General features: G+C 38.5%; 3 protein-coding genes and 1 non-coding gene across 4 annotated transcripts; 2 read left to right on the plus strand and 2 right to left on the minus strand.

The window, feature by feature from the left end:
* Positions 1 to 1,713: 1,713 nt before the first annotated feature.
* On the plus strand, positions 1,714 to 12,198 carry LOC104117917 (ATPase GET3A-like). The gene is made up of 7 exons (XM_009629052.4): positions 1,714 to 2,216; positions 3,256 to 3,380; positions 9,724 to 9,874; positions 10,073 to 10,183; positions 11,253 to 11,391; positions 11,502 to 11,617; positions 11,795 to 12,198. The coding sequence occupies exons 1-7, from the start codon at positions 1,953 to 1,955 to the stop codon at positions 11,975 to 11,977; spliced, it is 1,089 nt and encodes a 362-aa protein (XP_009627347.1). The 5' UTR covers positions 1,714 to 1,952; the 3' UTR covers positions 11,978 to 12,198.
* Positions 12,199 to 16,053: 3,855 nt separating this feature from the next.
* LOC138897229 (uncharacterized) lies at positions 16,054 to 18,408 on the minus strand. Its single transcript, XM_070183192.1, has one exon. The coding sequence runs from the start codon at positions 18,406 to 18,408 to the stop codon at positions 16,054 to 16,056; it is 2,355 nt and encodes a 784-aa protein (XP_070039293.1).
* A 5,836-nt stretch (positions 18,409 to 24,244) lies between these two features.
* On the plus strand, positions 24,245 to 24,325 carry TRNAL-AAG (transfer RNA leucine (anticodon AAG)). The gene has a single exon. It is a non-coding gene; the product is annotated as a tRNA-Leu (tRNA).
* Positions 24,326 to 24,491: 166 nt separating this feature from the next.
* LOC104117916 (phospholipase D gamma 1-like) lies at positions 24,492 to 31,786 on the minus strand. The gene is made up of 10 exons (XM_009629051.4): positions 29,702 to 31,786; positions 28,792 to 28,908; positions 27,989 to 28,183; positions 27,394 to 27,642; positions 27,232 to 27,300; positions 27,003 to 27,150; positions 26,579 to 26,727; positions 26,318 to 26,482; positions 25,823 to 26,020; positions 24,492 to 25,061 (listed from the first exon to the last, which is right to left on the minus strand). The coding sequence occupies exons 1-10, from the start codon at positions 31,379 to 31,381 to the stop codon at positions 24,768 to 24,770; spliced, it is 3,264 nt and encodes a 1,087-aa protein (XP_009627346.1). The 5' UTR covers positions 31,382 to 31,786; the 3' UTR covers positions 24,492 to 24,767.
* Positions 31,787 to 72,089: the final 40,303 nt, after the last annotated feature.

Genomic DNA, 72,089 nt, shown 5'->3' on the forward strand with positions numbered 1-72,089 from the left:
TATTGCATGACTTATCTCAAGGCCATGACCGTATAGATTGTATTGTTTTTAGCAGGGGCGGCCGAAGGATAAGGCTACTAAAGCCATTGCCTTAGGCGCCCCAAAACTAAAGGCCCCAAATATATTACTAAGAGTATACTATATTATTAAGCATAACATATACTTAATTTTATATAATAATTATTAATATGAGATTTCAAGTTTTAACAACTTATCTATTTTGTTGAGGTTATAAAGATGAGTTAGAAAATAATAATAAATGTTTTCTCTTAGTAGTTAGCGTATTTTGTCTTCCTCATTTCTTTTCATATTTTTTACTATTTTATTTTCTGACTTTAACTCACGGTCTCTGACTTAGCTACTTTATTTAGTCATAGCTTGATGGATCAATAGATCAGAAGGCAAATTTTTATGTGTCTCATTATTATATGAATTTTACGAAATAAATTTAACAGGCCTTTTAATATAGCTTGGCTTTAGGCCCCTAAATCCGTTGAGCCGCCTCTGATTTTTAGTTTTCTTAGTTAATTATTGACCAAGCGATGTCAAGGAAAAAAATAATGTTCTCCATTTCATTTAGTAACACATTTAATTGATTAGCAAAGCTTGGTTTTGCTTAGCAAAAGTTCTGATATTAAATATTTGGTCATATTTTGATTTCCTCTCATAATCGCGCGAAGCGCGCATATTCACTGGTTTATATATTAAATGTCGAATGTCTTTCGCTTATTTGCATATTAACTTTTTATTTTTATTTTTTTTGTTTCGTTTCCGTCTCTCGGACGTCCTATACCTAGTTTATTAAATAACCATGGAGTATATAATGAATCCATGGCAAAATACAAAATTGATTACTTTACCAAAAATAATTACATTAGTTAGCCAAAAAGTATATAAATAGGTATACTATATATATATATATATATATATATATAAAATATTTATCTGTTATTATTTTTTAGTGTGGTTAAAATAAATATTTCTCTAAAAATTTTAATCATGTACTTGATTATCAGAATAAGTGTATGATTAATATTTTATTGCTTTGAATACGATAAAGCAGTAATAATTTTATTCGAGTTATATACGATATAATTTAAATTCGACATAACTTATAAATAATTTAGACAACCCTCACAAATATGTCGAAGTACAATAGTGAAAACGTAATACTTTTTGGAGGTTATTCAAAGAGGGACAACTATATATTTTACTTTAAGCCAAAGTTATAAAAGGAAACATACACCAAAAATGTCATCTATAAAGAAGTATTAGATATGATTCTACCTCACCGAATATTTATATTCTATAAATAAGATACTTTTTAACTTAACTAAATTGATCATCTTTGTATTCTGTTAATGTTATTACATTAATTTTTAGCATTAAAATGATTGTTGTATTTTTATTATGTTAATTACTTTATAATGATCATTTCATCTTGTAAGTAATTTGTTACTAAATTTAGTTAGTTGTTCTTTCACCTAAAAGTTTTGACTAAAGATTTACGTGCAATATATATATATATATATATATATATATATATATATAGTAATTAGTATATTTATATTTAGTAAAAGAAATCATGTGACGCTGCTAGGTACAAAGTGTATCCACTTGCGGTCAATTGCCTTCGGAATTTGTTTTGTTATATCGAAAATATATATCCTAATATTTGATTGCATTAATTCTTTTGACACCTCAGACAACCTTTCCATAAACTATTTCCTTCTTTTGCTCCTAGAAAGTTTTACTCCAGTTTAAGCCTCCAATGGAAGGCCTAATACCTAAACATATCCAAGAATAAGAACTTTTTGCATCTGATCTGCAGGATCAATCATAAGACCTCGTATCAGTTTCTCTCTCTGTCTCTCTCTTTCCCCTCTCTCAACAATAATAAATAGGGGGAAGGAAAAATAAAAAACCCAACGTAAACAGTTGTGTGTGTATCAATGGCTTCAACTGATCAAGATTTACCAGAAGGAACAGTAAAGAATGTGCTAGACCAAGATACCTTGAAGTGGGTATTTGTAGGTGGAAAAGGTGGTGTTGGGAAAACAACATGCAGTTCCATATTGGGTATTTTACTTTCACAGGTCAGATCCTCAGTTCTCATCATATCCACTGACCCTGCTCACAATCTCAGTGATGCTTTTCAACAGCGGTTTACAAAGGCTCCTACCCTTGTTAATGGTTTCACCAATTTGTATGCCATGGTAATTAATTTTCTTACTTTGCCCCATGTTAATCTTGTTGTTTGGTCCCTCGGTTATCTGGTCAATTGTAATTTTAATCCTTTTGATATTTGACTAAGCATGTTTAACCTTCAATTAGTTGAAAAATATGTTTTTGGTCCTTATATAGGAAGTATATTATATTTGGACTACATTTTGAACTATATTACCGTCAAATATGGAGTAACATCACAAACTTAACATAGTCAAATGATGTAATGGTAATTAATTCGTTAAATTTGTGAAGATTCATAAGCAGATGGATTAGAAGTGCACATTTCAATTAATTGAAGGTTAAATGTGCTAGTCATATATCACAACAACAATAACAACCCAGTATAATCCCACTAGTGGGGTCTGGGAGGGTAGTGTGTACGCAGACCTTACCCCTACCCAGGGGTAGAGAGGCTGTTTCCGATAGACCCTCGGCTCCCTCCCTCCAAGAACTCCCCACCTTGCTCTTGGGGTGACTCGAACTCACAACCACTTGGTTGGAAGTGGAGAGTGCTAACCACTAGAGCAACCCACTCTTGTCAAGCTAGTCATATATCACAAGGACCAAAATTATAATTTGTCAATATGTGAGGGAATAAAGTGAAAATTTCCCTTCTTTTTCTTTTTGGGGAGAAAGAAAGAGAGGTGAAGAGATTGTTTATGTGGGAATGAATTTTAGTTAACTCTTATGTGTATATCACTGTACTCAAGGAGTAGGTAACTGTAAGTTGAGAGAATTCTTAGTTTTAACGAACCCCTAATCTGTCCAGGAAAATAAATTGTTGAGTATAGGAATGAAAAGGCAAAAATAGAGCTTAATGATTGTTGAATATTCATACTTTTGAACAAACTAGTTAGCGAAAGAGGTGTAGTTACTGTAATGTGTAGGTCTTGATGCACTATACTCATTGGCTGATGTCTAACCTACTATGGTTATCAAATTTGTAGCATTCTGAATTTAAGGCCAATTTTTTTCCGGATATGCTGTAAGGCATCAGGATTTTATGACTGAAATTCTGTTCTTTAGGAAGTTGATCCAACCGTGGAGAATGAAGACACAATTGGTTCAGATGGAATGGACGATTTTCTGTCTGATTTGGCGAATGCAATTCCTGGAATTGATGAAGCTATGAGTTTCGCTGAGATGCTCAAGTAAGTGATTATTCCTTTGTGACAGCTAAATCCCATATATGGCTTCCGCTCCGAAAAGAATAGCATGGTTTATGAACTTCCTATATCAAGTGTTAAAGATCTTGCTTTCATTAATCATTGTTTGATTTCTAAGCAAGAAGAATTAGCATTGGATTATATGCGGATAAATGAGATAGGATTTGTCTATTGTATGATATGCCATGAAAAATGGTTCTTTGGATGGTATCAGAATAAACGCGGAATGAAAGAAGTTAGCTAATTTTCCATATTAATTGCAGTTATGGCATTAGATTTTAGGTTCAGCAGGAACTTAGTAACTAAACTTGAATGGTTCCTTGGACTTCTATAGTTATTTGGCAAAAAAGCAACTTGAAAAAGGAAGACAGCAGTTATTTCAATTGGTAGTTGCTCATAAGTTGTTACAATTTTGAAAGATCAGGTTCTATTTTCTTGGTAGTTATTACAGCATCTACTGACTTTAGAAATTCAGGAATTCGGCTAGATTATTGTATCATTTAATAAACTCAATCATATAAGGCTGAACTTTTTAATTCTAAATTTAAAGGCGTGAACTAGAATGTGGACTATTCTTACATATTGGTTCTCCCTTTCTTATCTGGATTACAGAGAAATAACTGGTGGTGGTAAAAAGATGTCTGTTTCAGGTACTGTTTAAGTTTTTAATGCACTTTTCAGAATGAGGAAATGAGGGATCTAATGTTTCTAATTAGGGCATTAGTTATCACCTTCAATATCATGAGGTGCAAATTGTGGCTACGGATCTAATGTTTCTTTGTTTGTTCTTTTTTGGGTAAGTCAAATGATTTTGTTAATAGTACGAAAAGATGGAGTTAACTTGTGAGCATATCAAACTTCCCAAAAATCTAACCAACTATTTATGCTTGTCGATATTTCCATTTTAATCCAAAAAATAAAAGACAGTAAGAGAACTTTTAACCTGTGATATAGTACTTTTGATCAGTTCGAAGACTCTCCCTTTCGTCTCTCTCCACAATACCCCAAAAAAGTACAAAATGGATTTGTCATCAGTCACTTCCTTTTCCAGAGTCCAATTATCTTAATTTTTTAGTTATAAGCATTTTTGCAACAGAACTAGGTAATACTTACACCACTTCAATAGATTTGATGGAATTCTCCACCATTTTATACTGAATACTGCATAATCTCCGCAACTCCGAAGCAAAATCAATGCAATACTAGGTGGTTTACATCTTCTCCACATAATTTTCATAAGCAACACCATTTAAAAACGATACAACCTTTCCTTAGATTGTATGCAATTAGAATGGTTTTCCTCTCATTACCATATAGAAAAATAAATACTAACAATTTGGCTAAACAAAAGGAACCTTTTTGTGAACATTAACTGTGTTTGTGTTTGTACAGATGCACATATACAGTACATCTAGATAAGTAAGGATTCTTGTATAGACATTACGTGCAGTTTAGAGGTTTCCTTTACAAGCTTTGAGAGCGAAACAATTGATTTTCGTGCAGAATTGAGGAAAAGGAAGGGCGAGGAAGGTAAGCAATTTTAGAAGGAATGCTGATTCCATATCAGAAAAGTAATTTCCTTTACAAGCTTTGAGAGCGTAACAATAGATTTGTCGTGCAGAATTAAGGAAAAGGCAGAGTGAGGAAGGTAAGCAATGATAGAAGGAATGCTGATTCCATATCAGAAAGGTAAGGAAGATTTGGACCTAGTCACGTTGTTTCAACTGTGAACTATGATAGAAAACTAGGGTAAATGAAAGAAGGGGGAAGGGAAATATGCATTTTAATTTATACCAATACGCTTCTAAAATTTATGATGTGGAACACTAGTGGTCTAAATGATCCCTAAATGAGGGGGTTGTTGAAGGAGCAAGAAAACAATGAAGGTCGCCTGATGTTTGCTTGCAGATGGTTCCAGTCCAGAAAAGATGAAAGGAATTACAGAACAAGTGACTCGTATTGTATGCAAAATTTTTAGAGGGGCTGCAGATGGTATATTGATTTTTATGGGAATGGGATAAAAAGGTAATCTTCCTTCTTGAGGAGATACTGACTTCACAAGCTTTATCTTGTTGTGTCAAAGTGATTGGAGAAGTTTAGAATCGGCTTTATCCGCGTAGACATGGAATGAAGAACAGTATACAAGTTCTATAGGAGATAAATTGTGAAGTAGGCAGCAAGGGCGGCAACTATGGCAATTTAATGCATGATTGCAGGGGATTGCTATGCTACCAGATTTCTCGAAGAAAGAAGTGGTTGACAAAGTGGGGAACATGTAACCAACGACTTTTTCGAGTTCATGCAAAACTGTTGCTATCATTGATTTGGCACTCTGAGGTGCAACATTACTTGGAGAAAAGAATAACAACATTACGCATTGGTAAAATTAACATCTAGTGATTGGCAAGAGATATCTTTCCATCCAGTAGGGCTGTCAAAACTTTTACCGTACACTGTCGTCTTTCACTAAATAATGGCTGAATAGATAGGTATTATTGCCCTTTGGTTTTAAAAAAAATTTAATTTCAAAAAGTTGGTTTCAAGGACTTGATGACTTGTGGGATGGCTATGCTGTCAATAGGGACCGAGCTTTAAATTGTCTTTTAAGCTAAAACTGTTGAAGAAGGATCCAAGATTTGAAATTGGAAGGTGTATGACGGGGTGGACACTTAAAATTGCTAATCTCATGCGTGAATTGAATTCCTTGAAAGGAAAGGACAACTTAGATAATCGTTTTGAAGATGAGGAACTTAAGTTCAGATGAATTGTCATTGCTTAGGAAAAGAAATCTCACATTAAATGGCTGAAAGAGGGAGATAATAACACCAATTTCCGCCAAATGGACAATTATCACATAAAGGATAATTTAATTGAAATTTAGAAATTAATGAAACAATTTTGGGAACATGACGATAAGAGTCATGAAGATATGACATAAATACAAGTGAGCTTTATATGAGGAAAATGAATATTGGGTACCACCCTTAGATGGCACCTGTCTTTCATAAATTCATATATTAATTTAATTGACAAGGGAATGCTGAAACGACAATTCGAGGTTGAGGAGGTGGAACAAGTTTCGAATTGTGCGCCAACTAGCCCTTGGGGTTTTCTCAGTTATAAAAAATAAGTATTTTTGTTGTTAAATGAAAAAAATCAGCCTTTGACTTTTGCAGACTTAAGGCAGGGTTATGTGTTCATATTCTTTATGTGAAGTAACTCTATTCACAAACTACCAGCACCAAGAAAGTTCTTTATCTCTACAAAAAATTATAGGACTTAAACTCCTTTCTCGATGCAGAGAATCAGTGAAGTCAATGAAACTTTCAGAACCATGTACGTTTTTCATGTTATACCAAAAGGTCAATGATCTTAAGAAGCTATATAACTAGCTATAAAGTGCCTCTGATCTTCATTTTATTTGTAGTTCCTGGCCTTTCAAACAGTCCATAATATGCTCATGAGAGTTGTAATCCAGAGGGCTTTAAGATGTCTTGTTAACTTCAGCCGTTGCCAGCTGATTATAGCTTCTTTCAAGGTACTTGACATGACCCACTGAACTCGAAAAAGATTAAACAACGTACGTATGGGGCTTCTACGCATTGTTAACACAAAGAACATCTTTTACCCATGATGAAACCCCTGTTCTGCAGATTGTATTGGGGAAGACATGCCGCACGTACTAGCCATCCAAAGCAAGACACTTTTAAGCTAAGTTGCTCAGACTCGGGTGCGGGTACCCGATACGGGTACGGATCCGAGAGTTGGGTTCGGCAAAATCTAAATTTTAAGATTCGGGGGTGCGGATCCAGGTATGGATACGAGTGCTGGGATTCGGCTAAGAACATTCAAAATTATAAAAAAAAAAAAAAGAGCTATAAAGATATTCTAAATTTGGGGATATTATGTGAAAAACATACATGTATACTGTAGCAGCGAATATAAGACAAAAGGACTATAATATTGAAGCTATGCCATTGCCAATGTCTTAAATCTGTTTTATATTTTATTTTGAGAAATCAAAATCTCAATTTTCCCCCCAAATCTGTCCACGGTCTCCGGTCTAAGTATCCGAAGTTGGTTGACCGAATCCGAAACGTATCCCGCACCCGCACCTGTCCCAGAATCGCGTCGAGACAGGTTCGGCATAAAAATTGAAGAGTCCGCGCAACTTAGCTTTTAAGGGAGCATTAGATTTCGAGAACCTATTACAGAGCTGCTGCCTGTCATCCTTATCTGCATTTGTTAGCAGGTTGTAAGAGGATTAAACAGTAAAGTTGCATTCTTTATCTAACCAGCGGATCAGGTTCAGAATATAGCTCCTTTACCCTTCTAAATCATTTGCAGTGACTTTTACTGTTACTACTTCCTTTTCTCTACTCCTTGTAACCAAAAAGTATATTATCATTTACAGAAATTTCTGAAAAATTGGGTTAATCTATACACTTCCTAAACTTGGAGATTTCTTCTAAATCTGATCCATATATGTCACCTCTGCAGTCTGCAATTACAAAGCGGTATAAATCTGGATATATTACCTTTACCTTTTTAAGAAAAAAAATCTGGAAATATTATCTTCTGAGGGGCGTTCTCTATCCACTATCCTGCAAAATTTTCTTTAAAATCTGGAAATATTATCTTCAGAGTGGTGTTCTCTATCCACTATCCTGCAAAATTTTCTGTTTTGGCCATCTCCAGCCTTCGGTTCAGTGTTCACCATATTCTGAAAACTGCAGATAATTGTCAATGAAGAGCAATCCAATGTGACCCTGTGACTGGATTAGTGCACCAGTAATCTGCAATACTACAATTCATCTGGATAACCACCTTGCACAATCTTGATCATTGTTGAACCTCCAGTACTCAAATGATAAACTCTTGTGTTGCAGCCTCAAGTTCTTGACACTCAGTCCCCTTTTTCTTCTGATGCTGGTACTCTTGACTATTTCAACCAAGTATATTTTTCTTTTTCTGCTTTCCCATGCCATAAGAAGTCTCATCTAAGTCGGTGTAGTTTGTACTTGCTGTGGTGGGGAATAATGACATGAAATATAAAGTTGGTAAATTGATAATATTCGTGATTTAGTTCCTTATCAGACAAATTATGATTTAATTGGAAATTGTTAGTAAAAGCGGACATGTTGGTTGTTTTGTCATGATATGACAATCAAATGTTAAGGAGAAACGGTCAGAGAGTAAATGGCCAGGTTCACAAGAGAAAAGTTCACCATATCTAACTGCAGTAGTAAACAGGCTATTGAATCTTTCAGATGAGGATGGGTAACTGATAAAAGAAATGCGACTTGCGGATAATTCTTCTGTTGCAACTCCCTTGGGTTTGAGTTATGCAACCCTACACATAAGTTTCTTACCTAAGGGATCTGGGACTGATATTGAACATGCTATATTTTTGTTGAATTTTTTCTTTTTATTGGGCATATTCTCTATCTGCTCTCAATTATGAACCATTATCTTCCGCATCCATCATGTTAAGATACCCTCGCCATCGTCTACATCACTGATCAGTGGTCATCAACATCCTGACAGCCTCATTGTCTTTATCATTTCTCAATATTCTTTTTTCCTGTTTTAATCCCGACTTCTTGCCCATAATTCAGCATCCGAACTTGCCACTAGATTCCCACAAGTAAAGTCGATAACTATTCTATTTGGATCTGGCATCGGATGTTTCCTTTCTTGTTCCAGATCAGACAGGATACATTTATGACACCCAAATTAAATTCAAAATATGAGGGAGGAGAAAGTTTTAGTAGCATGTTTTACCTAAGTTACTAAATTGGGTGCTTCAAATTTCTTGGTTACTGTATTTCTCTGTCTTGTTTTCTTAACAGTATTTGGAATGGTTTAACGATACTGAACTAGTGTTCGGAGTCTGCGCTGGAAAATCTTGGGGATTAAACTCTCTTTCACTTGCTTATGAGGCGGATAAAGATATTAAGGTCCTAGGAGATTAAGGTCTTGGGGGGTAATTTATAGTATTTATTGAAAGAGCTCTGTAGTTGCACTAGGTCCGAATTTGGATTCAAAAGTGATTTTCTTTTTCGGTAATTCCAAATTTTTTGTCACTATAGACTTATTAAAAAAATTATTTTATCACCATAGATGCTTTTAACATGCCCTATTCCCAACCTTATCAAAAAAAAAAAAAACCCTATTCCCAACATTCATTTACTTATGGTACATTCATAGTACTTAGATGCTACTATTTGGTAGATCATCCAAGGCCACGAAATGTGCTGGGCTAATATTTCTGGTGTGTTTTCTTTATCAGTTAGACTTAAGTTCATTTGCATTTGATTCTTTCTAGATTGGTGCAAACAATGGACTATTCTGTCATAGTGTTTGATACAGCTCCAACTGGACATACTCTCCGGTTATTACAATTCCCATCGACACTAGAGAAGGGGCTTGACAAAGTGCTGAGTTTGAGGAATAAATTTGGCGGCGTAATAAGTCAGGTAAATCCCTTCCCCTTGCCTGAAAAAACTTATTTTCCTATTTTCTTCCCTTTGAGCCTCTAATATGATGATTTTGGGGGGTGGGGGGGGGGGGTTGCTACTTTTGCTAGATAAGGATCATTTGGAAATGTTCCCAAAAAGATCGTTCATCTTCATCTGCCAGATAGAATTTACTAAAAGATCATGTGTCTATTGCAGATGAGTCGAATCTTTGGTGTTGACACTGAATTTGGTGAGGATGCTATCCTAGGCAAGCTTGAAGGCATGAAAGATATAATTGAACAAGTGAACAGACAGTTCAAGGATCCAGTAAGATTTTACCTTGAAATGGTCGTCCTTATAATGAAGAAGTTGTTTTTATGTTGTGATTGCTGGATCATAGTGTAAATAATTAGTGAAGTACAGGGAATCTTCTTTTTGGACCTTGGAAAACTGGCGAAAAGTTTGAATAAGCAGCATCAACAAAATCAGGAAGCTGTGGTAGATTTAACAGTAGCCGCACTACTTAGATGTCATAGGCTCATAGCGAAAGTAGTGACACTTGTCGATGAGACTTTAGCAGTTAGCACTAGAATTCTGTATGACTGAGCATTTGTATCGTTTCTTTTGCATTTTTTCTACTCCTGCCCACAGCCCCCCCCCCCCCCCCCCCCCAAAACCCCCAAAAAAATTGAAAGAAGAAAAACCACCAAAATGTAGCTTTCTTCTCAATGTGTTGTTTTGACGAAGGGGGTTGGCAGTGGCAGAAGAGGTACTATTTAGCTTGAACAAGAACTAGAAATTTTACAACTTTCGCATGAATGTCTCTGTAGTTGCGTGACCATAACTATAAGGGGGTACAATATTAACTGAAAACTGAAGTAATGGGATTAAGGACTAGTCGTGAATTTCCTCCATCTGCTGCTGCTGGCATCTGCTGTTAAGAAGATTCCTTTGCTATTCCTGAATAGCACATTAGAAGTATTCACCATAGCTTTAGAAGTCGCATAATTGCAGGAAGCCAGATATGTAACTGATGTGCTGTCTAGTTCCCATTCTTTTCCTCTTTGCAAACACTTGCATTGTGGCAGAAACTTAGTTTGAACAGTTCGTTAGTGGTTCTAGCAACTATTTATCTGAACAGTTTCTTTACGACACAAATATTTTCTCCTTGCCTTTTAGTTTTAATTGTGGAGGTGGAGTAGTCTGTTGCTGTTACCTGGTAATCCATTTGTTGGCTTCTGCAAAACTATTACTTGTCCTGGGAAAGGCAGGGGAAAATTCCTTACAGATAATCTTACTGAATGGCTGAATAAATTTCCTTCTTTTTTTTTGTTTACTTGCACCTTTTGGAGTACTTTCAAGCCATCATTATCATTAATAGTACTTGTTTTAACAGGACTTGACGACATTCGTTTGTGTTTGCATTCCTGAATTCCTCTCTCTATATGAGACTGAAAGACTTGTTCAGGAACTCACTAAATTCGAGATTGATACACATAACATTATAATTAATCAAGTGCTTTTCGATGAAGAAGGTACCAGTCTCATATTTTTTCTGTAGAATAGTTGATTCTTTCACTTTTTACCTGATGGCTGTTCTTCTAGGAGGGAAAATTTGATTCTTGGAACTTGTGATTGTTTTTAGTTGTTGAATCGAAGCTGCTAAAGGCTAGGATGCGGATGCAACAAAAGTACTTGGACCAATTCTACATGTTATATGACGACTTCAATATTACCAAGTTGCCTTTGCTACCACAAGAGGTTTGAAGATGCTGTTGTAGATATCCTGGATATCCACCCCACCCTCACCTCCACAAAAAAGAACAAAGAAACGAGTTCTGCCTTCTTTGGAAGAAGAAATTGATCATATATCTTCTAAACTATACAATAAACAAAGATTTTCCAGTCTGATTACTGATGTTTCTCACTTTTTGATAGGTTTGTGGTGTTGAAGCTCTGAAAGCATTTTCACATCGCTTTCTGACACCGTATCAACCTTCTCTCATACGAGGTTCAGTGGAAGAGCTGGAAATGAGAATAGCCACATTGAAAGAACAATTGAAAGATTCTGAAGAAGAATTAGAAAAACTTAGAGCAGGCCAACAACAAGGTATAATGTAGAAAGCACTTACTGGATGGAGGCCATTTTGTTGCCTTCAATTTTTTTCATCTTACTTTTTCTTAGGAAACAACATCATCTGAAAAGTCTTTTTTGTTTGGAGAGATCCATTTTGTAGAATATTTTTTCATTCTTTTAAAGTGAAGTTATTTTGTACCTTCAATAGCACAATAAATCCGGTTATAATATTTTATGAAGTAAACTTGGTGCCTTTTCAAGTGGACTTTGATGTATTTGTGGATAACTAAGATGCATTTCCGAATTTCTCCGATCAATAACTTCTAAATCCTTTTACATTGGAAAAAGATGTTTATGTTTATTTTGATACCAAAGTCAATGTTATCAAGGAGTAATATGTTTTACTTACTTTTGGATTTGAACTAGTTACTCCCATCGGCTATCGTCGAATAAAAGCTGTACTCTAACCAACAACAATAACAAACTCCGTAACTTCCACAAGTGGGGTACGGGAGGATAAAATGTAGCAGCCCTCTAACCACTGAATTAAATAAGTTATTAATCATCCCAAGGAGAAGATACTTGACGGAGCAACAAAAAGCAAAGTTATTTTCCTGGTAAGTGACGTAGCAAAAGAATTTTAGAGCCCGTTTGGACATAAGAAATTTTTTTCTTTTTTCCAAAAAAAAAATTATTTTTTTTCGAAATCAGCGTTTGTTCATAAAATTTTCAATTTTCACTTGAATATGCATTTTGAAATTTTCGAAAATTTGAAAAACTCAAAAAAACTGTTTTTCAAAATTTTCATTCAAATCACTCACAAAAATTCAAAAACAACCTGTAAACAATAAATTGCGTCGAGAAAATAAAATCAAGACCGAAAGATATTGCAACAATCGTAGTATTTTATTTCAAATAATTGAGTGTTAAAATCTCTATGAATCCTGTAATACTTCTTTTCAATAGTAAATAAAAGAGCCTCCGAGCTTAATCTTGAATTTTATTTTATTTTAATCCAAGTGCTTGAAGCTTGATCTTGATCTGGACGTATTTTTAATCCAAGGGCTTGCAGCTTGTTCTTGAATCTTCGTCTTGATCTTTTAATCCTTAGAACACTTGAATGCTTGTAGCTTTTAGACAAATCCGCAGCGTTTGATCCACGAGCTCCCTCTTGCTTCTTGTTATAACTTCTGGTGTCTTTATGAGTCATGAAAACCCCTATTTATAGTTGTGGGAGGGAAGAGTTGTGATGAGAACAAACTCTTTCCGACCAATCAGATTGAAGAGTGACAAGGCCGTATTTGATTGGTCAGAACATATCACTTGTACATGTGGCACATTTTCATTGGCCTTTCAATTTGACTTGGCATCCCTTGCTATTTTGATACGTGGCATGATCCTATTGGCTCTTTCGTTTGACTTGGCATGCCACGTCATTTGACACGTGGCACCAAACTGGCCTCTAGGAGGATAACATTTTGGGCTTAATGAAGTGAACTCATCACTTTAGCCCAATGGATTACGACTTATTTATTTAATCCATTTATATTGGACTTATACAATTAATTCAATTATATTAGCCCATATATTTATTTGGACCAATATATCTTGAATTCAAAATATAGTCCAAATTATTTTATGGATTTAATTTTAATAAATTTAAATGCCTAGAAATACCCCTACTTTAAATCTTATTGGGGTATGAAATCACTTACCCCGTGACGAGTTTTGAAGTATAACGTACATAAAACACACATATCCTTTATGTGCGTATATAATACACTGGGAATATACATTTGTCCAACAGTAATTATTAGGCTAGGATAAGTTGAATTCACGTGGTTTCATTCCTGTGTCCACGTCATTCAATTTGCAATTCATTTACATTGCTTTAGACTCAAACTGTCAAACATAGCTATATTAGGAACTTTTTCCATGATTTACTATGGAATCTCAGTTTTGAAACTTATTCTGCCGGTGACGACGTAATCCATGTATATTCCATTCCTATTTGAAGATGGACACCGAGTCCGTGTTGAACTCAGTTTGTTCCAGCCGCCTTAGTTGATAATCCCACATTGGGACTTTATTCTCAATTGCTGACTCGAGAAATCTATATAAAGGGTGCCTATTCTCCAACTTGTGAGCATCAGTTCGCAGTATTTGCAGGCCACTTGAGTTTATTTTTGTAGACTTCTCCCTTTTTTTTTCACTATGTTGCCTCCCTTTTTTTTTTTTAGTAGTAACTTCGTCAAACTACGAAGTATTTTAAAAGTTCGAGACGAAAACCTTTAAAAGTTCGCGATAAATACCTTTAAAATTTACGGGGAAGACTCATAAAAGCTCGTGGTCAAGACCTTTAAAAGTTCGTGGCGAAGACCTTTAAAAGTTCGCGGCGAAGACATCTAAAAGTTCGCAGTAAATACCTTTAAAAGTTCGTGATGAAGACCTTTAAAATTTGTGGCGAATACCCATAAAAGTCCGCGATGAAGAACTTTAAAAGTTCGCGATGAATACCTTTAAAATTTGTGGCAAAGACCCATAAAAGTTCGTGCAAAGATCCTTAAAAGCTCGTGGTCAAGCTCTTTAAAAGTTCACAGTGAAGACCTTTAAAAGCTCTCGCTGAAGACTCTTAAAAGCATGCGACAAAGACGTTTAAAATTTCGTGGCAAAACCCCTTAAAAGCTCGTAGTAGAAATCCTTAAAAGTCGGCGGTGGGGACCCTTAAAAGTAGCACCTTTAAAAGTTCGAAACATACGTCTTTTAAAAGTTCGGAATGAAAACCTTAAAAATCCGAATGGCTTTAAAGTTCGAGACGAATACCTTTAAAAGTTCGTAACGAAAACCTTTAAAAATTCGAATACCTTTAAAAGTTCGAGACGAACACCTTTAAAAGTTCGCAACGAAAACCTTTAGAAAAGGTCCGACATAGACATCCTTTCTTTTTTTGTGTGAGGCAAATTTTTTTTTTCACTCATCCATGCTCTCTTTCAAGATTGCGATTGTTACTCTTCCCCTTTTTTTTAGGGCAGTGAGCGGATATGAAGACTAACAAACTTGAAAGTTATGCGAACATGAAGACAGAGCGAATCCCCAGACTTTGATGCAAATATTGTCATCATTTCAATGAAGACACCATTTTACCATAGCAGCTTGCCCCCTTTAAATCAAATGGGATCCAAGGCTTAACAGAAGAATGGTATCTCAACTCGATTTTCAAGTGTTGATTGAATGGATTACATTCCATCGTACTTCATTCGAACGATGATTGGGGCACTATGTATCTTTTGAACTCATGTGAGAACTTAGAATGAAATTCTAAGCTGCTTACGTACCTCGATGAAGAGGATCAAGTCATACCGTAGTTCAGAATGGGTGATTTTTTTAAAAATTTTAATTTTTTAATTTTTTTTTTAATTTTTTATGTCCTAACTTTTGCCTAAGCCGCCTCTTTCGAGATTTTCAACCTAGCAGACTCTTGTTTTTGTATATGTCCTAACTTTTGCCTAGGCCGCCTCTTCGAGGTTTTCAACCTAGCAGACCTTTTTTTTTTGATGGGCCGTACACAGTTTAGACTCATGCAGGCCAAGAATGTAGGAACATGCAGTTTAGGATCATGCGTCAAGGAGAGTTATAACTTCAAGGATAATACTTCTTCAAAAACTTATCTTTGATAGGGTAGATTCTCATGCCATCTGCATCAACCAGCTTGTAAGCCCCACTTGAATAAGCTTATTGCACGACATATGACCCATCCCATTTTGAAGTGAACTTCCCTACATGTTTATGGGAAGTAATAATGGGTCTTTTTATGGCAAGGACTTGATCTCCTACTTGAAAGGATCTTGGGCGAACTCTTTTATTGAAGGCGCGAGACAATCGAGTTTGATAACATTCAAGACTCTGTTGAGCTTCCAACCTCTTCTCATCAAGAGCCTCCAACTCTGCTAATCGAAGTCAAGCATTTTCTTCATCAGTGCCAAGGTTAAGTTCTTTTAAGACATCAGCTGTTGTGATATAATTGCTGCTTGCCCTTCTTATGGAGATGGGCAATGGTGACGGTTGCTTGTATCCCAAACCTTCACGCGGTTGTCTCGTGTAGCTTCTGATGGTAGCTTCCCTAACTTTGACACTTCATTAGGATTGTATCCAGCTTTGCAAATAGCCTGTAAGCGTTAGGATCAAAATCTTCATCTGTTCGCTTTATAGGGAGTGCCACATTCTGCAAATAATTTTGGGCCACAAACCCTGCAAGCGGGATTGAGGACGACTTTATTGCCTCAATTTGTTTGACCGGAAGAGTTAACCCCTTTAGCATGTTAGTTTGGAGATTAGATGATTCACCTTCATCTTTCTTCTTTTTAGGGACGTATTGGAGCGAATGAGTTACTTTCTTGCTATGAGACATAATGTTCCCTTTATGAGACTTATTTTGGTTGGGGTGTACCTTCTCAGCAACAACTTTGGTTTTGTCAGCAATCACCTCAACTCTCTTAGTCGTGGACTCATCATCCTTGTCATTCATGACATCATCAGCTTTTAGCTCCTTCACAATGCGGTTCTTCAAGTAGAACTTTGCATCGACGAAGTGTGACTCAGCCTCGGTGAATGGCTCGTCATCGACAATTATCTTCTTCTCGACTTCACCTTCGTAGTATTTCAAACATTGATGGTAGGTAGATGGAGCCACTTTATTCTCATGTATCCAAGGCCTTCCAAGCAATACGTTGTATGAAGTCTTTGCATCGATCACATGCAACCATGTACTTGATTGCATATCTTCAATGATGATTTCCATCCTGATCGCGCCTATGTCTCTTTTCCGCCCTTGGTTGAATCCTTGGATCATCACACGCCTTTCTGAGAGTTCGTTCCTGGGAATACCAAGTTCTTTCACAGTGCGAATTGGCAAAATGTTCACTGAGGATCCTCCATCAACCAAAATTCGATTTACCCTTTCATCACGCATATAGCAAACCGGGTACAATGGGCGGTTATGAAGAGTGTCACCTAGCAGAATATCGTCATTTGTGAACGTGACTTTTTCCTCAAAAGCATTAACTTCTTGAGGAGTGGACTCGATGAGCTTTTCCGAAGATGGTGCCAACGGTAGGTCATCACTCTTTTCTTTACCTTCGTCAGCATGGCAACAAGAGGCATCGATAACCCCGTGGGAAATCTTCATGCGGAACCAACTTGGTAAAAACTCCTCCAAGGTCACTGGATTTAGTGGTTTTTGAGAGTGGTTCACCTCCACTTTTGCTTTCTTTAAGTGCTTAACCGGATTCCATCTTCTTGGTCTTTTTACCATCATTTTCCTTGTTGGTTTTTCTACTGATTCTTTTCGTGGGCTTCTTCTGTGGTGCCTACGACGAGTCACCAATATCCAACCTTCATCATTATCAGGTTGATTGACTTCAGCTTTGTCGTTCTCCGGTAATTCTTCATCTTTACTTTCTTTAAAACCATATAATTTATCCAGACGGAATGAGCCAAAGGTGATAGATACTTGGTTTGTGCTTGCTTTCTCATCTTCAAGCACGATCTTCTTTTCGCGAGCCAAGTCCATAACTTTGTCCTTGAAGAAAAAGCACTTCTCCAGAGGGTGGCTTACAAGTCGATAGTATTTGCAGTAATTTGGGTCATTTGTTTTCCTAGCTTCATTTGGTCGCTTCATCTCCGGAAGCTCAATGAGATTTAACTCGAGGTGTTCTTCAAAAATAGCTGGCACATCAGAATCCAGAAATGGGTACTCTTTCTCTTGCATTCCTTTTAAAGTCAACTTTCTACTTGGCTTATCTTGAAAAGACGTGGATTTCATACTCTGCTTCTTGCTCACCTTCGTCGTTAACTTTGCAAGTGATGTGTTGACATTCATATCTTCTTTGCTTTCAGGCTTGGGTACGAAATTGCCCCACTTCCTGACTTCTTGCTTGTCGTTCCCCTTGCGAGGTTCATAGATGGGCAGCCTTTCATTTCCAGCAGGGGCCATGCTCAATTCCATATCATGGGCACGAGTTGCAAGTTCTTCAAATGTTCTAGGATTGATACCTTGAAAGATGTAGCTCAATCCCCAATGCATGCCTTGGATGCACATCTCTATGCCTGAAGCTTCACTAAGCCTGTCTTTGCAGTTGAGGTTTGCATTTCTCCAATGATTGATAAAGTCGATAACTGGTTTACCCTTTCGTTGACGAGTATTTGTAAGTTCTATCATACTCATAGTACATCTCGTGCTATAAAAGCGATTGAGGAATTCTTGCTCTAGTTGATCCCAGCTATCAATAGATCCCGCCTCGAGGTCTGTATACCAATCAAAAGCATTTCCTTTTAGCGAGCGGACAAACTGTTTGATAAGGTAATCTTCATAAGTCCCAGCGTTGTTGCATGTCTCAACGAAGTTCTCCACGTGTTGCTTTGGATTGCCTTTACCATCAAACTGTTGAAACTTTGGAGGTTGATAGCCAGCAGGCATCTTCAACATATCGATCCTTGCAGTGTACGACTTTGCGTATGTAAGGGGGGGACTTGGCAGCGACTTCATACTTGTTCTTAATGGTTCCTTCAATGAACTCCTTCAGTTGATCGATTGGATTCATCCCTTCAGATGAGACATGGATAGCCTTAGCGGATGCTACTCTATCGGGGGAGAATCAATCTCTGGAACTTCTGGGAGCTTACCAGGTGCATGGGTGGATTCTTCTTCCATCAAGATTACCACCATGTCTGTTAGCTTGTCAATTCTAGCATCTTGATTTTGCATGCACTTGGTCAAGCTAGCGATTGCTTTCGTCAAGTTCTCCAACTGCTCTTCCACAGATGAAGTGTTTGTCACCATAGCTTGCATGATTGTTATAGATGATGGGGAGTTGCATGAATTGTCACACAGATTGATTCTCGAATGGCTCATGCTACACGGTGTAAGTGGGGAGAATCCATCACTTGAAGCATCATCATCTTCCTTCATAGCCGAGTTCTTGGATCCGGAGAGGTCAAGCAGATCAAGAGTTTTCTTGATCTTTTCAGCAACATCGCTTCCTCATTCAGGTATGTTTATGGAAGATCTTGCTCCTTTTGAGGATGAAGATCCGAAAATAAGGGTTGATGCGGACGGCACTTGGGGTGCTTGTTATCCTAACGAGTTTGCTTTGCTCCTCATAACTGGTCTAACGCTTCCAAAGGTAACATTGAGGATGCTTTCCACATCAGCATAGAACATGGAATTAGCAGTCTTGGTGGAAGTTGAACTGGAGTTGATTTTCTTTGAAGCCATTTCAATGTTCTTGAACTTTGGTGATTTGAAAAGTTGAGATGAGAGGTAGAGATTGTCCCACTGGGCATGCTAGAATTTGTAGACAATAAATTGCGTTGAGAAAATAAAATCAAGACCGAAAAATATTGCAACAATTGTTGTATTTTATTTCAAATAATTGAGTGTTACAATCTCTATGAATCTTGTGATTCTTCTTTTCAATAGTAAATAAAAGAGCCTCCGAGCTTAATCTTGAATTTTATTTTATTTTAATCCAAGTGCTTGAAGCTTGATCTTGATCTGGACGTATTTTTAATGCAAGGGCTTGCAGCTTGTTCTTAAATCTTCGTCTTGATCTTTTAATCCTTAGAACATTTGAATGCTTGTAGCTTTTAGAGAGATCCGTATCGTTTGATCCACGAGCTCCCTCTTGCTTCTTTTTATAACTTCTAGTGTCTTTCTAAGTTATGAAGACCTCTATTTATAGTTGTGGGAGGGAAGAGTTGTGATGAGAACAAACTCTTTCCGACCAATCAGATTGAAGAGTGACAAAACCGTATTTGATTGGCTAGAACATGTCACTTGCACATGTGGCACATTTTCATTGGCCTTTCAATTTGACTTGGTATGCTTTGTTATTTTGACACATGACATGATCCTATTGACTTTTCCGTTTGACTTGGCGTGCCATGTCATTTGACACGTGGCATGATCCTATTGGCTCTTCCGTTTGATTTGGCGCACCACATCATTTGACACGTGGCACCAAACTAGGCCTCCAGGAGGATGACATTTTGGGCTTAATGAAGTGTGCTCATCACTTTAGCCCAATTAAATGGGCTAGCCCAATGGATTAAGACTTATTTATTTAATCCATTTATATTGGACTTATACAATTAATTCAATTATATTAGCCCATATGTTTATTTGGACCAATATATCTTGAATTCAAAATATAGTCCAAATTATTTCATGGATTTAATTTTAATAAAATTTATATGCCTACACAACCCAAAATTATATTCATGTCCAAACACAACTTTAAATTTTAAATACCATTTTCACTTGAAAAATTTTCCCCCTTATTTTGGAATTTTACAATTCTTATGTCCAAACGCCCACTTAGTTTACTCTGCCTAGTAGGGACCTTGATAAAAAAACTGTTAAAGGATAGATCTTTTAGCATTGCTTGCCTTTGGGCTGAATATACACAGCCCCTTAAACTTATCCAGTTTTTTACTTACGGGCATGTTTGCATGGTTGTTACTCATCGTTTTATAATGTATTGTATTGTACCGTTTTATAAATACAATGTTTGGATAGATTGTATTGTTTGCTGTTGTTAAATAATATTTTGCTATTTGGTTTGACTGTATTGTACTGTACTGTAACTGATAAGTTTATCAAAATACCCTCAATTATATAAATATTAAATTTATCAAGAATTACGCATAAAAATAATTTTAAAAAATCCCTTTCTAATAATTTATCACCAAATATGTCTTGTAAATAGATTGAGCAACTAAATTCATGCAAATTCTAATAAAATTAGCAATTTTACGTTGGAGTTGGAAGTGACAGAAGTTTTGAGAAAAAATGGACGAAAAAAAAGTAGGTTATAGATGAGAGATTTGGAGTTAAAATAATAAAAAAAGGTAAAGGATAAAATAAAATTATGGAGTAATAAGTTAGGGTATAATTTGAAAGAAAAATAGGAAACAATCCCACCACACTAAATCGGTTGTTTAAAAAAATGAGACTTTTTATTATTCCGAAATAATAAATTTAACAATACAATACAACCAGTTTTAATGAAACAATCAAAATAAATATTATTTTGGGATAACAATAAAATACAATACAATGAGAGACAACCATCCAAATAAGCCGTTAAACACATGTGGTAAGGCTTGTTGCAATTGGACACTATGAGCCACAACTTCCTGAGTTGGCACATAGCGTGCATCTCACTGAAAATAAAGCGCGTGTCGCCAGAAAATGTGAATACTTCGCCGGAAAATAATTTTCTGGTGACAAATTTTGCAGCCACCTTTTACTGATTCCGGCAACCGCCATGACCATCGCCATTATAGCACCTTCTTCTTTTTCTCAGATCCGACCATCGCCACTCTTCCCCCACCATAGATCTGGCCACCACCGTAGAGACTTGGCAACTTTAAACTGGTCACGATCACCTCTCCCCTCCTCAGATTCTGACCGTTAGAATTCTCAAAATTTACCAAGATTTCATCCTAATATCTCCAAAGCCTTCACCAGCTGAAACAGAGCTATATCCATTTCAAAGAGCACATACATTACATTTCTTTTTCACAAGAAAGGGTCAATTTTGCAGATTGTATCTTCATATCTCCAGCGCCTTCACTAGTTGAACAACGAGTGGCATTCACAGATGGTGGTTTTGTTTTTTCTTCCTTTTTTCAGGCCGGTTGTGTTTCTTTCGCAGATTGATAACGAAGAAAACACCATTCACCTATTTTACAGACTTGGTAACCAAGAAAATATCATTCGTTTCGTCGGCGTTCTTCTTTTTCCCGTATTATTTTTTTATTTTTTTTTCTCTTCATATTTTGGCTCTTTTATTTTTGACCTGGCTTTTTCTCATTGTTAATATTTGGTATGTCATGGTAGGGCTGCTTATCGGGCGGATTGAGCGGTTAATTACTCTTAACGGTTTGACTTAACGGTTATCGGCTTTTAAATGTATTAATCTGCTAGCCTCCCGATAAGATATCGGGCGGATTGGTATCGGTTTAGCTCTTATCGGGCGGTTTATCGGCCTAATTAAATCTATATTGCGTGCATTAATTGTTTGTTGACCGCCTAGCATACAAATTCATAATAGGAAATTACACATTGAGTCCCGACAAACATGTCTGCTAACGCCTACATAAGAATGATGTAGTGTGTCATGTGTTGTAGAGTGAAAAAAGTAGAACACATTGTAGGCTAGATTACATCCCAAAGCAGACTACATATGAGTCCAGACATACATGTATGTTAACGCCTACCATTAAATCCCAAAGCAGACTACATTACATGAGTCCGGACATACATATGTCTGTTAACGCCTAGCATACAAATTCAGAATAGGAAATTTCAGTCTATATTCAAAGTGAGTCGAGGATACATATTTCAAAATAATTAATCCATAAGTGAGCAGAATACACAGAAATGTTTGGCCTATAGCTAACGCCTAACAGAGCTTGAATTTATGTAGCTTCAAAGTTCAAACAACAACTTCAAATTTCTAACTTAAACTCTCAACCAGGCATTTCACGCTATATCATTAACCATACAAACAACACCGAGCAAAAGGCAGTTATGTATAGAAATAGGTATGGATTATAAGAAGTAAATAATTTACAGAAAACGCAGATGCGCTATTTCCCCAGAACATAATTCAAGACAGTACTATCGTCAATATTGTGGGATAAAAGTTGTGGCAACAACACTGTTGTTCTTCTATTAAACATAGACAGCAGGCATTAGTTTTAAAAAACAAAAGTAGAGGTGAACCATAGACAACAGTTTAAACAATCTTATAGTAGGGTGGGAGAATAAGCTAAGCAAATAGCCGGAAGAAGTAGAAGAGTTTTTTATATTTAATATATATATGGATAAAAATAAATTTTATATATATATATATATATATATATATATATATATATATTCTTAACGGATTAACGGATTATCCGTTAAGAAAATTGAATAATTCGCCCCCAAACCGATAAGCCGTTAATAAAAAAATTTCAATCAGTTCCCCGTCCGTTAAACCGTTAACCCGATACCAATAAACCATTAAGCTTCGATTTCGGTTCGGTTTTCGATTTCGGTTTGATTTTGAACACCCCTATGTCATAGCAAGTCACTCTCACACACTAAACTTTGTTTAGAAATGTAAAATATGTGTTTAATTGACACAGTTTAAATATAGTTGAGGTTTTGGATAGAAACAAGTCTTAGTTCAAGTGTGAAAAACAAAACAGACAAGTTTAAGGTACTGCTTATGTATTCTGCCTTTGTTTAAAGTTTAAACCTTAAACTACCTCTTGTAACGAAAGACCGGCTCTAATAGTAGGGCGGGTAAGGCATGTGCCTTAGCCCCAATTTTGAGGGGTCATATTTTTTAGAAATAATATATACTTCATATGTATTTTAAAAAAATAATATGTAGTAGTACTTTTATGTTTCTCATATAAATTGAAAGAAAATCTTTTAGAGTAAATAAAGTAAAAATTTAACTTACTTAAAAATGATAGATGAATAATTTTTAATTTGAGTTGATTTAATAATTCTATTTTTTACTCTTTCTTTTCCAATGTTTCAATCTTACTCTTCATATTCCAGAACCTACATATCTTCTTCCTTTCTCTTTAGTCCTTCTTGAATTCTTTCTCCAATATTTTTTTCTTTCTCCAAAATTTTATTTTTCACCTTCTTTCTCCAAAAATTTATTAGTTCAAGTGTTCAATAATATTTTTAAGATTCCAATAGTTCTATACTTCTATTACTTTATAAAAACTATAGTATAGTTTTCAAGATTTACAGCAAGAATTTTGAAGTAGACAAGCAATAACTAGATATTTTGGACTCAAAGTTTTCATTCTTCAAACTTCCTGAATTAGTAATCGGGTAATATCTTTCTAGTATTATTTTTATTTGGTATTTCATTAATTTTACTCCATACATATCATTTAATTTTTTTTTTAAATTTAAATACTTAGGCCTCACATTTGACTTTGGCCTTAGGCCTCAAATGCCCCGGAGCCGCCCCCGTTGTAACGAAAATCTTTTTATGATTTTGATCTTCTTTTTCTTTAATTAAAAAGGTAGGAGGATTTTTATGATATTTATACAATATCAACTGGTCCAGATTGACGCGACATAATAGAAAGGAGAATATCAACATATAAGTTGGATACAAAATTTCATTTGATTGTGAATTGATATTAGGTCAGTTATGCTATGTTAGTGATACTAAACCACATCGCAAATGTAATATAATTTTCCATAAATATTAACAAAAATCATTTCATGAGTTGAGATGGCCGAGTTGGTCTAAGGCGCCAGATTAAGGTTCTGGTCCGAAAGGGCGTGGGTTCAAATCCCACTCTCAACAAATTTTGTTATTTTTTATTGCAAAACGTTTCTCAATTACACTATTGTCTAATAAATCACATTTTTGACCAAAATTGACTTAATTTCTGGTCTCAAAATTTCTTCAAAGCAAAAGAAAGCCCTCACCCGTGCCTTTGTGCACAAACGTAAATAAAAGCAGCGAGTCATGAAAGCAAAGAACTAAGTTTCTTCAAAATGAATGGTACAAGCTACAGTCCAATTCATAGAGACCTTGGAAAAAATAACTAACCAATTTTCTGCTACTATTATGGTTGTATGACTAGGAGGTCGCCGTGGAACATCCTTGTCCAAAAATGCAAAGTAAGATTGCAAACAATAGATTGAATGTGGTCGGACTCTTCCACAAATCCCGCACATAACGAGAGCTTAGTACACTTATTATTATTAGTCTCTAAGTACAAGTTAGGAAAGAAATGAGAAATTCAAATGGTAAGATTTTCTTGAATGGCTAGGAATGATCCAATTATATCTCCACCAACATCTGGAAATTGTTCAAATCCAGGAAGATTCTTCACCTTGCCTCTCCTATCAACTTCAACAGGGTACTTTAGGAGATGCCCTCTCATTTCAGTTACTTCATCAGATGCAAATTGTTTCCAGTTTGCTTCACCCATTGATCTAACACGCCTTACGCATTCTAGAGACTCTGGACGTGTAAAGTAGTCATCGACAACTCCAAGATGCTCAGCCCAGAGAGACATTCTATATCTATATATCTACATTACACAAAGACATAACAAAGGGATCAGATAATTGCATTGAGCGAAAATAAAACATCAAACGGTAGCATTGAGCGAAAACCATCTAACAGAAAATGAGTCAAGTTCACATTTGGGACAAGGAAAAGAGGACATATGTAGCAACCTGAACTAAGTTCCAAATGTCAAAAGACATTGCGTTATGAATATATCAATAGCAATTATAGACATTGGATATACAGATCAGTTATATTGAAACCTCCTCCACGATTAATACATTTTAAAACTCGATCTAGCTTTCAAAATATATGATCCTTGTAACCAGTCAGCTAATATTGAAAGTTGTTCTCTTCCCTCAGCGTATTGTGCATACAACTCTAAATATTTGTTACAGAAGTTGATTATTTTTTTTAGGGGGGTTGGCACAGCGTAAGAGACTAGAAAGTACGAATTTTGAAAGTTAAAATACATCCATAATTGGTAAATGGAGTTGGAAATCTCATGACTAAGCTAGTTTTTCATCTATCATTTTCTCAATTGGTTCTCAAATTGGCTGTCTCCTAAAACGGTACAGAAGTTAAGACTTAAGTAATACCTTCTTTTTTATTCTTTTATTCTTTAGGCAGGTGGGGGAAAGAGGTGAGGGATCAGCTCTTACAGTATTAGCTAGAAGTAAAATAGAGAGAAGAATTTCCAAGTTCATAACACACAGCTTCTCCTGGATTTGATATTCCAACTAAATTATTCAGTCCATATATAGAATTTTGCTAATGGATTACCTGTCCGCCAGGACTTGACTGTTTTCTTGCCCATGTATGATGAGGTTGATATGCTCCCATCGCTATCTCTGTGTCTCTAGTGCCTTCTAGCGAGCGTTGGTTGATGTTTGCAGATCCCAGTGTGACATACTCATCATCCACAATCATTCCTTTAGAATGAACATATATCATAAATCTTCTGTATTTTCTACTCAGTGCCTGAAACATCATATTTAAACCATGTGATTAACAATTTGAACTGTGCTAGCTAGAGTCTAGGCAGAGAGTTTTACAACAAATTTAGGAGGAAATTAAAAGGCGAAGCTCCTAGTACTAGGTGGTTTACGAAGACTTATCCTTCAAAAAAAAGCATAAGCAAAGGTTCCATCTTGCGATGATGCGTTTAGGCAAGAAGAGATGAGCAAAGTAAAGAAAAAAGAGAGAATTCCAAAAGTAGATAGAATTTTGGGATTGTTTGGGTTCTTTCGTCGGAGAAGGGACGTAATATGGAAGTACCTGGGGAGTGTTAGCAGCACCGGCATTCTCATTTTCCCCTTCATCGGCCTCACGGTTACCAAGACAGAAGAAGTTCAAATAATCTTGTGGCGAGAAAGCATCCTCGAGTCCAACCTCCACTAAACACTTGTAAATAGTCTCATACATCATTTGCATCGTCTTATGCTACACAAAGTAGTACAATTAGCAAATGTTAGAAGATAGCTTGGTGACTACAGCTTGATTCTTCTTTGTCAACTCAGCCGTTTAGGTAGTTTTTACCTGCCAAAAAAGAATTCTCTGTGTAGCAGCCCCAGTTGGATCACCCTCTGGCCACATGGGGATGACAATATATGCTGCAAACCTTTGATGTGCTCTTATCTTTTCGCAAATTTTAAGTGCAATTTCCATTGGAATCAGATTATTGGCACCTGCATAAAACAGTATGCTCAGGTATCTGAAATGCTAAGGCGACAGAAGAATGAGGAAGTCTAAAGTATTATGCATTCTTCCAATATATGTAAAATTGTCAAAAGGTAAGATCCGTTAACCAAACAAAGATGCAAATATGGTTGGAATGGTAAGATCTCAAACCTATACGTGATGGGCTTACCTACAAGAATTGACATTTATCTTAGGGTTACCTATTCATCATAGGGTGACATTTGATTGCAGTGCTTTACACAGAGAAAGAACAATTACTTACCCACATCATTATATTGACTCCAATTGTATGAGGAACCAATGAAGTACTGATTTTCAATGTAAATGAAATGTTGCGCAGCACGAATGGCTTTCACATATGCCGTGTGGATACTCATGTCAATAAGTACATTTTTCCCACATACCAGGTTCTGCAAGATTAAAAAGAGAAAATTAGAATAATTGTAAATAAACTATATTTTGACACCCCCTTCTCCAGCTATCTTTCTCACCTTCATTGTAGCTTCCTTAGGATCCTTGGGAAAGCCTTTGACTGAATTTGAGTCAATAGAGCGTAAGATCTGTGTAAGAAAGGAAAGAAAATTTATCCACAAGATCAATGCTAGTCCTCCAGTTAAATCTCTAAAGCTGTTGATACTAAGTTCATAACTCACCTGCACATGCCAATTATCAGGATCGGTGCTGCTGCTTGTAGATGAAGTCTCAGCAATACCAAGAATTTCAGCCATTCTTTCTATTCGGAGCAAAGAATCATCATATTTCTTCGATTTTCTGATACCCTGGGGCTTTGAAGCCTTTAACCAACGTTCCTCGAAATTGGTCAGAACATCATATGCTGCTGGACCATCGATTTTACAGTGCAAGTCATGCCATGGTTCTCTTGGACATCCAGTAGTACTCCCCTGTTAAGTACATTCAGATGGATTACTGTCCAAGAAACACGAAAAGTGATGTTTATTTGTAAGATGGAAAGGGAAATGTTAGGACATGAATTCTTTTCCATCTGTAAAGAAACACGACTATAAGATGGACTAATAGGTCTGAACATATAGTTTTAGACATCACGATTGTGATTGTAAACCCTCGCCAAGCAAGTTAACATATTAGCTTCAGATCAGTATCCTTATGCAAGGAAAGAGATGGTGTTCACATAAATATTATAAATGGTGGAAAGTCGAGAACCAAATGAACAATTTCTAATCAATATATTCGAAAAACAAGCAAGTGATAGCAAGGAAATGAAGTTACTGTATAAGTGGGATTATGATAGTCATCTGAGTGCACTGTCTGCAGGGTTCTAAATATAGGATGTTCTGGAGTATCATATCGCCCATCGCACAAGTCAAGTCCTCCCACAAATGCTATGATTTTTCTCCGGTTGTTTCCAGCATCAGCATCCACTATCACAGTTTTCTGATGATGTGTATAAATTACTCCAACTTCCTGAATAGCAGATTTATAAGATGTTAGTCTCGGGGAAAATTTAAACAATTAATTTAGATTGAGCAGTATCTGGCGGAACAACACCAAGATATAAACTTCTTATACACTTTGCCTCATGAGGAAAGACCTGCAGTTTTAAACTATTAAGACAAACTGGTATATATCATGCAATACAAGAGCCGACAAGAATCTTCTACCACATAGTGGGGCATCAACACACATCCTCAATGTTTGGTACTTGGATGTTTTAGAAAAGAAACATAGAAGAAAGGCAGGAAAATATAGTTAAACAAGCATTAATGTTTGATCATACTTTATTTTGTTGAGAGACTATCATTGACAATAGCTCGCACGAAATTCATCTGTCCATTTAGCAAGGAAGGGAAATAAAGGAGAATATATAGGTACCAAATATGAATCTACAAATGTATTAAGAATAGAGGAGGATTTTAAACAGCAGCAACTCAACATCCAAGCTTGCAGCTCTTCTGATTTCAGATAAGCTTCCTAAAGAACTCAGAATTTTCCCAAAATGCCACAAATTATGCTAAAAATGATGCAGTACATTGCCAAAATAACTATCAAAAGTAACAATATAACTAACATACCCTCTGCTTAGCCCAGCTATGACGTTTTCCTGCCACACGAGGACAAAGCAACACTTGCACAGATGAATGCTTGAAAAAACGACGGGTCTCTTCATCGTGGGTTTGCATTACGCCGTCCTGGATGTTTCAAATTTAAATCATAAAAACTAAAGCTACATTAAGTTGACAGAAGAACATCAACCCAAATGCTGCCAAGTTCACATGAAAATCAAAAAGATCAAAGATGCCTAATATATTAACAACAACAACAAACCCAGTGTTATTCCACAAGTGCGAGTCTGGGGAGGGTAGTGTGTACGCAGACCTTATCCCTATATTATGAAGGTAGAGAGGCTTATTGTGAAGGTAGAGAGGCTATTTCTGATAGACCCTCGGTGGCATAATATATTAGCATTATTAAATAAATCCTAAAAAGGTACATCATTAGTTCATCCTATTGGAATGAATGAATATTAACAAATGCATCATCCTTAGATATGATAGAATTACAAGCAATCTTGCAAAATTGATGAATGGATTCATTCCACCTGTATTAGCTGATGCAACAAATTTTAAAGACTGTCATCCATAAATTAAACTCATTCTTCTTTGTAGTTTAAATTAGCTGTCAATTTACTACAATCAAAGTGCCTATGATTGCGAGCATTGGCAATCAATTAACAAACAGCAGATAGCAGATAGCAGATAGAATGTATGTGAATGTGAATACACAGATATGTACTTCTAAGACTTTGCACCATCATCTGAAAAGAAAAAGGATAACTGAAGAAATCTATATCAAACCATTAAAAAAATCCTTGCAAACAACAACCTAAGACACAGATTCATTCGAGTCCCACGAAGATTCTTGAATATGCAATTGCTACACCTAAAAATAAATTTGCAGTTCATCACAAATACATTGATTTACCGTTTTATAGCCAAGGATGCTTCTTGAAGTGGGGTCATCCCACACGAGAAGCAACACTCTCACTCCTTCTTGTGATTTTGACTTCAAAAGTTCCCCAAGAGAGCTAGATTCTACAGAATCATCATCTCTAACCAGTCTCACTTTATGCCACACTGACCATCCAGTAATGTATATCAATCGTCGAGCTTGGCATATTGCATCAAATATGTCGTGCCAGCACTTTCCATGTACATGTTGCATCCCATTGTCAAGCTTCAAATTTGGAAGACATCCATCAGGCACATGAGCATCTTGATAAAGAGTAACTGATCCACCCATCCTAAGTGGAAAATAAGTCCCTGGAACCCCATAATACTCAGGACCTGCTCCAACTCCATGGTGGTAAAAGCTTAATTGATCCATCGGGTAATACTGAATTGATAGCCTTAAAACAGCTCCGGCCTTGCAAGGTTTTCCATTGTTCAAGATTGGAAAGAACCCTTCAATTTTCCCCCCTCCATATATATGATCCACTGGGACTGCTACTGTCCCTATAAGCTGTGAACCTACCATATCATTATCCTTTACAAGAAATTGTACTTCAGCAGCATAATGTGCAACAGGTACATTAAAATGTTGCATCCACACTGGATTTTCATTATTGTTTATGACATAAGTACGCCCGATAACTGCACCTGCTACTGTAATTGACACGTATGGATCGCTTGTCATGTTACCTAGGTTCCCATCAATCTTTGTCCCCATTTTGTTAAACATATCCCCTATGGTCTTATGGAACATGTCCAAGTTTGGGAGGTTTCTTGCTTCACATACCCAAATATCAAGATTCCCATGTAAGAGCAAAACCTTTTTAGAAGGCATAAATGGCATAACTTGCATACCCCAATTATTTTGTAGTTCACCACTACTTGTTCTTGAATGAGTTGGTTCAGAAGACGACTCGAATTGGACAACAGAAGATGCTTCACTCTTTGAGAATGAGGAATTAGGATGTCCATATATAGTTCCTTGGACATTGTAGTTAGTCACTACAGCTCTTGGTCCTAAGTGATATGTTGCAGTGACATTAGGAACTGATGCTAATGCAGGGGCAGGAGTATGATTATCATACAAATGAACATTTGATAGGTGATCATCTATAGAAGAAGGCTCATTTTTACAATGATCAGAGTTAGCCACAGAACTATTTACAGATGATAAACTACTCGCCGCAGAACTACTAACAGATGATAAACTATCTTGATGCTGGAGGCTAGGAGATTGATTATGTCCTTGGGATGGTTGTCTCTCTAATGGACTTTGATATGAACCAAACTTGAAACTCCCTTGCTGTTGAAGAAAAAGGCTAGAAGAAGATATTTGAGGAGGGTGATATGCATGGAATATATAAGGAGAAGGGCCAATTACATGTGATGGTGAGGGATAATTACTATAGTCTAAAGGGATATTATTTTGGTGGGGTCTAAGTGCTGATTCTGGTGGATAATGGTAGTTAAGGTGACCAGAATGTTGAGTAGTGTAAAGAGGTGGATGATAATGAATGTATTGTGGATATGGAGGAGGAGGATATGTAGAGACGGATCCAAAATTTAAAGTAGAAGTATACGGTTGATTATTTGTCGAAGATGGAGGAGCTGTGTTATATGGATATGTTGGTGAAGAAGACTTGTTATTATCCATTAATGTACTAAATCAGACTGAATTTTACTTATGCTTTTGGGATACATAAACATGCAAACTGATCAAGCGTTGGCTTTTTCAAATATAAAGAAATGACATTGATCATGCAACGAAGAAGAAAATACCAAAGGGATCCTTCAATGGAAGGAATTATAGTAATTAAAAGAAATTGTGAAAGAAATAAGTACCTTTAGAGGTCCATTTAAAGAAGAAGAGAAAGAAGATTTACAGAGGATCAGATGGATATACCAAAAAAGAGCGACAACAATCGTCCACTGTGTCGGAAAATGAGAACATGGGGAGGGAGATCAAACGAACATCTTTAACTATGTGGCATGCAGATCCCTAAATTCTAATGCAACATTTTATTTTAGAAATAATCACAGACCTCCCATGAGGTTTTGAATTGTAACTCATGCCTTTCTATATCATCGTATCATCATCGTACTATAGTAAAAATGGGAATCCTCTAAGTTGAAATTTAAATTAACAAAATACCCATTAAAAGTTAAAGGACCATCTTATCCTTACCTTTTCCCTGTCTCACTCTATCATTTTTTCTCTATCGGCAATTTAAAAAGTTTTATTACATAAATATAGATAGTGATTGTATAGGGTAAAATTGGTCCGTAATAAATGGTCGAATGATAGCATCCACGTGGAATTGAAGACAGGTAAAAGGCGAGTCAAGTAACTATAAGTACCGGGAACAACAAGCAGCAGTTGGTATCGGATAAACCCTGAAGGGAGCATGGTCAACGGGAGTAGGTCGAATATTTGCCATCAGATAACATTCAATGAAGAATATTCTCTGACATTCAATGAGCAGCCGTTGCAGAGAATATTTGCATTTATGGCCCTAGGTATAGCTATAAGTCTTACTTTTAATCTTGTTTATTTACTAGTTTTGGATCAAATTGGTTCGCTTATTTATAAACCACATAACAAATTCAACTGTACCGTTTTACGGGTAAACAGTTTGGCGCCCACCGTGGGGCTTAGACAACTGTGTAATTGAGTTGATCCTTGCGTTTATTACTAACTTGTTTGATTCTTTGTTCCTTAGCAAGAATCGAAAATGGCAGCTAACAGTGTCAACATCGCACACAACGTTGAGGGACATGAAAATCTGCCTCAACATGAGGATTCAATGGGCGATGCCCGCAATGAGAGGGATGAGACAACCCCGGTCCGTGAAGGACAGTACCCCCGACATGTATGGGAGCCAACTCTCGATGACGCAGAAAAGGAACATGTTGCGGAAACAGTAAGATTCCTAAGAGAGCAACAGAAAGCCATCGTGGGCCACCTCTCAAGGCAGGATCAGGTGATGACGGAATTGAAGCAAGCATTATCATGCGCTTCCAATAACGCAAACAGAAGGGGCCCAAAGAGTTGATAACAATACCCCAAGGGGTGAGGTCAGTTCCGATGGTGTCGGGGGGATCGGTAGCGGATCTGGTAACGATAGCGAGAATGATCCCTTCAAAGCTGAGCTTATGAGATTTATGAGAAAAATTAACAAATGGATGGATCAAAACGCGAAGGAGTTTCACGCTTGAATGGATCAGATTCCGGACGCGTCACCAGTTTTGAAGGGCCCAGATTCGAAAAATACACTCAGTTGTCGTTTGAACTAAGAGCAACACCGGAGTTGATTCTGAAAAGGTTCAAAATGCCGGACATACCAAAATACGATGGGACTTTAGATCCACATGAGCACATCACAACCTATACCACAGCTGTAAAGGGGAACAATTTGTCTCAACATGAGATCGAATCGGTCTTGCTGAAGAAGTTCGGTGAAACCCTCACAAAAGGGGCCCTTACATGGTATTCACTCTTACCCAAACATTCGATTGACTCTTTTAAAATGCTTGCAGATTCATTCATAAAGGCCCATGCCGGGGCAAGGAAGGTCCAAGCCAGTACGGTGGACATATTTAGGATCACGCAAGGTGAGTCTGAATTGCTGTAGGAGTTCGTAATCAGATTCCAAAAAGAAAGGATCTTGTTACCGGCCGTACCAGACGAGTGGGCAGCGAAGGTGTTCACAAAGGGTTTGAACCCAAGGAGCTCCGACGCCTCCCGAAAGCTGAAGGAAATCCTTCTCGAGTTCCAAGATACTACATAGGTGAATGTTCATAACCGTTATGAATAAAAAATAAGGATACAAGACGATTAGCTCGGGTTTCCGACATCAACCAAGGGACGGGGCCGAGACAAAAACCAGGATAAGTTCGAAAGCAATTTCGATGCGGACTGGCGACCTTCTAAAGGTCGTTTCCTGCCATACGAGAGAACCAAATGACGAGGCAACAAAGGGTTCCGGTCCTCGAATAGATTCTCTCCCGACAGAAGAACTGGTCGTGGCCAGAACAATAGATCGCTACAAGAAAAAGAGATACCTAGGTCCGAGACTCCACATATCCCAGGTTATCGGATTACAACTTCAACATCAGCGTAGTAGAGTTGGTATCAGCAAAGAGGAATGTCAAAGAAGCACGATTCCCAAAGACAATCAAATCCGATCCCAGCCAGAGGGATCCTAACTTATAGTGCGAATATCATGGGACTCACGATCATAGAACTGGGGACTGCCGGCATCTGTGAGAAAAAGGTGGCGACGCTGTTGAAGAACGGCCATCTCAAGGAGTGACTAGCGCAAAACACACACTTAAATTATGCTCGCTAATCAAATATAGTATAGTATACTATCGTATCCATATGAATTGGATTTAAACAATATTCTCGTAGTTTCTAGCTTGATTGCTATCCAAGATGATCAACAATTGAGATTTATATGATTTCTAACTAAACTTAACTAAGAGTCTAAAGCTATTGACTAATGATAATCGAAACAAAGATAAGCAAGGAAGTTATCAATGGGAGAAGATAAGGGTTGATAGGATAGGCGCAAGATAATTGTTTGGGATCTAACTCTAGATAATTCACTTATAGTGTTCAAGTGAGTCTCTCGAATTTACTCAATTATTAGTTCAAACGTTCCGCAAAAACTCCTCTCTCGATTAAGTCTTAACCTCACAAGATGAACCAATTTAAGCACGTGAAGATATGCAAGAATGCGTAGTGGGTTGGTCTTTATGAAAAACTCTTTCGATTATTCTCATAACTAGGTTTAATCAATAATTCAACTAACAATATGATGCAAAGATATCACAAGTTATGCCTATCGCGATTACATGAACAAGTGAATATAGATGCAATAATTAAATCATTCAAAAACGCTTCAATACATAAAACTAGAGTTATAATCCACAAACAATCATCAATACACCAAATCCATCAAACCCTAAAGAGAACTACTCCATAGATATGGAGAAATTCATCACAAATAAAGTTAAAGTATAGGAAAACATAAATTCAATCCAAACTCGTGTCTTGAGTGAGGAATGAATGATGAAATCCTTGTACTTGTATTCTTCCAACTCCTCCTTAGCCCCTCTCAGGTCGAATATGTGTCAAAAATCCAGAAAATAACGTTTTCCCATATATTTATGCCAAGTAGGGTCGAGCCCAAACGAAATAACCTTTTCCTAGCCGAAATAGGACATTTACTCTGTAAATATTGCACAGGCGTGCCACATGGGGCGACGCGCCATGTGGGGCATTAGTGGGGAAATCCAGATAGCTCTATAATTCAACATGCAACAAAAATACACTGCTGCCTCGCACCCTGCGTCGCACTAGTGCAAATTTCTCAGAGTGCAACTCAAATCTTGCGTTTTGACGTCCAGACTTAGTCCTCGACCCCCAAACACGATCCCGGCTTAATCCCTTGGGCGTTTACTCAGACTTCAAATCTCCAAATCGCTCGAATTCATTCCATAACATCTACATAGCTTGGAATCACTCCTACAAGGCAATAAACACACAATAAGTGCAAAACACTACCAATTAAATCTCAAACACGAATAAAGTGTAGTGAATTGGAGTACAATAAGTGACTAAAATACGTAATTATAGCCTACCATCAACACCCCACACTTAAACCATTGCTCGTAATCGAGCAATCAAACTACACTTCATATAGACACGACCTTTTTCAACAACTCTCATAGTTCATCACACCAAGAGTATTTAAAACAGAATAAGCACAATACCATAACATCCTCGCCTCAAGATTTGACTCACAAGCATCATACATTATTTATAACCCTCTCACTTACACTAACACAGAGGTCAACAACATTACCTTTCCTTCATGAATCAAGTGCCCTCACACAACAATAAAGAGTAGTTCCACACACAATAGAAATTAAGAACATTTACGAACTCAACATAGAAAAAATTTGCTCACTCTCAGAAACAACATTCATGTACCACAAAAGACGTACCATAATCTTCCCCATAGTGTATTACTCAACTAATTGAGCTCATTCACTCAAGGATCAAGTAGGACTTTATTTGGTTGTAATATAGGCCGCGGGATGGGTAGGATACATTTAGATATAAGAGTGACTACACCTCCCTAAGCACTTTAATACATACATTTCATTGTTTAAAACCCTACAATTATGTCAAACCATAACTCCAACTTCACATCAATATACATTAACTCCCTACTTCTTTAAGCACAATTACATCAAGTTACCACTATCAAGGAATATTTTGCACAACAATACAACATTTTTTTCCAATTCAAGTAGCTCTTAGTTTTTTTCCCAATGCAGTGCACCTTCTTCCTTATTTCAATAGTTCCACTCAAAATCCAAACCAACTACCTCACACTTCAACTTTTACAAAGTTCATAACAAATTCAAGTGCTCACGAGAGGTATAAGGTTCAAATAGATGGTCAATTCAAACAAATGGGTAAGTCTTGTAATGTGGTTGCCAAAGAAACAAGGTTATAGTCTCAAAGGAGTTAACTACGATGCATAACAATTATGTGGGCAAAAGCTTATAACAAGCTCAACAAATAATTGGCTATATCACTTCCAAGACTGAATAAAACTACTGTTTCTCTTTGCAAATACACGGGGCAAGTTCTAGATATCAAATGCAATGCACAAAATAACACAAAACCTCACACACACATGGAACATAACTCACTCAGGATTGGACTCTCCAGACACTTTACTAAAAGCAGTTAAGCAAAGTTAAGATCATACAATTTAAGGTACTTATACAAGAGTCCAAAACTGAGCCTAAGCGTCACAACTAAAGCACTTACTATTCTCAAGGTATAATAAAGTTAAGAGATATTGCCTTCAATTCAATTCATAGCACAAGGTTTCCTACTCCTACCAAAAATAAAAACTAACTACACCCGGTTCAAACAAAATCCTTGAAAAAGAATTGCGACACAAAGAAAAACCAAGGGGGAATTAATACACTACCTAACAAAAGAATTTTTTTTTGTCTTTTTCTTTCGATTTTAATCCCTCAAGAAACCCGTCGCATGATATCCATCGTCGGGAAAAATCAAAAATTTTAAATTTTTAAAATTTTTTATGTTTGTTTTTCCATTTATTTTCTATCTCTAACTACTACAACTAACAAAAAGAAAACTAATATACATACGTACAAATATCCCCCACCCCACACTTTAAGTTGTGACATGTCCCCCATGACACATAATTAAAAAGTGTAAGGTAAAGGAAACTTCCCTGAATTTTCTTCTTTTTCGAGAACTTATGAACTCCACCCCTAATTCTGAATTCATTCCTCGTTTTCGCTCCTTGGGATTTTTTTGTGGAGTTTATTAAGCCCAATTCTTCTGAGGATACCTACAAGACCCGCTCTTTTCTTTCTTTCTTTTCCTCATCTTGAGCGGTGAATTGCTCGTTCATGATAATCCTTAACTTGTTTCTGCATTCTTTCACATGATCAATCCATACATATTCCAGTAAATCCCCAAATATAAAATCCACATGATCAAGGTTAGAATAAGAAAACAAAGAAGAAAGGTTAAGTGAATATTCCTTTGGTATGTCCAAGACCATTTGTTTCTCATTCTCTTCTACTAAAGGTTGCAAATGCGGAAAGGTGGATGGGGGGTTTGAACTCTTCTTCCGTTGCTTCACACTCAACCACAACCTTATTTTCAATTATCTCAGTTGAATCAGAGTCCTCTTGAACAGTTGAAAGCTCTCTCTGTGGATGCTCATCCTCTTGAGTAGGCTCGTTCTCACAAGGTATCTCCTCCATATATTCACCATCACAACACAATGAGATTTCTAAAAGTATACTTACTAATTGACTTACTTGCGTTGTTAGGTTCTTAATAGCTTTATCCTTTTGCATAAACCCTTCTTCAACACTATTCATGAACCTATGCATAAGCGCTTCTAAACTACCATTCTCCTCTTGAGGTGGTTGTCTCACTTTGCTTTCATTCCAGTCATAATAAGGGTATTCATCCCAACCAGAGTCAGAATTGTGCCCATATGAATCCTCATACCTGTACGAACTAGAAATAGAGTGAGACTGCTCAAAATACAAATCATAGGAAGAATATATACCTTCTTGATAGTCAACCCATAGATGATTTCCACTGCATTTAAAACACATAGCAGACTACTGATAATGTTCAGCTGCTAACTCTTCAACCGTTTTCTTAGACTGGTTGTACTCCATCTTCACAATATTTAGAGTTCAAAATCTACAATGTCTTCTCCAACTTGTTAGGTACTACAAAATAAATCTTGAAAAGAAGTTAACTAATAAAGAAAATAAAATAGAAAAGGAAAAAGAAAAGAAAAAAAACTAAAACCTAATTCCTGAATTAGCACCAAAAACTATTTCAAACACTATTGATTACCAATCTCCGACAACGACGCCAAAATTTGACGAGCGCAAAACACACTTAAATTATGCTCGCTAATCAAATATAGTATAATATAATATCGTATCCACATGGATTGGATTTAAACAGTATTCTCTTAGTTTCTAGCTTGATCGCTATCCAAGATGATCAACAATTAAAATTTATATGATTTCTAACTAAAATTAACTAAGAGTCTAAAGCTATTAACTAATGACAATCGAAACAAAGATAAGCAAGGAAGTTATTAATAGGAGAAGATAGGGGTTGATAGGATAGGTGTAAGATAATTGTTTGGGATATAACTCTAGATAAGTCACTTCTAATGTTCAAGTGAGTCTCTCGAATTCACTCAATTATTAGTTCAAACATTCAGCAAAAACTCCTCTCTTGATTAAGTCTTAACCTCACAAGACGAACCAATTTAAGCACGTGAAGATATGCAAGAATGCGTAGTGGATTGGTCTTCAGGAAAACCTCTTTCGTTTATTCTCCTAACTAGGTTTAATCAATAATTCAACTAGCCTTTTTCGATTACTAAGAAGAATTAATGAACTCAACCAACAATATAATGCAAAGATATCACATGTTATGCCTCTCTCGATTACATGAACAAGTGAATATAGATGCAACAATTAAATCATCCAAAAATACTTCAATATATAAAACTAGAGTTATAATCCATAAATAATCATCAATACACCAAATCCATCAAACTCTAAAGAGAACTAATCCATAGATATGGAGAAATTAATCACAAATAAAGTTAAAGTAGAGGAAAACATAAATTCAATCCAAACTCGTGTCTTGAGTAAGGAAGGAATGATGATATCCTTGTGCTTGTGTTCTTCCAACTCCTCCTTAGCCCCCCTCAAGTTGAATATGTGTCAAAAGTACAGAAAATAATATTTTCCCATGTATTTATACCAAGTAGGGTCGGGCCCAAACGAAATCACCTTTTCCTAGCCGAAATAGGATATTTACTCTGTAAAAATTGCACAGGTGCACCGCATGGGGTGACGCGCCATGCGGGGCATTAGTGGGTAAATACAGAGAGCTCAACAATTCAACAGGAAACAAAAATACACTGTTGCGTCGCACTATGCCTCGCACCCTGCGTCACACTAGTGAAAATTGCTTAGATTACGACTCAAATCTTGTGTTTTGACGTCCAGATTTGGTCCTCGACCCCCGAACACAATCCCGGCTTAATCCCTTGGGCTTTACTCAGACTTCAAAGCTCCAAATCACTCAACTTCATTCCATAACATGTACATAGCTCAGAATCACTCCTATAAACACACAATAAGTGCAAAATAATACCAATTAAAGCTCAAACACGAATAAAGTGCAGTGAATTAGAGTGAAATAAGTGACTAAAATACGTAATTATAGCCTACCATCAGGGAGTTCTTGAGCGATTTGGCCAAGAACAATTACGGCCGTAGCCGGGACACTGCGGAGCCTTCGAAGATAGTAGAAGATCCTCCTCAATTGTCTATCAACATGATTTTCTGAGGGAATAAAATTAATGGCATAACCTTCTCAGTGGCCAAAAAGACAAAGATTTCAGTGAATCACTGCAAGAGACTCCGAGAAGTCACTGAAGATGATATCACCTTCACAGAGGAAGACGCTGACATACTTCTTCTCCCGCATAACGATGCTCTGGTAATCTCTCTCAATGTCTTAGATTTCAAAATTAAGTGTGTTTTGGTTGACTCAGGAAGTTCATCCAACATTATTTAATGGAGAGTGCTGGAACAAGCAAAGTTGACCGGAAGCATTATTCCGGCGACCAAACTCTTAGCTGGGTTCAACTTGACAAGTGTGATAACCCGAGGAGAGATCCTGCTGCCCACGAACGCCGAAGGGGTAATAAAGACCACATTATTCGAAGTGATAGACATCGAGATTGGCTATAACATAATCCTTGGAAGACCGTGGATACACGAGATAAAGGCTGTGCCTTCAATATACCACTAGCTGTTGAAATTATCGACCCCGAAGGGAATCAAACAAATCAGATGAGATCAACCGGCAGCAAGAGAGATGAATGTAGTATCGATTTCCAGAAGCAAACGGAAGGATCCCAGCAAATAGCAATTACCAAAACCGACGCCTTCTCCCTTGTCAAATGAAGATGATAAAGGCGAGGAGCTGTCAGAATCCCACCAGGTACCAAGATACTTTCAGATACCAGAGGAGACAAATGCAACCATGTCTACCGCATAAGAACTTGAGCAAATGGCTTTGTTCGAAGAGTTCTTGGAAAGAAAGTTTCACTTGGGAACAAGACTCAATCCCGAACTCAGGTTGGGATTTATTAATTTCCTTAAAGAAAACGTTGATTTTTTTTGCATGGACGCACTCAGATATGACATGTATCCCATTAGAAGTGGTCATACACAAGCTAAGCTTGGACCCAAACTTCACATCGGTGAGGCAAAAGAAACGCCCAATAGCCAAGGTCAGAAACAAGTTTGTTAAAGAAAAGGTAACTCGACTACTCGACATTGGTTCAATCTGGGAGGTAAAGTATCCCGAATGGTTAGCTAATGTAGTTGTAGTTCCAAAAAATAATAACAAGTTTAGAATGTGCGTAGATTATAAGGACTTAAACACAAAGTGTGCCCTAAAGACTTGTTCCCATTGCCAAATATTGACCAAATAATTTATGCAACGGCAGGGAACGAGTTAATGAGTTTCCTTGATGCCTAATCCGGGTATAATCAAATTAACATGAACCCGGAGGATCAGGAAAAAACTTCGTTCATAACGAATTTTGACACATACTCTTACAATGTGATGCCATTCGGGCTTAAAAATGCCGGAGCCACTTATCAAAGGCTCATTAATAAGATGTTTGAAAGATAAATAGGCAAAACAATGGAAGTATATATCGATGACATTTTAGTCAAGTCTTTGAGTGCAGGTGATAATTTAAACACCTCCAAGAAACCTTCGATATCTTGAGGCAACATAACATGAAAATCAACCCGAAAAATATGCGTTCGGGGTAGGCTCTGGTAAGTTCTTGGGGTTCTTGGTCTCACAAATAAGGATCGAGGTAAATCCCGATAAAATCAAAGCCATCAAATACATTACGGACCAACTAACGAGCATAAAAGAAGTACATAGGCTAACCGAAAGATTGGCCGCATTGAGCCGATTTATATCTCGATCCTCGAAAAACTATCATCACTTCTTCTCACTTATGAAGAAGAAGAACAATTTCGAATGGACTACGGAATGCCAGCAGGCCTTGATAGACTTGAAACGCTACCTATCAAGCCCCCTACTGTCAAAATCGGGGTAAGGTGAATAATTACTGATATATCCAGTGGTCTTGGAAGTAGCTGTAAGTGTTGTTTTATTCCGAGAGAATGAAGGTACGCAATTTACTGTCTATTATGTTAGTAAAATGTTGACAGGAGTGGTGACTCGCTATCCACACATCGAAAAGCTGGCCTTAGCCCTCGTAGTTGCCTCTCGAAATCTTAGGCCTTATTTTTAGTGCCACCCAATAGCCATTGTGACAACCTTCCCCTTGCGGAACGTTCTTCACAAACCTTAGTTGTCAGGCCGGTTGGCTAAATGGGCAGTCAAAATTAGTGCATTCGACATTGAGTTCAAACCCTGGACTGCCATTAAGTCACAGGTTTTGGTCGAATTCATGGCTGATTTCAGTCCTGGGTTAATACCCCTAGCTGCTAAAGAAGTAGTGCTGGTGTCGGAAAAGATATCATGAGTTTGGACCTTGATCACGGATGGAGCTTCCAACATAAAAGGGTCCGGGCTCAGGGTGGTTCTAATCACGCCCTCGGGGCAAACCCTGAGGCAGGCCATTAAGATTGTTCCATTAACTAACAATGAAGCTGAGTATGCGGCTTTGGTTGCAGGACTCGAACTAGACCAAGGACTAGGTTCCGAGGTCATAGAAATCAAATGTGATTCCCAGCTGGTATTAAACCAAGACGGGATCTTCGACATAGAGGAGGAACGCATGCAACAATACGTGAATAAAGTTCAAGCATTGTTTGCACGATTCAGGGAATGGTCAATCACACACATTCTGAGAGAAGAAAACGTGGAAGCAAATTCATTGGCTAATTTGGGGTCGTCTACGGAGTTGAAGGGACCTGACTACGGTACTGTCGTTCAATTTCTACATTCGGTATTGGATGTGGATGGTTATTGTGAAGTTAATTCAACCAATTTAGTATGGGACTGGAGGAACGAGTTTGTTGAATATCTTCGACATGGAAAATTACCTGAATACCCGAAGGCGTCCTAGGAACTACGCACCAAATCGGCTCGTTACTGCCTCATGGATGGGTAATTATATAAGAGATCGTACCAAGGCCCGTTGGCCCGATGTTTAGGGGCCTCGGAGGCAAACTATGTATTGAGAGAGGTCCATGAAGGAATTTGCAGGAACCATTCCAGTGCAAACTTATTGGTGCAAACACTGGTTAGGATAGGATACTATTGGCCCCCGATGGAACAAGACGCAAAGACGTTCATTTAGAAATGCGACAAATGCCAGCGCTATGCACAGTTGGTACACCAATAGGCAGAACTCTTGCATTCGGTACTGTCCCCATGGACATTCATGTAATGAGGGATGGATATAGTTGGTCCGCTACCACCCCCGAAAGGTAAGATTAATTTTAATTTTAACCGATTACTTCACTAAATGGGTTGAAGCAGGTCCTTACCAAAAGATCGGTGAGCGCGGAGTGGTCGATTTTCTATGGGAACACGTAATCTGCCGGTTTGGGATACCGAAGGAGATCTCTTGTGATAACGGGCCACAGTTCATAGGATCAAAAATCATGAAATTTCTGGAAGATCTGAAAATCAAGAGAATTACATCTTCACTATATCATCGGAGCGCTAATGGACAGGCGGAGTCAATCAATAAGGCAATTATCCAAAGCCTCAAAAATAGGTTAGAAGCTGCTAAAGGCAAATGGCCCGAAGAGTTACCGGTTGTGCTATGTGTGTATCGAACGACAGAAAAGTCAAGCACGAGAGAGACACATTTCTCTCTTGTATATGGCGTGAAAGCTCTGATACCGGTAGAAGTAGGGGAACCAACCTTACAGCTTTTCTCAGCAAATGAAGAAGCAAATAATGAGGCATTACGGGTGAGGCTGGATCTGCTCGATGAATGCAGGGACTTGGCACATGTGAGGATGGTGGCTCAAAATCAAAGAATGGAAAGATACTATAATCGGAAGGCCAATCTACGCTACTTCAAAGTAGGAGATTTGGTTTTGAGAAAGATGACTCAGAGCACTTGGGAAATCAACACTGGGAAGCTGGGTCCAACATGGGAAGGTCCCTACCGGATTTCAGCTGTCACCGGTAAGGGATCGTACGAATTAGAAAATCAAGATGGAGTCAAATTGCCCAACAATTGGAACGTGAATTACCTTAAAATATACTTTTACTGATGGATCCTACCAACACTGAAAGTATGTGCTGCACTCTTTTTCCCTTCGACTAGTTTTTGTCCCAATTGGATTTTCTAGCAAGGTTTTTAACGAGGCAGCAACAAAAATCATACTACGAAAGAAGGTCATCAGTAAGGACAAATCCTTTAAATGACAAGGCATTAAGGTAATAAACCACTATGGTATGGTTAAATACTCTTTGGCTCGATGGAAAGTTCCTAATGGGAAGAAAAACTTGCCATCGAACCAAAGACTACTTAACCTTTCACAAGTGTTTCAACAAACGAAGCAAGAATTTCAATGTTCCAATTCGCATATTTCGCATTCGAACAATAGAGGGGGGGGGGGGGAGTAGTATAATATAGGGCAACAAGATTGTCGCAAACACCGGGGACTGCGAGAACCAGGAATAATAATGTCTCATCGGGATCGAGGACTGCATGGCCAGCCCCATAGAAATAAGTTGTACAAGTTAGCCACATGTATTGGCAATTTCTTTTTTTAGTAAACTAATACTTATGTAATTTTAAAGATAGAAGGAATAAAATAAAGTCCTTTTATTTTTATTTTATTTCTTGTCCAAACGATGAGTTGATTTTATCATTTGAAAGTTAACAAAACCAAACTTCAAATGCTTGTGCCGAATTGAACAAGGGATGTCCTCTTCAAGAGCATCGTAAACCTAAGAGGGACCTCTCTTATAAAATACTCATAGTAAAGGGTTTGATCTGGAAGGATTCATGCCCGGAATCAGAAGCTATCGGATGAAAATATACCCAAAGCTTTGACTAATTCAACGCAAAAAGAATGTACTTTGCACTACACTTAATCAAAAATTGTATTCATTTATCAAAATTCCAAACCTAGTAAAAGGTTTGGCATGATTACAATGTACAAAAAGAAAACAACTAAAGAAAAAAAGAATGAGTCTTAGCGTTATCACCACCAGGAGAAGGGTCTGCATCCCCCCCGGTGAAAGAGGGAGGATCAACTGCCAGTTCAGTACCTGGTCCTTCATCACCATTCTCTTCAATTTCATCCTCGGTTCCTAAATACTCGTAACTGATGCTCGAAGAGTCAGTTGCATCAGGCCGAGCAGGGAGGCATTCTCATGCAGTTAGCTCCAGTTCTCGAGCCATAGCGATGCAATCATCAATGTCAACGATGCCCGCCTTGGACTCTTCCAAAGGTTTTCTCCTCATATGATACATAGCATACATCTTCTCAAATACGAGGGAATCTTCTTAATACTGGAGCTTTTCATTAAGATTGTTAATCTCGGCCTGGGGGCCGTCCCTCTCGGATCTCATGGCACCGAGGCTGGTATCAAGATCACGAGTTGTAGATAGATGGATCCAGTTTTGCTTCATGATCTTCTTGAACCTCTCCTCCATTTTGGCCCTCTTCTCCTCCACGGCATTAGCCTCCTTGGTTTTGGAACTCAATGCTGCCTTCAAATTATTCACTTGTTCCTCAGAGGAAGACTCGCGCTTGGCAGCAACAGTCACAGTATCTTGAATCTTAGCCAACTTAGCCTTAGCATCTTGAAGTTATGCATATAAGTGGCTTCTTAGTTGTGGGCCATTAATTCTTTCTCACTTTGCTGCAAGGGGGCCTCAATTTCGCCCGCCTCAGCAGCTTTTGCCTCCAACACCGGAAGGCGCACAACAAGTTGATCCCGTTCGGCCAACAATTGATCTCGTTCGGAGGCGAGTACTTGTTTATTTAGAATAAATTTCTGCAGGCCCCCGGAAGCAAGAAAATTAGCATGTAAAAGGAATATCAAGGTTAGAAATCCCGTTTCTGTAGAAAAATAGAAAACAAATGATAAGAAAGCAAATACAGTACCGCTGCTGTGTTATGCATTACATTGTTCAACAAACACTCCCCCAAAAGGGAGCATGTTTTCTTCTTATCTTTCTCTGAATCTAACGGCTTCAGGTAGTTGGCAAGATCCACCGACCTAGATAGTAGATGGCAGTCCTTTGAGACCGAAATAGTGGCACTCATCCTCCCTCAGAGATCTAGGTAAGGGGTGAGTAATTGTGCCCCAAATTCCCATGGACGGGAGACCAGGGAGGAGAAGCATTCCTCTCTCGAGTGCCTATTGCCAATGAAGGAGATACGGTGGGTGCTGGTGGTAAAGGAATAAATGGTGTAGAGGGGCGTGAAGCTGTTGGCGTTGAAGGTTGAGAAACAGCTAAAACGGGAGTAGCACTGCTTATTGGTTGTTCAGTGACCAAAGGCAGAAGAGGCTCGGGGTCTGAGCTCCTGGGACCAGAAATAACAATAGGGGTCAAAAAATGAGAATCAACATCCTCTACTCTCTCCATTTCACACCAAAGTGCTTGGACCTCACCTTCGGTTGGGGTTTGAAGCTCTCCCGTTTGAGCATCCGGTTGAGCTGATGAAGATCATTTTCTCCTTTGAAGGGAAGCCTCTTCATCACTAGCTTTCCCTTCATCTTCAATGACAACTGTGACCGTTGACGGCTCGGTCGTGTCCTTCTTTATTTTCTTATTTTAAGTCCCAACCGAGGAAGAACGCCGCCTTTTTAGCTGCTTGTTCTCTGGCTGGGGACTCCGAGAGGAAACGCCTCCACCAGAAGCAAATCTGTGGGCACTACTTCGAGCAAGGGCGCCATTTGGGGGCCATTTCCTTCCACCGACGGGTTTTTGGTGTTGTAATATCCAGAATCTTCTGAACCTACTGGTCCAGGCCTTGAACTTGTGGTAGTGTCCACCGAGTAGCTGAAACAATGGAAACAAAGGGGTCAACGATGAAGGGAAATGGTCTTTTTACGAAGGAAAGAGAAGAATAAATTACAAACTTATGAGAACGATTCCATGATTCAGGAAAAGATGGAGTTGTGGTCGGGATGATATCCCTGGTAGCGATGATGACAAATTGCTCCATCCATCCAGGGTCACTGTCATCATCCATGCTGGTGAGAAGGGTGTGATGTCCATATTTGCTGAAATTTATTACTCCCCCATGGAAGATTTTGGGGGAGTAGAGATTCATCACGTGTGCCAGGATTAGGGTTTTCCCAGTCTCTGTGCACAACTAGCGTAGGCAAGCCACCGTTCGCCATATAGATGTGCCTACTTGTGCCAAGCAGACCTGGTACCGGTGGCAGAACTCCAAAATCACGGGGTCAAGCTTTTCGCTAAAGGAAAATGGACCCAAGGTGAAGGGATACGTGTAGACATACGTAAAACCTTCCTTGATGAAAGTAACCCGCTCTATCATATCCAGAGCAAGGATGTTAAGGTTTGGACAGTTGCAGTCCTCTTTCACAACAGGAATACTTGAAGGACGAATAGAGGAAGAGTACCTGCTAACCGCCCAAGTCCGTGGGGACGTAGATGGAAACTTCTCTTGTAAGTCATTGGCGGTGATCATGTGTTTGGGTATGATAGTGCTTACAGTGGGAGGCTCAGAATCGGCGTCAATTTCTTTATCCTTGTTTCTCTTCGGGCCTCTACCGAAAAAAAGATCATAGTTTCTAAAAGATTCAGTAGAGGAAGCCATGGTAGTAAACAAAGTGGTAAAGTTTTTTAGAGAAAGTTAGATAAGATGAAAGTTTTCTAAGAAGGAAGATGTTGAATGCAGAGAAGATGATAAACTTATGAAGGTTTTGGAAGTGAAAGAGGTAAAGTGATGAGTATACGTAAAGATATAGACGGCAAAAACTATGGTCATGATTACCTCAAGAACCGGCGAAAATATTGCTGAATCATGGGAAAACGCGTGTTTGGGGTATTAAATGTGTGAAGACGTGCGTCCTTTTAATCGTCAGAGACTGTTCGGAAGTTTTCCCGCCAAGAAAGGGATCTTCACCAACTTCTTGGTGACACAAAGATATACCACCGGAAAACAGGGGGACTATCTGTATAGGATAAAATTGCTTCATAATAAATGGTCGAATGATAGCATGCCACGTAGAATCGAAGACAGGTAAAAGGCGAGTCAAGTAACTACCAGTACCGGGAACAACAAGCTGCAGTTGGTATCAGATAAACCTCGAATAGATCATGGTTAACGGGAGAAGGTTGAATATTTGCTATCGGATAACATTTAATAAAGAATATTCTCTGGCATTAAATGGGCAGCTGTTGCAGAGAATATTTACATTCATAGCCTGCCATTACATAACATATTCATCAATGGCTCCTTTATTGTCATTTAAGTGGGGCTTGATCCTAGGATCTTGTTTTTTTAGGTATAGCTATAAATAGCAGGCTTAACAGTCATTGTAAGGGAGGAATTTCTTGACAAAACTTATACTGTATTGTACTTTCGCTCTCAATTAATACAACTTTATTTGCCTTTTATGTTGTTCTTATTTCTGTCCTTGGAGACGTTGTTTTCGGAACCAGACTTGCCATCTTCTTCAATCTTAATCGCTATGTCTTATTTTTCATCTTGTTTATTTACCATTTTTGGATCAAATCAGTTCACTTTTCTATAAATCGCATAACAAATTCTACTGTACTGTTTTACAGGTTATTGATTAGCTGGAGGATAATATAATGATAATAAAACCGATTAATCGCTCAACTTACGTTAAAAGCCCAAAAATCATGCATTCTTTGTAACTTCTGACACCTTTTTGTTTTCCAAAATCATTTAATGATTAATTTAGTATTATTAATATGTGATAATCAACCTTATTTCTTCATCCCAAGCACACGACAACCTCCAACTCTCCCACTCTCTATTTGCTCTTCTTTTCCCATTTAGATATGGAGTTGATGAATGAAATGTTTGCAATTTTTATCCTTGGTGAGAATAAATTTGGTGGAGGGAAGTTCTAGGTTGTCAAATACTATCACAAACCTAGCAGGTAATAAGAATCGATACCTCGGTGATATCTTAGCATCTGTATACCTTCGATGATTTTAAGCAAAAATAGTCATGAGTATAACTACAAAAGTTCTAATTCAATTACTTGTGAGTTTCACAAAAACTGCAGTACGGTTTTGAGAAGAATTTCTTTAAATTCCTATGCATGTTTTTCATCTTGTAAGTGAAAGCTAGCGATCTTTTATCTTAGCTGCGCTAATCTATGTAATATGGAATAGGAATGTGGGATTATTCTTCATAGTTGCATATACAATTCACAATATTATAATTTTTCTGTATGTGTGTATATTTTTTCTTTAATCTTTTTGTTAGTCGAATATGTATAAAAATAAACGCCTTCAATCTTGTTAACATTTGGGTCAAGTTATACATGGAAGATTAATATAGCAGTTGCTCTATGTACTAAGAATAAATAATGATAAAGCAAATGATGGATCATAGATCAACTTTATTGCTTTTGTTTTCATGGACTTTTGTTGGGTATGTCTTTTCCTTTGATATGTTTGTTAATTGAGATTAACATTCAATATTTTTATGAACTTTATCTTTTTATTTAATTTTTATTTTTTAATTCAAGGAGTAATATTTTTAAAAGAATACTCATAATATATAGTACACGCGTAAAGCACATGCCCATATACTAGTATATACATATACACATCCACCTCATTTAGGACCAATTAAAGCAAAAGTACTCCCTATTAGGTATTTTTCCATTTCAAATACTCAAACTCAAACCTTTGATTGGATAGAAAAATTTCATCCATCCGACCACTTTTTTGATGGTACATGCTTTTTTGATTTCTTGTGATAAAATAACTTATTTTATTTTAATTTTGTATTGTATATGCATTTAATCTTTCATCTTGAAGTGTATCCATACATACAAATATGAAGTGGGAAATAAAATTGAAAAATAAAAAAATAAAAAAGATAATTCTCTCTACTCTTTTTTAAGCTTATTATTCTTTTTTATTGGTAATTAAGACACTTTATTACCAATTGGAAGTATGTACAATTCTATTGTTCTTAACTTCCTCTGGAAAACTCTATTGTTCCTCTCCTATCACACATAATATAAGCAGCCAAGCAAAGACATTCTGTAGATTTCAGCAGTATTGTTCTTCCCTCTGTGATGAGCTATTGCTCAATGATTACCCGAAAAACAGATGGAGTTAAATTTATACGTAGTTCTAAGGATACGTGGCATAACTTGGTACAAATCGAAAAAGTAAGTAGAAATATATCGAATATTGACTGTATAAAAAAATAAAATACGAATCAAATTGAGTAAAGAATAATTTATAAACAAGCAAGATGAATCAATGTCCCAGCTCAAAAAAAGATAATCTCAACTATATATCAATGTAATAATCTTTGTGAGTGTATCAATATTTTCGTTTCTGGATGTTCATGTGCCCCTCTACAGAAATAATAGCCACTTCTTTATATTGTGGAAGAATCTATGTTGGATATTATTAAAAATACATAGTGAAAATCCCATGGTAGGTTAATTAATTATCTTTTCCTTAATTCCCGCCGAAATTCTCTCCCTAAGTGCGGCTGCAACGACTCTTTGTCTCTAAGCTCGATCTTGGTCGGTCCTGATATCGGTCGATCTCTGAGTCTCGAGCTCGATACCGACTAGGCTCGGTACTGATCTGTCTCTGGCTCTTGAGCCCTGGCTTTTGAGCTCGATAACACTGCTTCATATCACAACTCGATATTGATTCGAACTCGATATTGACTCGAGCTCGATATTGATGGGTCCCGAACCTTGAGCTCGATAATCTGACTTTGCTTCTTATCCCGATGTTACAATGACGACCCTCGGTTTATCATGTTTCAATCTCGATCAATTTACACGGAGGCAAATTCGGATTTGACCGTATACAGATAGTCCCCTCGTTTCTCGAAAATAATATAGCGAGTAACGATATGACTTTCCAACGATATGACTAGATATACACTGACGTCTGCATCATGCCCGACCATGACATACGAGATAAATGTCCCATCGGTTCAGTTACCAAGGCATTAAATGAGTGTCAGTCGCTGTCGGTCACTGCCAGTTTTGAACCGTCATTGTGCAACCTATAAATAGCCTCCTTCTTTCATCATCTCAAACTTTTACTTTCAACTTTTCTTATTCTAAATTTTTATAGTTCTTCGTCTTCTGCAAAATTACCTATTTTAAAGTTGTGAAAATTTCTTTGCTTGTTCTTCACCAACCACCAAAGTATTTTAATTTTCCGTCTTCTTTGCTCTTTAAAAATTTAGATGGCCAAGATATCTAAATCTATTCCTCAAAAAGAGGCTGCTTCCCCGTCTCGGCCGGCCGGTGAGAAACTGGTGGTGGAACCACGCCTTGAAGAACTCATTCCCGAGGGATGTGTTATTGATTCTGATTTTAAAGTTCATAAACCCTCTTCGGTTGCTGGTCGATACGAGACGGTATCGAGATACATATGCTCGATACTAGTAAGTTTCCTTGATGTGGTGAAGAAAGATTGTAATTGGGTAAACAAATAGGTCATGATACCGACACTAGAGGAATCGATCACTACTCACGTGAAAGGGTACCTGAGTGTTTATACTTATCCTTTTACGTTGGGTCCCCTCGATCCAATCATCATCGATTTGTGCAAGAAATATCAGGTGACTCTCGTCCAAATTCATCCTTCTTTCTGGAAGATCGTGATCTTAATTCGTTTCTTTGCGAGTAATATCGATGGGCTCCCCTTCACCCTCAATCACCTTATAAGATTGTATAGTCCTTGACTTTACTGAGGGGGCTAATAAAGCTTCAACATCGTGCCACCAAGGTATTAACGTTGAGCATAGATGAAGATAAGGATCGGGGCTGGATGGGGCGATTTGTTCGAGTGAAGACCTCGGACCTGATCCCGGTAGAGAGCATGCCATTTCTTGAGAAATGGAATATGAAATGTAAGTACTATCCCGTTTTAAATTTCTATTTGTCTTACTTCTTCACCCTTTATTATTAGTGTCTTTCTCGATGTAGTCGTTGCTTGGATGCTGGGTGCGGTTCCTCACCTCGAGAACTAGGTCAAAAACCTGATCTCGGCGTCAACATTGTTCGAGTGCTCATGGCACGATTTGTCGAAGGGTTGATGGGAAGTTCGTACTCATGGTAAGCTTCATCTTGGTTTACTGATTCATTTGTCATTCGAGGTGACATATTTACTCGAAGCATGAATTTTACTTATCTTCTTCTTCCTTCGTAGGTCTTGGAAAAGATGCGGTCATGAGGCCCCCGACCGGTGGTGAAGAAGTTTTACCGCCTGTTTCGAAGCCGTTGAAGGAAAATAAGAGAAAAAGGACTTCGGACCCCAAGTGTAAAAAAAACCTAAGAAGAGGGCAGTCCGTAAGCCCAAAGGAACTACAATCCCACTGACTATGGAGTCGGTCCTGCATCTGAGAGATGAAGAAGAAGAAGGCAACTCTGGGCTGGTGGCCCGTGCACAGGCTAGCACCGATATTGGTAAAACTTCGGGATCGGTGGGGACCGATTCTATTTCTCCTAGGTCCGACAAGGTCAAAGAGAATACTTCGACCCAAGTTCGATAGCAAAAGGGAACCGAGGATGTTATACTTCGGGGCAAAGAACCCGTCGAAGAGGCGGTTGACAAAGATGCGGGGACTGGGCTTGATGTTCCCCGAGATAGAGGCGGTGCCTCGAAAGACATGATCAGGGCAATAGAAATCAGTGATTCCCCTTCTTTTCCTTCATTTTCCCAGTCTATGATACATGACGCCCAATCCATGGAGGTTTATCAGGGGGAGGGGTCCATGGAGAGGAAGACCCTTTCAATGCTTATTTTGCTGGGATAAAAGATACTGCCGGTCCGAGCGATTCAGAGGCTTTGAAGAAGAGCTCAGGCAAAGCAGGGATTCCTTGTATTCCGACAAAGCTCAGCAGGCCCTGAATCGGGTAAACTTGCTTTCCCTTTATCAATTTTCATACTTGTATTTTTCTCTTTTGTGTAACTCATTTTTATCTTTTGTAGGCTTCTGCGTGCTGTCACGAAGTGTTTTTCCGATCTCGAGGGGAAATAAGCCATCCCGAAGACTAAATTTGAAGTCTTACTGAGGAGAGAGCACCTTCAAGCTTCTCAGCGAGCAAAAGGAAGGAGAAGCAAAAGGATTTTGGGCCGAGCTAGAAGCAGCTCGGAAAGAACAAGCCGACTTGTCCGAGCAGGTAAAGAGTAGCCTTGAAGTTACTGATACTGATTTGGGTGTGACGGCTAATAGTTCGGTCTTGCAGGTTCAGCAAAAACTCAATGTGATTGGAAAACTTCGTGCTGAGGTAGACGCAGTGAAAGCGGGAGCCGAAAAATGGAAGAAGAACATGGATCACCTTGTCGCTGATAAAGAGACTGCCCGGGCTCAACCGGCATCGGTCGAGGAATAACTTTGGATCTCTAAAGAGAGAGCCTTGGTGCATGCCAAGAATATCGAGGACTTCCAGTCTCGGTTGGAATCAATGACTTCTGATAGAGAAAGATTGGCCTCGGAACTGGCAGCGGCCAAATCGGGGGCCAAAATAGCCATGGCTAATGCTGATGCAATGGTGGATGTTTATCAATCCGATGCTGAAGCCGCTCAAGTTTGAGCAAAGGAGGTTGCCGAGGCTGCTCAAGCTCGATCAAATTGGGTTGCCGAGCATCCTAAATTCCAATCTCGGAGGGAGACTCTAGAGGAGATCCATGCTCGTGGCTTCGATCTTTCAGCCGAGATCGAGAATGCAAAAGAGCTTGAAGCCGAAGCCAGAGTGTTGGCCTTTACCGATGATGATGATACCAGGAGTATGAGTGGTTCTGAGAGCGGAGGCCTCGAGGGTGAAAATGCTGCTCCTGGAGAGGACTAAGCCTTTTTAGTATTTTTCGTCTTCCTTTTAAGACCGTTTTGGTCCTTTTGTAGTAACACTTGATTGGCCATGGTGCCCTTGTAAATAATTTTGGTATATAAAAGCTTAGTTTTTCTTTTTGTGGCTTCCGAATATTTTGCCTAATTTATACAAAGGCCAAAAAGTGCCTCAACATGAGATAATTATTTGAAAGTCCGAGTAAGTGTTCGAACTCAGTCATTTCTTATAGGTAGTCCCCGAGTGGATGTTCAAATTTGAATTGAGATAGCCTTTTTAAATAGGGTTCAAGTGAAATGATTTGTTCGAACTCGAGTTAGGGTAGTTCTTAGGCTTTATGATTGAGTGAGAATGATTTCTCGAACTCGAATTAATGGCAGCCCTTGGGCTCAATAGATAGTCTCCGAGTGAGAATGGATGCTCGAACTCGAGTTAGAGTAGCCCTTAGGCTTTTATGGTCGAGTGAGTATTTGCTCGAACTCGAATTAAGGTAGCCCTTAGGCTTTTCAGTCGAGTGAGAATGATTTCTCGAACTATAATTAATGGCATCCCTTGGGCTCGATAGATAGTCCCCGAGTGATAATGGTTGCTCGAACTCGAGTTAGGGTTGCCCTTAGGCTTTATGGTCGAGTGAGAATGATTTCTCGAACTCGAGTTAAGGCTGCCCTTAGGCTTTTCAGTCGAGTGAGAATGATTTCTCGAACTCGAATTAATGGCAGCCCTTGGGCTCAATAGATAGTCTCCGAGTGAGAATGGTTGCTCGAACTCGAGTTAAGGTAGCCCTTAGGCTTTTATGGTCGAGTGAGTGTTTGCTCGAACTCAAATTAAGATAGCCCTTAGGCTTTTCAGTCGGGTGAGAATGATTTCTCGAACTCGAATTAATGGCATCCCTTGGGCTCGATAGATAGTCCCCGAGTGAGAATGGTTTCTCGAACTCGAGTTAGGGTAGTGATCACGCCCAACTATGCCTTGTAAAAAGGACTAAGCGGTCGCTGCAAATATAATCTAGTTCAAGTCCGGAGTGGAATCCCCTATGGAAATAACCTATTTACTACAACTTTTAACAATGCTAATAATAAGCTCAGACAATTTCTGGATGCAAGATTTTTAATAGAGCATAAGTGGAATTTATTTATCTAATGAAAAATGACAACAAAATTAGCAATAATCAAGAATAAGGTTGAATTCAAAGGTAAAAGGATCTAGGGCTATTGATTTCCCCAATTGCCGGACTAATTCCTAACACGTTAGCTATAATCTCGCTGTAATACTCTATGAGAATTATGAGTTCCGGTCTATCGTAATTATCTCTTGATCAATTACGATAATTTACTAGAAGCATTCTCTCGAACTACTCTAGTTAACAATTTATGCAACTCAGAATTGTCCCACCAAAGCTTCATTATCTCTAACTCCGCTTTTAAATTCAAGTAATTAATCTCTTAACTTACCCAAAAGTGGTATTGTTCAACAACAATCTAACCAAGTGTTCTTTCTCAAGTAACACAAGGTAACTAGACACGATTAATCAAGGGCCCTTTCAATTAATCACAACACAACACATAGTTGAACAATCATAGAATAAGAACGACTCAATTATATCTAAACATAGTCAAAACTTCATCCAACAATTGGTTCCATCAACCCTAGATGATGGGTTTAGCTACTCATACTAATGGATAAAAATTCACTATAACAATTCATAATCAACAATGGTAGTAAAAAGAAGAAGATGAAAACTCTTAGGAAATTCTCCGTCGTCTCTCTCCTGTTCTTGCCTCCAAAATCTCCTAAAAACAACTCCCTCTCTCTTCTAGGCGAATTTTAGGTTAGTCGCCTTAGAAATTACATAATTGCCCCTGAGTTGTTGGCCTCCGTCCGCCCGTCCGCGATCGCGGATCTGGCCGTGGATTTCAGCCAGTGTTCTACCTCCAGTGCGTGGTCCAATTCGTGGTCAACTCCACGGCCGCACACCTGGAGGAGACCTCCCCGCTTGCTTTTCTCGCTACTTTTCGACCGGGCTAACCTTCGATTGGCCTTCCACACTCCATATTGACTACAAAACACTCTTTAGCTTCCTTCTAGCTCGGAGTGGCTCCTGCAAAGCATAAAATTCTTAATTAGAGCATTTTGTTATCTTTTTGCATTCAAATATCAATAAAGTGCGGCTAAATTAGAGTAGAAATAGTGTCTAAATTGCATAAATATAGCCTACTATCAAGTAGCCCTTAGGATTTATGGTCAAGTTAGCGTTTGCTCGAACTCGAATTAAGGTAGCTCTTAGGGTTTTCAGTCGAGTGAGAATGATTTCTCTTACTTGAGTTAATGGCAGCCCTTGGGCTCGATAGATAGTCCCCGAGTGAGAATGGTTGCTCGAACTCGAGTTTGGGTAGCCCTTAGGTTTTGTAGTCGAGTGAGGATTTTCTCAAACTCTAAATAAAAACAGCCCTTAGGCTTAGTGGTCGAGTGAGGACTTGTTCGAACTCGAAATAAGGTAGCCCTTGGTCTTTGTAGTAGAGTGAGAATGATTTCTCGAATCTTGAATTAAGGTAGCCCTTAGGCTTTCAGCCGAGTGAGAATGATTTCTCGAACTCGAATTAATGGAAGCCCTTGGGATCGATAGATAGTCCCCGAGTGAGAATGGTTGCTCGAACTCGAGTTACGGTAGCCCTTAGGCTTTATAGTTGAATAAGGATTTTCTCGAACTCAAAATGAAACAACCCTTAGGCTTAGTGGTCGAGTGAGGACTTGCTCGAACTCGAAATAAGGTAGCCCTTGGACTTTGTAGTAGAGTGAGAATGATTTCTCGAATCTCGTATTAAGGTAGCCCTTAGGATTTTTAGTCGAGTGAGAATGATTTTTTGAATTCGAATTAATGGCAGCCCTTGGGCTCGATAGATAGTCCCTGAGTGAGAATGGTTGCTAGAACTCGAGTTAGGGTATCCCTTAGGCTTTATAGTCGAGTGCGGATTTTCTTGAACTCGAAATAAGAATAGCCCTTAGGCTTAGTGGTCGAGTGAGGACTTGATCGAACTGGAAATAAGAGTAGCCCTTAGGCTTTACAGTCGAGTGAGGATTTGCTCGAACTCAAAGTAATGTAGCCCTTAGGCTTTACAGTCGAGTGAGGATTTGCTCGAACTCAAAGTAATGTAACCCTTAGGCTTAACGGTCGAGTGAGTGTTTGCTCGAACTCGAAGTAATGTAGCCCTTAGGCTTAATGGTCGAGTGAGTGTTTGATCGAACTCAAAGTAATGTAGGCTTATCTGGAGCTTGATATCGTTGATTGTTCAGTTGGCAGTCCCCGATTTACGGGGTAATTTTTCAAACTCTAGTCATGGTCGACACTTAAGCCTGTTTGCATAATAGATCACGAAATAGAAGAATCTTTCTGAGATATGAGATATCGGTAAAGAAGAAATTTCTCTTTATAAGTCGTTATACACGTGTTCATATTTTGTGCCAGGGCTCGAGCAAACTACACGGGCATGGTTTGTTTTGACCATTTGGCCCTTACAATTTTCCCTATCGAAACCCTGTTGCCATGAAGTAACTTTCTTGCATCGAACTTGATATATTCGAGGGTAATGCCCCCCAGTATTCGAGTTTGATTATAAAGAGGCCTCGGATACTTTTAAATTGTTCTAAGTTAGCACGATTAATAGTTGCCTCATTAAAACCTTGCCAAAAAACCCATTTGGGATAAAACTGGTCTAAGGGAAAAAGAATGCAACGCGTGCTTTCAGACCTAAAGGCTTCGAGTTGAATAATCCATCCATGTTTCTGGTCGAACACCTGCAAGGGTTAATTTCGAAATATAAATGAACATGGGAGGGTCGTATGTTAGCAGCAATATCGTTTTAGGTGCGAAACGTTCTAATTGCTCGGTAGTTGTTTGCCGTTTATCACGCCGAGCTTGTAGGACCCCTTTCTAATGATTTCAAGGACCTGATATGGTCCTTCCCAGTTCGGACCCAGTTTTCTTTCATTCGGATTTTGGGTGTTGGGGGTGACTTTCCTTAGTACCAAGTTCCCGATTTTAAAATATCAAAGATTGGTTCTTGGATTGTATTATCTTTCGATCCACTATTTTTGGGCGGCTAATCGGACGAGAGCGGCCTCTCGTCTTTCGTCCAATAATTCAAGGCTCGTGTTCATGGTCTCGTTATTAGACTCCTTTGTTGCATATCGAAACCTGATGCTAGGTTCTCCGACCTCAACCGGGATTAAAGCTTCGGTGGCATAGACCATGCCATAGACCAACGAGAATGGCGTTGCTCCTGTACTGGATTTCGATGTTGTGCGATATGCCCATAGGACCTTGAGCAGTATTTCTTTCCATTTTCCTTTGGCATTGGTCAATCTCTTCTTAATATTTTAGATAATGGTTTTGTTGGTCGATTCAACTTGTCCGTTTTCGCTGGGATGGTACGGTGTTGATAGGATCCTTTTGATCTTGCGATCCTCGAGAAATTTAGTTATTTTTGTTGCCAATGAATTGTTTTCCATTATCACATACAATCTTGGCTGGCACCCCGAATCGACATATGATGTGGTCCTAAATGAAGTCTATCACTTCCTTTTCTCTGACTTTCTCGAAAGCCTGTGCTTCAACCCATTTAGAAAAATAATCAGTCATAAACAAAATAAACTGAGCTTTACCTGGGGCCGATGGGAGGGGGCCAATGATGTCCATACCCCATTTCATGAAAGGACATGGAGATAGGACCGAATGGAGTAGCTCCACAGGTTGATGAATCACGGGCGCATGTCTTTGGCATTTGTCGCATTTTCGAACGAACCCCTTCGCATCTTTGCTCATTTCGGTCCAATAATACCCTACTATTTCTCGTAGTATGTAATAGGTATCTTCTAGTCCCAAACATATTGCCAATGGTCCATCGAAAGTCCTTTTGAATAGCATTCTGTCTTCAGATAGGGTGAATCGTGCTGCCTTTGTGCGCAAAGCTCTCGATTTCTTTGGATCTGATGGAAGCTTCCCATTCTTGAAGTACGCTATATATTTGTTTCTCCAGTCCTAGGTTAGACTTGTGGAATATATCTCGACGTGATCTTCTTCGGTCACCGATTTTATGAGTTGTACGACAGTCCCCGAGTTGAGTTCGTCATCTTCGACCGATGAACCTAAGTTCGCAAGAGCATCGGCCTCGCTGTTCTATTCTCGGGGTATATCTTGCAAAGTCCATTCTTTAAATTGATGTAGAGTCACCTGTAATTTATCCAAGTACCTTTGCATTCGATTTTCTCAGACTTCAAAAGTTCCGTTAACTTGGTTTACCATGAGGAGGGAATCATACTTAGCTTCTATGATCTCTGCTCCCAAGCTTCTAGCTAGTTCGAGACCTGCAATCATGGCCTCATACTTGGCCTCATTGTTAGTCAATTTTGTAGTTCTGATAGATTGCCTAATTACATTACCCGTGTGTGATTTTAGTACAATACCTAATCCGGACCCCTTCGCGTTCGAAGCACCGTCTGTGAAAAGGGTCTAGACTCCCGAAGAGGTTCCGGATTTTATAAGTAGCCCTCTTTTAATCTCGTACACGAGGGTTGGTGAAAAGTCAGTGACGAAGTCTACTAAGTTTTGAGACTTGATAGCGGTTCGGGGTCGATACTCGATATCGCACCCACCGATTGCTATGGCCTATTTGGCCAATCGACCCAAAAGCTCGGGTTTGCATAAAATGTTTTGAAGAGGATAAGTTGTTACAACATGTATCGAGTGAGATTAGAAATATGGTTTTAAATTCCTATAGGCGCTTATTAAAGCAAGCGCTAATTTTTCTAAGAGTTGATCTCTAGTTTCGTCCTCGCCTAAGGTCCGACTGACATAATAAATAGGGAATTGCGTACCTCGTTCTTCTTGAACCAGGACTCCACTTACCGCTATCTCCAAGATAGCTAAGTACAAGTAAAGTTGTTCATCCACTTTCGGGGTATGAAGCAGAGGCGGGCTCGATAAATACCGCTTTAGATCTTCCAAAGCGTGTTTCCGGAGTCCATTCAAAGTTGCTTTTCTTCTTAAGCAGTGAGAAAAGTTGGTGGCTCCTACCTGAGGATCACAAAATGAATCTGTCCAAGGCGGCTATTATCCCCATTAACCTTTTCACGGTCTTCACATAATCTACTATCGTGATGTCCTCAATAGCTTTGATTTTATCGGGGTTGATTTCGATTCCTCGATTGGAAACCATGAAACCAAGAAACTTGCCAGAGCCAACCCCGAATGCACATTTTTTGGGGTTGAGCTTCATTTTGTACTTCTTTAGCACGTCGAAAGTTTCCTGCAAATGTTTTAAATGGTCCTCTGGTCGTAGGGACTTAACTAACATGTCATCAATATAAACTTCTATTGATTTTCCTATTTGTTTTTCGAACATTCGATTTACTAGGCGTTGATAAGTTGCACCAATATTTTCTAGACCGAATGACATTACGTTATTATAATAGGTACCTTACTTAGTGACAAATGCGGTCTTTTCTTGATCCTCCGGGTTCATTTGTATTTGGTTGTACCCAGAGTAGGCATCGAGAAAACTGAGAGTCTCGTGGACGGCCGTGGCATCGATTATACGATCGATGCTAGTCAAAGGAAAGGAATACTTGGGGCATGTTTGCTTCAAGTCTTTATAGTCTATACACATTCTAAGTTTGTTTCCTTTCTTAAGGACCACCACCACATTTGCTAGCCATTCGAGGTATTTAACTTCTCGAATGGATCCTATTTTAAGGAGTTTGGTTACCTCGTCCTTGATGAAGGCGTGTTTGACCTCGGATTGGGGCCTTCTTTTTTACTTTATCGGACAGAATTTTGGATCCAAGCTGAGTCTATGAGTGGCTATATCCGGTGGGATCCCTGTTATGTCGAGATGGGACCAAGCGAAACAGTTCATGTTAGCTAAAAGAAATTGAATAAGCTTTTTTCTGAGCTCGGGATCTAACCCCGTGCCCAGGTATACCTTTCGTTCGGGCAGATGTTCGACTAGCATTATTTGCTCCAGTTCTTTGACCGTTGACTGGGTAGCGTCAGTATCATCGGGGATCACAAAGGATCGAGGGATCCCATAGCCATCGTCTTCGTCAGTCTTCTGAATCTCTAGTTGGGTCGAAGCTGACGTTTGTGATTGCTATTTGGTATCATGTTCCTCCTTCGAATCTGATCCCTTTGTCGATGATAGTGTAGATATCGGAATCACCTCGTCGATGGAAAACATTTCTTTTGCGGCCGGTTGCTTTCCGTAGACCGTTTTGACTCCCTCCGATGTTGGGAATTTCAGAACCTGGTGGAGGGTCGAGGGTACAACTCTCATATTGTGGATCCACTATCTTCCAAAAAGAGCGTTATACCTCATGTCGCCTTCGATCACGTGGAACTTCGTTTCTTGGATGGTCCCCACAACATTTATTGGCAGTATTATCTAGCCCTTAGTAGTTTCACATGCCATATTGAATCCGTTTAGAACCAGGGTTACGGGCACGACCTGGTCCTGTAGACCGAGCTGCTCTACGACCTTCGATCTAATAATGTTCACCAAACTACCTGGATCAATTAACACACGCTTAACTTGAGTTTTATTAATAAGTACAGATATTACCAGTGCATCGTTATGGGGTTGCATGATTCCTTCTGCATCTTCTTCACTAAAGGACAAGATTCCTTTAGGTGTGTTATCCTAAGACCGAGACCGCTTCTCTCTTTCAATCGACATCTTAGTGCGTTTAAGCACTGTCCCCCGGGGGATATCGATCCCAGCGATGATAATGTGGATGATGTGTTGTGTCTCTTCTTGTTCGTTTTGTCTTCTAAAATCCCTGTTTTTGAAATGGTTTTTGGCCCGGTCACTTAAAAATTCTCGAAGGTGCCCTTTATTGAATAACCGGGCTACTTCCTCTCTCAATCGTTTGCAATCTTCTGTTTTGTGGCCATGAATGCCATGATATTCACACATTCGATTGGGATTCCTCTTGATTGGATCGGTCTGCAGAGGTCGAGGCCATTTAGTAGCTTTGATGCGTCCGATAGCCAGCACAATGGCGGATGCATCGATGTTGAAGTTATATTCCGATAACCACGGTGCTTCCTTAGGTCCAGTATGCCTGTCGAACCCATTCTTGTTTATCATCCCCCGAGACCCTTGGCCTCGATCACTTATTTTATTGCTTTGTACGAGGTTATGTCTTGGTTCGTTACCCCTATAATCTCCACTATACGACCGATATTGGTCCTTGATTGGCCTTTGTTCTCTCTTGATGTCCCTTTTAATAACGGACCCAGAACCTAACTGTTCGTCTTCGACTCTAATCTTTGATTGATACCGATTGTGAACATCGGCCTGGGTAACAGCTAGGTACTCGATCAGGTTTTGCTTCAACTATTGTGAAGCTATCGAGCTTCGTTCGTTCAGACCCTGAGTGAAAGCTTGAACAGCCCAATCGTCTGTGACTGGTAGTAGGTATATTCGTTCCATTTAGAAACGAGATACGAATTCTCTCAACATCTCGTTATCCTTTTGTCTTACCTTGAAAAGGTCCGACTTCCTGGTTTTGACCTTTATGGCTCCAGTGTGTTCTTTTACGAAAGAATATGCAAGCATAGAAAAAGAATCGATAGAGTTAGATGGTAAATTATGATACCATATCATTGCTTCTTTTGACAGGGTTTCACCGAATTTTTTCAATAATACAGATTTGATCTCGTCGTCCTCTAGATCGTTCCCTTTAATGACGCATGTGTAAGAGGTGATATGTTCGTTGGGGTCGGTCGTTCCATTATACTTAGGAACTTTGGGCATGCAGAACTTCTTGGGGATCAGTTTCAGAGCTGCACTCGGGGGAAAAGGCTTTTGTATGAATTTTTTGGAATCCAAGCCTTTCAATATCGGTGGTGCCCCCGGGATATGATCAACCCTGGAGTTATACGTTTCCACTTTTTTTGCATTTTCTTCAATCCTCCTTTCCCCTGAATCTATTCGTTTTGTTAGTTCCTCGAGCATCTTAACAATTTCGGGATTAGTCCCTGATTCTTGCTCATTTAACCTCACTACAGCTGGCCCCGTTTTGTGGGTGATTTCTTGGGGTGGACTGGGCTCGAGCCTGGTCGGTGCTTGGGTTTGGCTTTGCAACTGGGCTATTGGTACTTGTTGAGATTGCAACATTTCGAAAATCATACGCAAGCTGATTCCATTTTTCTTAGCGTTTTGGGTATTTCGAGCTGCAGATTGAGTTCTACCTTGAATGATATTTTTAGGGTCGGAACGCTGGTTTGCCTCGATGGCCACATGTGAGTTAACATCTATTGGTTCCTCGACCCGAGCTCCAACAGGATCGACAAGTGGCCTTTCACCCCCGGGTATTAAGTTGTTGTTTTCATCTTGAAGGCCAGCTTCGTTGTCGATAGGTAGGGCTATTAATTGAGAATTCATCATTTTCAGCCTGAAATCAAAGACACTTCCAAGAGCAAGGGTAAAATAGTGTTTCACAGAGATTCGTACCAAATAACCACTATTATCCTTAGCCCCACGGTGGACGCCAAACTATTTACCCGAAAAATAGATAGAGTTGAATTTATACGTAGTTCAAAGGATACGTGGTATAACTTGGTTCAAATCGGAAAGGTAAGTAGAAATCTATCGAATATTGACTGTATAAAGGAATTAAATACGAACCAAATTGAGTAGAAAATGATTTATAAATAAGCAAGATGAATCAATGTCCCATCTCAAAAAAGGATAATCTCAACTATATATCAATGTAATAATCTTTGTGAGTGTATCAATGTTTTCTTTTCTGGATGTTCATGTGCCCCTCTACAGAAATAATAGCCACTTCTTTATATAGTGGAAGAACCTACTTTGGATATTATTAAAAATATATAGTGGATATCCCATGATAGATTAATTAATTAGCTTTTCCTTAATTCCTGCTGAGATTCTCTCCGTAAGTGCGACTGCAACGGTTCTTTGTCTCTAAGCTCGATCTTGGTCGGTCCTGGTATCGGTCGATCTCTGGGTCTCGAGCTCAATATTGATTTGAGCTCGATACTGACTGGGTTCGGTACTGATCTGTCTCTAGCTCTTGAGCCCTGGCTTTTGAGCTCGATAATACTGCTTCATATCACAACTCGATATTGATTCGAGCTCAATATTGATGGGTCCCTGAACCTTGAGCTCGATCACCTAACTTTGCTTCTTATCCTGATGTTACAATGACGACCCTCTCTTTATCATGTTCCAATCTCGACCAATTTACACGGAGGGCAAACTCGGATTTGACCGTATATACCCAGTTCAATTCATCTTCCCATGGCAGTGCCTACCTTCTTATGCCTTGCCAGTGGAATATTCTATTCCAACTAGCAACTAGACTTGGCATTTAAAAATATGTGATCGATGCTTTCCTGATTTGCATTACATAATGGACAATCTTGGCCATCGTTCATATCCAATTGCGTAGGCCTATCTTGTCACTACCCAAAATCCCGTCAACGGTCGTGATGACATGGAACACCCAACGCTAGGTAAGCCAATATCTAAGCATAGATGAAACTAAGCATAACAAGATATAAAATAACAGTCATAGCATAATTATGCAGAATGAATCCTTCAACAACACAAATACAGAAATACTAGGATAATATTTTCCCCAAAACCTGGTGGTACAGAGTCATAAGCTCTAATAAGATACAACATAATCTCTTAATAATATAAATATTATCTAAAATATAAATAACAGTATAATAAAAGAAAGAAGGGCACTCTAAGGGTCTGTGGACGATCTTGCATCACTATCTCAAGTCTCTTATATCAGCTACTGGGCACCCTCCTGAGGTCCACTCGAGCTAATGCCAGAATCTACACAAAAATATGCAGAAGTGTAGTATGAGTAAGACAACGTGTACTCAGAAAGTATAAAGACTAACATTGGTGAAGTAGTGATGAGGTTCAAGTTATGTGATATCTACTAACAAATAAGCCTGAACAATTCATATTTATGCACAACAAAATTATGAAAAGAGATATGATATTGCAAAAGAATATAGCATGATATATCAGCTCAACAAGGATTGTTCTATCTCTTATATCAAGTCTATGGTATGTAATAGAGGCATCAAGTAGTATGTTAGAAGTCAAACATAGAAATTATATAGTATGCATGACATGGTATAAAGAATTCACTTGAATGGTCAAAGATTTCATTCTTATGCTCAAAACTCACTACATTAGATTCCACAGAATCAACTAGAAGTCCATAAATTTCTCACAACATGCGTGTACGCAATCAATAGAGAAACATGAGAGGGCGACCCTAGGGGATGGATCCATATCCACACACTGAATAGAAGGTAACCAACAATGCATGGCAAAGAAATCATGCCAAAACAATAATATATCACAACTATCGCATGATAGAAACCTCATGCCATATACATATCAATCCGCTTAACGTGCCCAAATGTGTCATAATCATAACAATTCAAAATAATATATTATCTCCAAGGATGCATACGGTCACAAATAATCAATAAGATGCATAAGGATATAATAAATAAAGATGGTGAATATGTGCTCAAGATAGAAGCATGACTACGACTAAATCAAGTATATTAACAAATTTACGAATAGCCCATCTTGGCCAGTTAATGTGTAGCAATTGTAAACATGGCTACTAGCATGATAGAATAAGCTTACCTAGTTATAAAATTGATTTCAACATAAATTATGGAAGGCACACAACCAAACAAGGCATAATGAAAGCCTAAAGTCTAACCTAGACATGAATAACCTGTAGCACCCGCGTATACGATTTTCACCTCACATATATATTGCTCCTCACACATTTCAATTAAGCAAACGAGGTCATATCCTAAGAGTTATTCCCTCAAACGAAGATAAGGCAAGATACTTACCTTTGCAAGCCAAATCAACCATCCAAAATCGCCTTTTCTTTAGAAATCACATCTAACTGGCTCAAATCTACTCAAATAATACTCAATAAGGTCAAATTAAATTATAAGAATCAATTACAAACAATAAAAGTTTAATATTTAATCAATTCTCAAAAAGTCAACAAAAGTCATCCCCAGCTCACATTGTTAAAATCCGAGTCTAGGGGTAGATCATGCTTCCTCATAACCCCATGAGTCCAAATATATATTTAGTATTCAAATCTAAGTCCAAATCGATGCTCAAAATCTCAATTAATACTCTCTTGAGTTATAGACAAAAACACCAAATTTCACGTTAAAATATCATATTTTTGGTGTAGATATCCATGGGAAATCAATATATACGATCAAATCAAAGTGAAAATTATATACCATCAAGATTGTAGTGAAATCCCTCTTCAAACTTTCCTCCTCTCGTTCTCCAAAACTCAAAAATATGTAAAATAGGTGAATCCCAAAATAGTGGACTTAAAATACCCCTGGCAAGCATTACCCTTCGCGATCTCGTTCACAGTCACTATCCACTCAATCGGGATGCACAAAAGTCCACCGTGTGAATGCCTTATTACGCTATCATGGACTGACCCTCGTGATCGCTCTCCAGTACTAGCCAGCTCTTCACAATTGCTGTCAAACACCATGCGATTGCGATGAGCGAACCTGTCCATCTATGCTTCCTCTATGCGATCGCGTCCCTTTTTTCGCGACTGTGATCCATAACTCTCCTGGACCATGTCACATTAAGCAATTGCGAGACTATATTCATGATCTCTATGAACATTCCTAACACTAGCAAAATTTGCAACATCCAAATATGCTTCAGATGATCCATAACTCACCCGATGTCCCTAAGACCCTCCTAAACATCCTAACAAGTTCATAAACACTATCTATACCTATCCAAGGTTCTCAAAACACATGCGGAATCATCAGATCTAAGAATCAAAGAACAAATGACACGTTGAACTCTCTTAAGTTCACAAACATCCAAACTTTCAACCAAATGCCCGATTCATACCTAGGCACCTCGAACCTCAACCAAACTTTGCATACAATTTTAATTCAATAACACTAACCTTTCCACAATCCCGGAACACCAATCGAAGTTCGATCATCAAAGTTAACTATTGGTCAGACTTATGAATTCTAAAATCCTTCAAAATTCCAACTTTCGACAAATGGTGTTTTATCCTCCTAGGAACCTCCAAAACCAAACACAAACATATGCCCAAGTCCAAAACCATCATAAAACTCTTCAAACCTTCAATTTATCAATCCAAGGTAGTTTATGCAAAAGTCAAACCTTTGTCAACTCTTCCAACTTAAAGCCTCAAACTAGGAACTAAGTGTTCCAAGTCACTCGTGAACCCCATGTAAACCAAACAACCCATCCCTGCAATATAACATAAAATGAACCTATGAAAATATCAAATAGGGGAATGGAATTCTAGAACTCAACACGATTGATCAGGTCGTTACATTCTCCACCTCTTAAATAAACATTTGTCCTCGACCGAGTTTAGAATTGTACCTGAACTGCTGTAAGATGCAAATATCATCTCTAAATAGCTGACTCATCTACAAAGTATCCTCCTTGCTTGGTTGTCCTCTCTAAAGCATCTTCGTTGATGCGATCTCCTTAAACCTGAGTTTCCGAACCTTCTTATCCAAAATGGCCACCAGCTCTTTTTCATAAGCAAGATTCTCATCTAACTGCATTATACTGAAGTCCAAAACATGCGACTTGTCTTCATTATACCTCCAAAACATAGAAACATAAAATACCGGATGAACTCTTTAAAGACTAGGAGGCAAAGCAAGCCTACAAGCAACCTCACCAACCCTCTCCAACACCTCAAATGGACCAATAAACCTCAGACTTAACTTGCCTTTTCCCCAAACCTCATCACGCCCTTCATCAGTGATGTTTTCATAAGTACCTTTTCACCCTCCATGAAAGCCACATCATGGACCTTCCTATCCTCTCCTCTTCTGCCTGGGCTGAGCTGTATGAAGCCACTCTTGAATCAACTGCACCTTCTCCAAAGCGTCACAAACTAAATCAATACCCAATAACCTAGCCTCACCATGCTCAAACCAACCAATAGGAGAATGACATTGTCTACCATACAAAGCCTCTTACAGGGCAATCTGAATGGTGGGCTGGTAGTTGTTGTTGTAAGCAAACTCTGCTAATGGTAAGAACGGACCCCAATGGCCTCTGAAATCAATAACACAAGCTCTCAACATATCCTCAAGAATTTGAATAGTTCGCTCAGACTGACCATCTGTCTATGGGTGAAAAGTTTTTCTAAGCTCCACCTGTGTACCAAACTCAGGCCGAATAAATATCAAAAAGTGAGAAGTAAATTGAATTCCACGGTCTAATCCAAATAGCATAAAACTTCCTCAAGGTAAGTGGAAAGCCTACCGCAACGTCGATAGTGATACACTCTTACTTCCATTACGGTATAACCATCTTCTAAATCAAACCACCTAGTTTTTGATGTTCATACTTCACTTGCTAACAATTCAAACACCACAAAACATGCCCAATAATGTCCTTATTCATCCCCCACCACCAATAATGTTGCTTCAAATTGGGATATATCTTTGTAGCACCTGGATAAATAGAATACCGCGAGCTGTGAGCCTCCTGCAGTATCTACTCCCTCAAGCCATCAATATTAGGGACACAAAGCCAATCCTGAAGCCGCATAACACTATCATCTCCAATAACCACCTTTTTAGCACCACCTCACTGCAACGTGTCCTTAAGCACCAACAAATTTAGATCACTTTACTGGCGAGCCTTGATTCCCTTAAACAAGGATGAATGCACAACAACACATGGAAAAACTCTATTAGGCTCAAAAATATCCAATCTCACAAATCTATTGGCCAATGCTTGAAGATCCATGGCCAAAGGCTTCTCCTTAGCTGGAATAAATCCTAAATTCCCCATGCTTTTTGCCTTTCTATTCAATGCATCAACTACCACATTCGCCGTACCTAGATGATATAAGATAGTGATATCATAATCCTTAAGAAACTCAAGTGCTGAAGACTCCGATTATCAGTGTAAACCTCACATGACACACCATACAAGTAATTCCTCTAAATCTTAAGTGCATGTACAATCGCTGCCAACTCCAACTCATGAACTAAGTAATTCTTCTCACGAGGCTTCAACTGTCGTGACGCACAAGAAATCACCTTACCCCCTACATCAACACTGCACCAAGACCAACGCATGAAGCATCACAATACACTGTGCATGGCCTTTAATCTATGGGCAACACTAACACTAGGTCTGTAATCAAAGAAGTCTTGAGCTTTTTATAGCTCTCCTCATACTCATCAGAGCTTATGAAAGGAATTCCCTTCTAAGTAAACTTAGTCAATGGGGCTGCAATGGATAAAAATCCCTCTACAAAGGGATGATATTAGCCTACCAAATCCAAGAAACTCCTAATCTCTATAGTAATAGTAGATCTAAGCCAACTCTAAAATGCTTAAATCTTCTTGGGATCAACCTTAAGACCATCATCAGATACCATGTGAACCAAGAATGCAACTGAACCCAACCAAAATTCACTTAGGAAAATTGGCATACAATTCCTTCTCCTTCAATTTTGGGAGCACAATCCTCAAATATTGCTCATTTTCCCTTCTACTACGAGAGTAAATCAAGATGTCATCAATGAAAACAATCGCAAAAAGTTTCCCAATAAGTCTTGAACACCTTGTTCATCTAATTCATGAATGCCGATGAAGCATTAGTCAAACTAAATGACATCACCAAGAACTCATAATGACCATACCGAGTCCCAAAAGCCATCTTAGGGATATTCGAAGCCCTAATCTTCAACTGATGATACCCGATCTCAAGTCAATCTTAGAGAACACCTTAGCACCTTGAAGCTGATCAAATAAATCATCCAGTACGCGAAAATGGATACTTGTTCTTGATAGTTGCCTTGTTCAACTGGCTGTAATCAATGCACATCCTCATAGTACCATCCTTCTTCTTCACAAACAACACTGGTGCACCCTAAGGAGAATCACTCAATCTAATAAATACCTTATCAAGAAAATCTTGCAATTGTTCCTTTAATTCCTTCAACTATATTGGAGCCATGCGATATGGTGTAATAGATATAGGCTGAATACGTCAGTACCAAAATCTATGTCTCTATTCGGTGGCATACCGAAAAATTAGTCAGCAATACCTCCACAAAATTTCTCACCACCTGTATCGAATTCATGAAAGGAACCTTTACGCTAGAATCCTGAACAAAAGACAAATATGCTAGACATCCCTGCATAATTATAAGCTGAGCCTTCAGGAATGAAATTAACTTACCGCTAGAATAATTAAGTGACCCTCTCCACTCTAATCTGCGCAATCTTGACATAGCCAAAGTCATAATCTTGGCGTGACAAATCCAAGATAGCATGATACAGAGATAACCAATTTATGCTAAGAATTACCTCAACATGTCCAATAATAAGAGATCTTCCATAGTATTATACCCATTAATAGTAACTATACAAGACCATTAGACACGATCTACTACAATAGAATCTCCAATAATTGTAGACACATAAATATGAATACCCAAAGAATCACGAGACATATCCAAATATGATGTAAAGTAGGATGACACATACAAATAACTATAACGCTGATCAAAAAATCATCTCTATGAAAAACTGAAACAGTACCTATGATGACTGCATCAGATGCAACCGCCCCTAGCCTACCATGAAAGACATTGCCACGAGTTTGACCTCCACCTCTAGCTGGTTAGGTAGGTGGTGTAGCAAATGGGGCAAGAACCATAGTCTGAGTACCCTACTGAGGTGTACCACTTCGAAGTCTAGAAAAATCCCTCCAAAGATTCCATAAAACTCCACACTCAAACCCATTTCTAGTTAATAAAGATTGCTGGAACTGCCCAGAGGATCTCATGCTCTTGCGCTCCTTGTTTCTCTGACTACGGAGTCACTTGCGCTATGTCCTCAAGGCATTTTCCTAAGTCTTCCCATGGCTCACTCCATCCATACCCATTTGATCTATACCAAGATCTATGATATATTTGAGTCATTCAATAAACCCTCTAATCTCTTCTGTCACACCACCTTGACTTGTTGGTTATGACGCGATAGTGACCTCTGGGGTAACTCCAAAAGTATAGAAGGCTGGGGCATGCTGCTGCTCTAAGTCAAAATTCAACATCGGACATGATTATGCGGTTATGAATCCCCACTTCCATCCTGAGAAGTAGTTGGTCCATTATGCGATCGCATAGGTGTTTCATGGTCTGTACTTCCGTCACAGATTTGGCATGAAGAATTTCAGAGGGGGGATTCTGCGGTCCATTTCGCGGTCGCATAATTGGTTTGCGGATTGCAGACCTAGCCGCAGACTGGTCCAGGCCAGCCCAGGTTTTGGCATCACTTTCGCGGTCTATTTTGCGGGCCACATATCAATTTTGCGGTCTATTCTGCGACCGCGAAGTTGAGTTCGGAGGGTCCATTTTCTATTTTTATAACCCATCCTTATTTTGACTAAAGCCTTTGGGGCTCATTTTGGAGCATATATCTGACGATTTTAGAGAGAAGTGAGAGTATTATAGAGAGAGAGAGAGAGAGAGAGAGAGAGAGAGAGAGAGAGAGAGAGAGTGAGGGAGAAGACTGGACATTCTAATCATCAATTCTTTCCCCAATCTTCAAGAATCATGGAAGCCACTCACTATACAATTATCTATCCGGGTAAGTCCTTCTCCTAAGTTTTATATGCAATAGGTTATGGATTTAAGTATGTTGTGGGGTTTGAGTTAGGCCATGCATGTGAAAATAGGTGGTAGTATGTGGGGTTGTTGAACTATTTTGGGTAGTTTATTGTTGAAGTTGGTTGAGGTAGGAAGGGATTACCATTGTAGAGCTTTGTAGTCGATTTTGCATAATAGGTGTTTGGCAAAATTTCCAAGAGAGTTAAATGATGAGAATCCTTCTAATTATTATCTGATTTTCGCTATTTTCCTATAGATTGATATTACTAGAAGTGCTGGGACGTTGTAGTAATCTAAGGAAAGCTCAAGAAAGGTATGCTGGCTAAATTTCTCTCTTAGAATTGAATTTCATGATGTTCCCGTAAGTTTCATATATGGTTGGACCAGGTTCCTAATTCTCATGTTCCGAGTTGTACCTAATAAATTCAAATATCCCAAGTAAGAGTTTTGTTGAAAGACGTATATACTCAAAACGTGTTCCAAATGCTCATATCTTATCATTATCTCTTTTGATAATGTTTTTGTAACGACCCGGCAGGTCGTTTTGAGAGTTATAACCCTGTTTTTCTCATTTCTACTTCTTTTTGTGTTATTCAGCTATATTATGTTACATCGGGTTAGTTGGTTCGGGACCGGAGTGGTTTCAGAGTGAATTGAGACACTTAGTCTCTTAAGTAGAAACTTAAGTTGGAAAAAGTCAACTGGATGTTGACCTATGTGTAAAAGATATCAGATTTGAATTCTGATGGCTCCGTTAGCTCCGTTAGGTGATTTTGGAATTAGTAGTGCATCCAGAATGTGATTTGGAGGTCCGTGGTAGAATTAGGCTTGAATTAGTAAAATTGGAAATTTAACGATTTTGGTCGGCAGTGAAAAATTTGATATCGGGGTCGGAATGAAATTCCGGAAGTTGGAGTAGGTTTGTAGTGTCATTCGTAAT

The sequence above is a fragment of the Nicotiana tomentosiformis genome, chromosome 8, assembly GCF_000390325.3.
Source record: "Nicotiana tomentosiformis chromosome 8, ASM39032v3, whole genome shotgun sequence".
NCBI lineage: Eukaryota > Viridiplantae > Streptophyta > Magnoliopsida > Solanales > Solanaceae > Nicotiana > Nicotiana tomentosiformis.

Excerpts from the sequence above, each read along its gene's own strand:
- LOC104117917 (XM_009629052.4), top strand. The coding sequence starts at position 1,953 with ATGGCTTCAACTGATCAAGATTTACCAGAAGGAACAGTAAAGAATGTG. Across the intron at positions 3,381-9,723 it reads AGTTTCGCTGAGATGCTCAA|ATTGGTGCAAACAATGGACT; the intron begins GTAAGTGATTAT and ends GATTCTTTCTAG. Across the intron at positions 11,392-11,501 it reads AGTGCTTTTCGATGAAGAAG|TTGTTGAATCGAAGCTGCTA; the intron begins GTACCAGTCTCA and ends GATTGTTTTTAG.
- LOC138897229 (XM_070183192.1), bottom strand. The coding sequence starts at position 18,408 with ATGCCTGCTGGCTATCAACCTCCAAAGTTTCAACAGTTTGATGGTAAA.
- LOC104117916 (XM_009629051.4), bottom strand. The coding sequence starts at position 31,381 with ATGGATAATAACAAGTCTTCTTCACCAACATATCCATATAACACAGCT. Across the intron at positions 28,909-29,701 it reads GCATCCTTGGCTATAAAACG|GACGGCGTAATGCAAACCCA; the intron begins GTAAATCAATGT and ends TGAAACATCCAG. Across the intron at positions 26,483-26,578 it reads AGAGAATTCTTTTTTGGCAG|CATAAGACGATGCAAATGAT; the intron begins GTAAAAACTACC and ends TACTTTGTGTAG.